Source organism: Setaria italica, chromosome VIII (genome assembly GCF_000263155.2).
Source record: "Setaria italica strain Yugu1 chromosome VIII, Setaria_italica_v2.0, whole genome shotgun sequence".
Taxonomy (NCBI): Eukaryota; Viridiplantae; Streptophyta; class Magnoliopsida; order Poales; family Poaceae; genus Setaria; species Setaria italica.
In genome coordinates, this window is record NC_028457.1 from 4976805 (window position 1) to 5047198 (window position 70394).

The window sequence follows — 70394 nt, forward strand, 5'->3', positions numbered from 1 at the left end:
ATGAAACGAGTGGCTCATTCAAACAGCCAGTCTTTACTACACAGCCGGCTTACAATCAGATACCACCCTTCAATCAGCCTCCGTTCATTCAGCCTCCGATTTATCAGCACGTGCCAGTACCTCAACCAACAGTTCACCAGCAACAGCCAGACTGGTCGGCACGTATTGCGGAGGTGATGCAAGAACAATTCGGCTTGAAGCCGAAGGTGCAAACTTATACCTATAGAACACCATACCCGTCTACATACGACCTATTGCCGTTCCCCCATCGGTATAAAGTTCCTGATTTCACTAAATTTTCGGGGATGGATGATACTTCAACCGTAGAGCATGTGAATAGATTCATCATCCAATGCGGAGAAGCAGCTACGCAAGACGCCCTACGGGTACGGTTGTTCTCGTCATCTCTGTCTGGTTCGGCCTTTCAATGGTTCACTACATTGCTGCCAAACTCAATTATCACATGGGCCGATTTAGAAAGACAGCTCCACAAATACTTCTATGCCGGGGTGCATGAGATGAAGCTGTCCGACTTGACCAGCCTCAGGCAAAGGAGTGATGAGCCGATATCCTCGTATATACAGAGGTTTCGGGAAATCAGAAACAAGTGCTACTCTCTGGCTCTAACCGATGCGCAGTTGGCCGATATAGCTTTTCAAGACCTTCTGCCCCACATCAAAGAAAGATACGCTTCACAAGAGTTCGAAAGTCTGAGCCAGATAGTTCACCGATTGTCTAGTCAGGAGGTACGTCCTTTCGATCCGCGGAGGAATTTCCAAAAGAAAGTGGCGTTCCTAGAAGAGTTAGAGGGTGAGGAAGATGTTGAAGTCGGACTTGCGGAGTGGATCAAGGGAAAAAAGCCGATATCATGCCCATTCGGCAAAAAGGATCCAGAAGTGTTCGGTTTTGACACAACTAAAGCCGATAAAATCTTTGACCTTCTCCTCCATGAAGGGCAGATTAAACTCTCACCGTACCATACAATACCTTCTGCCGAACAATTAAAGAAGATGAAGTATTGCAAGTGGCACAATGCCACATCCCATGATACCAACGAGTGCAAGATCTTCAGGCAACAGATACAGTCGGCCATTGAGCAAGGCAGACTTAAATTTGAAGTGCCGGCGAAATCGGCCAAGCCAATGAAGATTGACCAACACCCCTTTCCTACCAACATGGTTGATACGGGGAAGAATTCACTCCAAACAAAAGTGCTGACATCCGAATCGGCCAAAAAGAGCGGCGCCGTCGATCCCAGAAATCAAGCTACGCCTGAAGATGTAAAGGGGAAGCGGCGGATAGAAGACGACGATGGTGAGTCAGAAGGGCCACGCATTACGTCCCAGTTCCTGCTTCAGAAATACCAACGTCAGCATGAACGCTCAAGGTCCCGAGAAGAAGCAATGCGTCGGCACGAGGAGCATTGGAGATGCCCATTCTTCATTCATTGTTGGGAAAATAACCTCAGGCTACCTTCGGCCGATATTTGCCCAGAATGCAATGGTCCTTATCGTGGCAATCGGCCGTTCAACAGGTCTCGCTCCAGAGACGGAAGGCCAGAACTGATCAGCAGGAATTGGCGCAACCAAGATGACCAGCGCCCTCCCGTGCGTGATCGGCTGGGGGGCAGAAGTGACCGATATGATCGGTCAGAAGATAGACGCCATAATAGGCAGGGGGGCAGGACTGATCGACACGACTAGTCAGACAACAAAACTAGCGTTCACAGCCGGCTTGAAGAGAAGGCCGATGCTCGGGTGACAGATGAAAACCCGTTAGGATGCGAACCGGAATGGGAACGCGCCAGGTCAGAGGGAAGACCAATAAACCCCAGGTGGTGTCCTGATGGACTGACCAAGTCTCAAAAACGAAGAATCCAACGTCTCTGCCAATGGGAACAGCAAGAAGAAGAAAGTGCGACGGACAAGAAGGAAGGAAGGCCTCGGGTGTAGCGCCCCAAAAGAAACGATAAAAGGAACGATGAATCGGCGGGTGACGAATCGGCAGCCGAGATCGGCATGGTTTTTATATTGCCGATGGAATTCATGACTCCCGCCGATCAACAGGATGTATCGACAATAGAAGAACAAACAGCACAGTTGGCTTTGGAGCCAATGATGGCTACGTTCGAGAAGCCCGAAGATGACGAACGACAACATATGAAGGCATTGTTCCTTAAAGGACATGTTGACGGTCGCCCCCTTACTAGATTGATGGTAGACGGAGGAGCTGCTGTCAACATCATGCCGTACGCCGTACTCCGGAAGCTTGGGAAAAGTGACGACGACCTGACCAAGACAGACATGATGCTCAAGGACTTCGAGGGCAAGGTGTCAAACGCTCGCGGTGCTCTCTGCGTCGACCTCACTATCGGCAGTAAGACCCTTCCTACCACCTTCTTCATTATTAATGGCAAGGGATCCTACAATATGCTACTTGGTCGAGACTGGATACACGCAAATTGCTTCATCCCGTCAACAATGCATCAGTGCCTCGTACAATGGGTCGGCGATAACATCGAGGTGGTCAAAGCCGACTCCGCATACAGCATTGCGTCAGCTGACACACAGCAGTGGAGCTGCGAAACTGTTAGGTGCATATCAGGTAGAGTATGGGAGACCGATTTCCTGAAGGTCACCGATTTTGGCCTACAGCCGATCCGAGCAGTCGGCTCCGAGGATTCAGAATAGATGGATCAGTCCGCCCGAGAAGAAGGGAAGCTAGGGCACGGGTTCATGTCGGCCGATTCATTGGAAATGATAGATTTAGGCGATGGTACTAAACCAAGGCCGACTTATATTAGTGCAAATTTAGATCCAGAGTACAAGTGTAAATTGACAAATTTATTAAAGGAATTTAAGGATTGTTTTGCTTGGGAGTATCACGAGATGCCCGGTTTAGACCGATCCATTGTTGAACATCGGCTACCCATAAAACCAGGGTATTGGCCGTACCAACAACCCGCACGACACTGCAATCCTAAAATTCTACCAGACATAAAAGCTGAAATAACTCGGCTAATCGAAGCAAAATTTATTCGGCAATGCCGTTATGCCGAGTGGATTTCTAACATCGTACCCGTATACAAGAAGAATGGGAAGCTACGCGTTTGCGTCGATTTCAGGAATCTTAATCAGGCCACTCCGATGGATGGTTACCCCATGCCAACGGCCGATGTACTAATCGACGCTGCTGCGGGGCATAAAATCATTAGCTTCATGGACGGAAACGCCGGGTACAATCAAATACTTATGGCCGAAGAGGATATACCCAAAACGGCCTTCAGATGTCCAGGCCACCTTGGTTTGTTCGAGTGGGTGGTGATGACTTTTGGCTTGAAGAACGCTGGCGCTACATATCAGAGAGCTATGAATTACATATTTCACAAACTCATTGGCCTTCTGGTAGAAATCTACATCGATGATGTCGTGGTCAAGTCTAAAGGTCACGAAGAACATCTGGCCGATTTGCGAAAAGTGCTAGAGTGTACCAAAAGACATGGTCTTAAGATGAATCCCAACAAATGTGCTTTCGGCGTATCCGCCGGACAGTTCTTAGGATTCATGGTACACGAACGAGGCATAGAGATCAATCGGAAGACCATAGCGGCCATCAACAAAGTCGTGGCCCCACAGAACAAGACCGAACTGCAATCTCTTATCGGCAAGGTGAATTTCATCAGAAGATTTATATCTAATCTATCTGGACGGATTCAGGCGTTCACGCCACTTCTGAAGCTAAAGCCGGACTAGGAATTTATATGGGGAGAAGAGCAGCGCAAAGCATTGGAAGATATCAAGCAATACTTGGTCTCACCACCAGTGTTGGTTCCCCCTCAAACTGGTAAGCCGTTTAAACTATACTTATCAGCCGATGAAAAAACTATTGGATCGGCTCTAGTCCAAGAGTTTGAAGGCAAGGAGCGGGTAATTTATTACGTCAGTAGAAGACTTCTGGATGCTGAAACAAGATATCCTCTAGTGGAGCGTTTATGCCTATGTCTTTACTTCTCATGCACTAAACTCAGGCACTATCTTCTGTCGGCAGAATGTGTAGTCGTATGCAAAGACGACGTAGTAAAATACATGCTATCACTGCCGATATTGAAAGGACGAATCGGCAAATGGATCTTAGCTTTATCAGAATTTGACCTGCGGTATGAATCGGCAAAAGCCGTCAAGGGTCAAGTCATGGCCGATTTCGTCGCACAGCACTGCGGACCGGAAATCACCCTCGTAGAGCTGGCACCTTGGAAATTATATTTCGACGGGTCATCATGTGGGGTCGGATCAGGAATCGGCATCGTTCTCATATCGCCTCGGGGGGCAAGCTATGATTTTTCTCTGCCGATAGAAACCGCCGCTACTAACAATCAAGCGGAGTACCGGGCTGTATTAAAAGGCTTACAACTATTGAGAGAAGTCAAGGCCGATTCCGTTGAAGTCTTCGGAGATTCTATGCTTATTGTGGATCAACTAACCGGAAGGTCTGAATGCAACGATGACGTATTAAGAATTTATTACGAAGATTGCTTACAGCTCTTGAAAGAGTTCCGATCGGCAGTAATCGAGCACATCCCAAGAAACCGCAACGAAGACACCAACAAACTCGCCCAGCATGCATCTGGGTATCGGCCAATTCTAGGCGCTATGGCTCTAGAACTCACGGCCGATGATTGGCGTAAAGAAATTGCCGACTACCTGAAGGATCCGTCTAAAAAGGTGGAGCGACGAGTACGTTTTCATGCCACCAAATACGTACTGCTCGAAGATGACCTATTCTACCGAACGATTGACGGAGTCCTTCTCAAATGCCTTGGGACAGAAGAGGCCAAGACTCTAATGGGAGAAATCCATGAAGGGGTATGTGGAGCACACCAATCGGCACATAAGATGAAGTGGATGATCAGGAACAACGGGTACTATTGGCCGACGATCCTTGAAGACTGTTTCAAATATTATAAGGGTTATCAGGAGTGTCAAAAGTTTGGAAATGTCCAGCGTGCACCCGCATCGGCCATGAATCCCATCATTAAACCATGGCCGTTCAGAGGATGGGGAATAGACCTTATCGGCCAAATTTACCCACCGTCTAGCAAGGGGCACAAATTTATTCTGGTGGCTACTGATTACTTTACCAAATGGGTAGAAGCTATCCCGTTAAAAACCGTGACATCGGCTATCATGGCCGACTTCGTAAGGGACCACATCGTCTACCGATTCGGTATCCCTCAAACTATAACAACCGATCAAGGAACAATGTTCACATCGGGGGAATTTGAGGAATTTACGACCGATATGGGAATCAAATTGTTAAATTCTTCTCCGTATTACGCCCAAGCCAATGGCCAGGCAGAGTCTTCCAATAAAGGGATAATCAAATTGATCAAAAGAAAAATCGAGGAACAACCGAAGAAGTGGCATCTATGTTTGACAGAAGCCTTATGGGCGTACAGGATGGCTTGTCATGGGGCAACTAAATTATCCCCCTACCAGTTGGTGTACGGCCACGATGCAGTACTGCCATGGGAATCGAGAGTGGGATCAAGGCGTATTTCGCTCCAGGACTAGTTAACGGCCGATGATTACTCGTCACTTATGAAAAGAGAACTTGACGATTTAGCTGGCCAACGATTGAGGGCTCTGATAAGCATTGAAGAAAATAAAAGGAGAGTAGCCAGGTGGTACGATAAGAAGGTCAAAGTCAAACAATTCTTCCCCGGGGACTTGGTATGGAAGTTAGTATTGCCGATCGGATCGAAAGATCCTAAATTCGGAAAATGGTCCCCTACCTGGGAAGGGCCGTATAAAATCGGCAGATGCGCTCCAGGAAATGCCTACATTTTGGAAACAATAGAAGGAGAGGAATTTACTAGAGCTCTGAACGGAAGGTACTTAAAAAGATACTACCCCAGTATATGGGTCGGGGCGTAGGAAATTAACCATGACACAACCACACATAGCCGATACAAATCGGTTCGAACACTTAGCCGATACAAATCGGTTCAAACGCATAACCGATGCGAATCGGTTCAAATACATAGTCGACCGGATCGGCCGATTGCATTCATTCGGTACGGGCGATGGGTTACACGGCCGACAAAACATTAGTCGCCCTTAGAACAAAAAATACAAAAAAACTAGTTATTCTTCTTCTTGGACGCCTTCCCGTTCCGCTCCAACTCGCTCATGACGCGGAGGTATTCTTCTTCTATCGCCTTCATTGAAGTCTCCGCTTCAACTTGACGAGGGAGAAAATGACTCCGATCCATGGGAGGACGCGAAGTCCCTGCCGCCGCGAGAACGACTGGCCGAGGAAGCAGACGGTTCCTGTCGGTGGGAGGTCGCCGGCTGCCGTTCCTCTCCATGAAGTCCAAGATCGTGCGGGCTGCCTTGGCGACGTCATCTTCAAGATCGTCACAATGATGGCTCCTGACAGTTGGAGATCGACGATTACTTTCGCTCACCACGGAATCCAAGACCACACGAGCCTCCGCAGTAATGTGGTCTTGGAGTTCCTCTCGGTGAGCCAGGATCAGCGCCTTGTCCTCCGACGTCAACGGGTCCTCGGAGTGAATGCGTTCAATGGCGCGCACGAGCTCGGGGCTAAGACGTTGAGGCTGAAACAAAGAAGGAATAAGAAGGGACATTCTCTTCCTAGGATCTAAGGGAAGGTAGAGGTCAGGACTTCACCTGGTTAACGGAAGAAGAAGAAGCCGACGAAGCCATGACAGAGAGTCGCACCGACGAGAGGAAGAAGAAAAGTAAACCGAAAGCCAAATTGGTGCTATCGGGAGTAAGCGCCGAGGTCGGTATTTATGGAAAAAGATGCGTGGAAATTTGGTAAGGCCACGTCCCATCGGTAATAAGAAAGGCAATAAATAGAAAGGGCGTCGCGAGAGACGGTCAAAGAAGATAGTAAATGTTCGTACAAAGCGGTCAGTGTTTTACAGATTACCTAGAAGGGTATCGATAGCCGTGATGGCCCGACGCCGGATCTGATCAGCAGAGTCAAGAACCCGTTGGTCTTCATCCGCCGATCCAGGGACCTCCGATGCGCTGCGATGGAGTCTCAGGGCCTCGTGAGCAAAGCGCTGCCTCTCCCGTGTCAAATCGGCAATAACAGAGGGTAGCTCTTGGAGTTTGTTCTCTTCGGCACTGATTGCCTTAGTCACTTGCTCCATCTCCTTGGCAAGCTCCGCCCTCCGACGTTTGAGGCGGTCTATCTCACCGATGATCGCCGGGCGGGAATCTTCTAGAACGTGGATACGCCGATGCGCCTCTTGAGCCTGACGCTTTCATCTTCACGAGTCTTGGCCAGCTTAGCGCGATCGGCCATATGACGAAGGGTCCTGAAGACTGGGATCCTCATGGACTCGATGAAGGCCGCCGGTGCCAGGGCCTCCTCCGCCTCCTCTGGTACTCGTCCGCTGACGTCATTGAAGAGCTGCCGAATCGGCGAAGCATCTTCTACTAATCGGCCGATGTCCCCTTAAAGGAGGGATCGGATGCTGGAAAGTTTAGCTCGGACATCATCAGGAACGGAGCTCAGGGCGACTTGGCGAGAAGCAACTTCTTCGTCATCGGAAAGGGCAACCGCAAAGGAAAAGAGGCTGTTGTCGGGGGTGTCTTGTTCCTGGAGAAAATAAAGAGAAAGGATAAATCGGTGGGGAGTAAGAGCAAATCGGCTGGATAGAAGCCGAAACAGAAACTTACCATTTTGAAGCGAATTTCCTCATGCTGCACTTGTGAAGCCGTCACGCCTTGCTCAGGAGCCTGCGCCATGGGTTCATCGGATGAAGAAGACTCCACGATAATCGGCGCGGTGCTTGGACCAGCTCCCTGAGAAGAGATCGGTGGTCGAGGAGCGCTTGGTGTGCCGATGGCCTGTGTCAGAGGATTGAATAAGTACATTACGCAAATACCCAAAGGAAATCGGTAAGATAAGTACTATACCTCAACGGATGGGAGCGGGGCCGCGTCGATGGCTGGTTGAGTTGCTGCCGATTGTTGTATTTCCATAGGAGTGCTCTGTGTGGTCTAAGGTTAAGAAGGGTTAATATCAGAATAACAATCGGGGGCAGTAAAGCTCAGGTTTACCTGTATGGCTTCCAACAGCAACGATGCGGTGGCCGCCCCAGCTTGCGTGGTGGCTTGAGTATCGGCACCTTGAATGACCTGAGAAGGTGGTGCGGCTGAAGTTTCTGCCGATACGAGCACAGGAGGATCCGCCGATTCCGTACGAGCCCGGACTCGGCGACTGGTCTTCTTAGTGGTCCTCTTATGAACTTGTTTCGATCGGCCAGCAATCACGTCAACAGACGGGGCGTCATAACCGATAAGAGGATAAGTGGTATATGGATGACTCTCTATTAGCCGTCCGCTGCGGCTGTGTGTTGGAGGGGTCCGATTCTCAGCCTGAAGAAATAATAAAGTCATTAGTACTCAATCATGTTAAGAGGAATAAAAATCGGCTAAGTGAAGTACCTCGGCGTTCGGGTCGATATTGGCCGGGTCCAGAAGGTTGCAGTATGCCGATGCTGAGTTGCAGAAAAGAAATTGCTTCCAATCGGCCCACCAGAGTTTGAACGGCTGGACAGCAAATGGAGCTACTAGCCAGTCGTTCAAGTTAATTGTACTGGAGTCCGGAATTCGGTCTCGCAACCGTCTGTAATCCAGGCCAGATGTGAGCTCATCTCTAAACTTGATCCGGCCAGCAAAGTACACTTGAATCGGCAGCTGACCCATGCCGAATTGACGTGCTGCAGCGGAGGGGTTGTAGAATTCGTACGTAGGGGCATCCTTCCCCGAGAAGAAGTTGGCTGGCAGGAGTCCTGGCTTGATCAACTCTTCATAGAGATCTTCATCAAATCAGCCGGAAGCCGAATCGAAGCAAGTGGGGAGTTCAAAGACCGGGTCGTCTCGCTGATACAGAAACCAAGTGGTTGCGTCTTCATTAAATCCATTGTAGAAGCATCGAAAGTACTCGGCTACCTTTGTAGCAGAATACACGCAACCTGGAAAAGCTGACGCCGCTTCGCCAAAGAACATGCATCGGCGATGTTCGGTAGGATCCTCCGCCGATTCGATATTGGGGAACGTCATGCGGTCCACCGGCTGCTGGGTGATTCTGCTCATGTAAAGGTTCAACCACAGATTGACGAACCACCAAGGCCCGCCTTGATTGCCGATCGGCTCTCCCTTGGATAGTCTTGTGCCGATTTGATGAAGCATATGGTACACAGCCCCTAGTAGATGTTTCCCGAGGGGGACATGGTTTCCTTTGGACAGTGCTTCAGCTAAGGCTTGGGTGTTGGTTGTTGGGCCGGCGGCTCTTCCGCAAAAGAAGTGTTTCTCTAGCCACATCATCAGGAAAGCCGTGTGCTCCCTGTTCTCAACGGTCCCGGTCCTCTTATTACTTCTGATGAAACCCTTCCATCCGCCGATTCCCCTTGTGTCCAGCCGATGTGATGTTGTGGTCAAAAGGTGGAAGGGTGTATCCGGGGAGGATATGTCAAGGCCGGTCAACAGGACCACATCGGCCAGTGTGGGGTCATAGGACCGTGCCCAAATAAGAATGCATTAAGTGCATCAGACCAAAAATAAGAAGCCGCCATCACTAACGGCTCATTTTTCTCCATCTGAGATAAGGAAAGGTTGATGCACTGGCCGATTTTGAGTTCTTCCCATGAGACGCTCTTTGATGCGGCCACCCGTTGGTACCACTCCCTCCAACCTGGGGTTTCATTCGGCTAGGATCTAAAAGTGCCTAGCCAGTGATCTAAGTTCATATCAGACAGTTTGAAGGGTATCCGATCAGTTTCCAAATTTATGAGATCTATTGGATCTGGGTTTCCCATGGGTCCGAGACAAATAAGGCCGGGATTTCCCGTGAGGTGAATGGTAATTCGATGCCTAACTGCCTAAGAAGAAAAGGGGAGTGTAGAAAAGTAAGAAACAGATCTAAGGTAAATATTGTTGCCGATAGAAAAAGGATTCGGTATTTACCTCTGGGATGAAGTTCTGGGTGATCGGCGTCGTCGCCGGTGCAGATGCGGACGATGGGGCCGCGATGGGGATCGCCATTGGGATCTCCGATGAAGCTCCTTCTTCTGAGGAAGGAGCAACGGTTGTCGCCACCACCACCGGAGGTACTTCTGGGGCGTCGCGCGCGGGAGAGCTGCCGGAAGGAGCCGCCATTGGAGGAAGAGAGAGAAAAGTAGTAGGAAGTGGAGCTAGGAAGCTTCGGCGGCAAGGGAAAGATGTCGAAGGAGGAAGAAGGCGCGCGCGCTGGAAAAGAGACGTGAGCTTGAAGATGAGGTGCGGGTGAAGCGCTATTTAAAGGATGCCTGAAGCGGGGGTAAAAATGGAATTTTCACCGCGCCGGCGCTTCGAGTTTTTCGGGAGTAGTGGCTGTCGTGGGCGCCCGTTTCGAAAAATTGCAATGATCAGCTGGAAGACCGCGAAACGGAAGGATATTTTCACTGCGGCCGTTTCGGAGGGGGAGTTATAAAGAATTTCAAAGTAAAAGACTATGTTTTACTCCGAAACTGGGGGGCATGTGTTGACGCCAGATTTCGTCACTAATAGAATCGGCGCCAAGAAGAGGGGGAATCGGAGAAGCACAGTTGGGAATCGGCCAAATGGTGCTACAGTGTGAGATCGGCCGGTGACTTCTATCTTGCTTCAGGTCAAACATACCAGAGTCCCAATCGGTAATCTTTTGCCGATAAGGAATCGGCTGATTAGGAGGGTGGACTAATTGGGCCTGTATGGGCTTAGAAGGAAATAGAAGGACGAGGTGGAAATCAGCCCACGAAGCGTGAAGTAACCAACCTAGCACGAATCGTGCTTGTAGATATTCGTTTTCTGTTTGAGTTAGGATAGAATTCTAGTCGGTTAAGAAGATATCTGTACGGGGCTATAAATAGCTACCTTTGTAAATCTGTAATCATCAACCAATCAATACAACAAGCTACTGTTTCCTCGTACTTACTTTTAAGCAGGCGACTTCGCTACTACTTTTCTCTTTTCCCACGAGTTCGTGCGGGTTGGCAGGGCTGCATCATCTTGATCTCCGGCCGATTCTGTAAGTTCCGTTTATCGAGTAATATCTAAGCTTTAACTTCGGGCGTATCACTGTTGTTTCGTTTAGATTTATTCACTAGTTATCGATATTTGCTAGATTCATAGGTTTTTACCTGTTTTTCTAGTCTTTATCACCAGTTATCCAGCTAGGAATCGGTAGTATCGGCTTTCTTTATTTTCTATCGTTAGATTCATCTATTGCCGATTAGATCTATTCCTAGTGTTGTTATTATAAGCTTTACATCAATTACTCTAGCAATTCTTTGTCAACACGGCTACAGTGATCGGCTGCCCTATAGCCGATTCCTTTAATATAGCAAATCGGCCGATTCGCTGATAAGCTCTCTCGAGATCGGAAACTTAGCCGATCTTGATTTCTGAACCTGACACATATTCTTCCTTGCCAATCAACAGGTCAGATTGGCTGGCACGTCGCGCAGACCGCACCAGGGCATTCACCCGAACAGGAGCTAAGCAGATTCTCCCGGGTCGTGTGTCGGTCGCTGGGATTCGGTTGACCGATTTCTAGCGCCAACAGCTTCGTAAAAAGGGAAAGTAACGAGGTTAGAGCCGGTTAAGAGAAAAGGTTCCCGCCAGCCTCGTTCAGGGTGCGTTGTGGGGCGGTCCCCAACACAATGCATTAGATTGGCTGAGGAAAGTGGAGCAACAGGAGAGGCAAAAGAGTTCTATATGGCTACAAAGTTGTTTGAAAAAAAGTATAACCGAATCATATTTTGCTCCATGAAGATAAGTGAAGCAAGGTTCTATTGGTTAGCAAGGTGTTGCAAGGACAACAATAGATGAAAGTTGGTTGTTGGTTTGGGCTGAACTGTCGACTAAAATTGTTTTGTTTAGTTTTTCCCCATGTAGTGTCATGTGTGTGTGAACTATTTCAATATTTTGTGAACTATGTGATGGCCTATATGAACTATTTGCATGTCTATGTCAACTATGTGATGTCTTTTGTGAACTATTTGAATATTTATGTTAACTTTTTTGTAGCTTTGTACATGTTGTCTGATCAAAATTCTTATGTTTGCACAGGATTCTGATTCTGATTCCAATGATGAGTACCTGATGAGAAGTCAAAATACGAGGAGAGAAATTGCTGCTGTTGGTGCCATGCTCGGTATGTACTATTATGACACATACCTGAACAAAGCGGATTACAGGGTTCCTTCAAAATCTGGTTATGAATGGGTGATTAAAACACTAAGAAATAGAACATCTTATTACAACATGTTTAGGATGAATAGGGATGTGTTTGATAGGCTTCACAATGTACTTGTCGAGTCTTATGGATTGAAGTCAACGAGAAAAATATCATTAGTAGAGTCTTTAGCTATGTTTCTATGGATTTGTAGTGCCCTCAAAGCATGAGACAAGATGAAGATTGATTTGTTAGGTTAACCAAGACATGCAGTAAGAAGTTTGACAAATTACTGCGCAGTGTTAGCAAGCTTGCAGCTGATATCATTAGGCCAGTAGACCCTACATTTAGTACTATGCACCAGAGGTTACAGTCTCCTCAGTTTTCTCCGTACTTTGATAATTGCATTGGAGCAATAGATGGGACACATGTGCCTGTTGTAGTACCAACTGACAAGGTCGTCCAACATACGGGACGACATGGTTACACCAGTCAGAATGTGTTATCCATATGTGACTTCGATATGAGATTTACTTTTATTGTTGCAGGATGGCCTAGGTCGGTCCATGACATGAGAGTCTTCAAAGATGTGTTGAACAAGTATGGCGACAAGTTTCCACATTCCTGTTCTATGCTCCAGTCCTTCACATAGTTGCAATCCTTTGCATGTAAGTAACATGAGAAATATGGATATGCAGGAAAGTTTTATCTTGTGGACTCTGGTACCCAAACCGACTAGGTTATCTTTCACCATACAAGGGTACAAAGTATCATCTCCTGAAATTTCAATAAGGACCAGCTCCAAGAGGTACAAAGGAGCTCTTCAATTATGCACATTCGTCATTAAGAAATGTCATCGTGCGGTTTTTTGGAGTTTTGAAGATGAAATGGCGGATTTTGCGCGATTTACCAGCTTATCCAATGGCAAAGCAAAATCAAATAATTATCGCTTGCATGGCAATTCATAATTTCATTAGAGAGAGTGCTATTGAGGATGTGGACTTCGAGATGACGGATGATGATGAGAACTATGTTGCACCGACGGAAGCATCGTCGTCTCAAGGAAATGAAGGTATTACCCAACACGGGGACGAATATCAAAATATGAATCAGTTTCAGGATTGGATAGCCGATAGATTGTTCAATAGGTTGTAGCTCCTTTATTTTGTAACAATAAGATTTGTTTCTCTTAACATTATTTGGATTGAATGAAAAAAAATTAGCTACACCGGCCAGCACCGTGGCAAGGCACAGATGTTTGCGGCGAGGAAGAGAAGCAGCGCAGGTGCACGCAGGGGGCGTGTGCCAGCAAGATAGCGCGAAGCGCCAGGAAGTTCTGGCAGGAGGGAAACAGCCTGGGAGGAGGGAAAAAAGGGAGAGGTAGCAATGATTAGGAGTAATGTGGTCATTGTTCAAACATTAAATGTTGTTTAGTCCTTACATCCAAATAGGGGGGACTAAACTTTAGTCTCTGACTAAAGGGGAGTCTAGTCCCTAAAAATAAGCAAGGGGAAACCAAACGCAGTCTAACTTTGTGACTTTACCCTCGACTATTCACAAGTCATTGTGATTTTGCTCTTGATCTTTGCGTATTTTCCCATGTTTTTGCCGTTGACTAGGGGTAAAATCGTGTTGACTTGTGAATAGTCGAGGGTAAAATCACAAAGTAAAAAAAAAGAGGGTAAAATCGCAATTACATTTCAAAATAGGGTATGAACACAAATGCCCCCAAAAGATACTTTTACAAACTAATATGTCTTTGGTAAGATATCGGAAACAAAACTATTCAATCTAAAGCATATTGATAACGATAAAAATTATCAAAGTGATGATTCGGTGATGATAACGATGTTTATAAGAACATCAAACTATTAAACATAACACTACCAATCTATGTTTTGACTAAATGCGCACAAATCAATAAAAAAATGAACCTTTTTTTGGATGAAACTAGAACGAAAGGATAATAATTTCAAAGAGAATAAAGTCATTCAGAGTTCAGATGAGTTAGATATCAATTTCAGAATAGTCGTATGCGGGTTTAGTTCGAAAACTAAAAACAAAAAGAGAAGGGAATCCTGTCTGGGTTGGGAATGATTTTCATGGCCAATTGTGCTGCTCGGAGGAAATTGGGCCTAGGGGAGAAAGAATTGGACCTAGCTAGCTTGGACCGCGCTATAAAGGCCTCTACCACGATAAAATCCTGGCCTATAACAACAATGTTCGAAATAAGCTATTGAAAGCAGGCTAAGTCATTTTCATTTTGTTTTTCTTTCATACTCGTTTTTTCCATTTAACCTGCAAAACCAATAAAATCTCGTACACGATTCCCAATGCATACTTGTCGTGAACAAGGTATCATTTAGTTTCGGCAAAATAATCCGAAAAATATTGTAGTGATAACGCCATGAGTGAGACAGAGAAAAGATAAGGCAATATTGCCACTTACTGCAGCCCACAAGAAAAAGGTACATGGTGCACAGTCAGCAACATTGGAGCATCGACATGCTAACAACTATTCCCCCTTTTTTCAAATTATAGGTAGTTTTATTTTTTTTAATTCATAAATTTGTTATGAACTTAGATATGCTATATATTTAGATGCATAATGATATCTACACATATAGGAAAATCAAAACGACTTATAATTTGGCACGGAGCCATTAAGGTAGTAGTAAGTGAGAGCAAACTTTCGCAGCGTAACATGGATGAGATACTAAATTTTGAGAGGAAACTGTAGGGGTTTCTGAAATCCCCGTGGTTTATAGGCAAGTTTTTTTTTTTTGCGCAAATTTCACAGATATTGAAGCAGCTCTTGTCCGGAGAAACGATGAAAGCACCCCACGCTGGACGGCTGGACTCCCCTGCTTTTTCTGGGCAATGCGATTGGATCGGATCTGGAAAGCGAGTGACCCGCCGACAGCACCACCGGCATGCACGGCTCACTGACTGACTTTGGAGTCGCCGCTCACCTACTACTTGGGCACCTTTTTCTTGCAGCACACATGCTGTTTCGGTTGGACAGTCGATGCAATCATCAACAGCCACATGCTCGTCCTTTTGCAGCCGATTCGATCCGTCCAGCTCTGTAAATATTCCGAAGAATCATTTCGTATTTCTGCAAATCCGAATCCCGTTAAAATTGTTCCGGCAAGAATTCATCTGAATTCTCTCATCTCAAGCTAGTAACACTGAAGAACGACACGGTGTAGAAACCAGCTCGATACACAATACAAAGACTGCAAACCATATAAACACACGGCCATCAGCCACGGAGCCACGGCCGGCGGCCGGCCGGAGAGCTCTACCAGCTATACTAGGCCTTGACGTTGACGGTGTACTGGACGACGGTCTCGCCGGAGGTGGCGCCGGAGTCGATGGTGTGTGCCTGGACGTACCCTCTCGCCATCCTGAACTTGCCGCTGCCTCCGACGATGCTCATCTCGCGGACGTCGTTGATCACCTCGTTCCGGCCCAGGATCGACAGGCTGCTCCCGTTGTACTCCCCGGCCGTGAACACGAAGTTCATCACCATGAGGAGGCCGAACGTCTTCTGGTCCGCGAACGTGTAGGTGCCCTGGGCGCGGCCCACCTCGGTGCCGGCGGCGCGTGTCGGGCCGGAGGTGAGCGGGTCGTCGATGGCCACAACCGCGCCGAAGAAGGTGGAGGAGGAGTTGGAGGACGGAGCCTGCGCGATGCGGATCGCCGTCGGGCTCGTCCCGCCCACGATGTCGTGGAAGTAGAGCTTGAACGTCGTGAACCCGGCGGCGTCGTCCGCCGCGGAGGACGGGGTGGGTGCCAGCGCGACGGCGGCGCACAGGAGGAGGACGGTGGTGGCCATGGCCATGGTGGTGGAAGTGTGGGTGATGGATGGAGGGGTGCTGCGGCAGGAGGTGGCCGAGATGAAGATGAGGCACCTAGCTACAGGATATCAGGATATGTAAGGGTGGGACTGTGGGAGTGGTTGGTGATACAGTGAAGAAGCAGTCGCGGTCTGGCGGGTCTCTGCGGCAGGTCGCCAGCTTTGCTGTTGTTACTGGGGCCGGTAGGTGAGGTCGCCATGGATTGTCTTCTTCCTTTACATGGATGGCAACTTTATTTGGTAGTTGTTCAATTCCCACGCCGACCCAGCAACAACGATGCGTTGACGACGCGACGACATTGGTGGAGGCTGCAAGGGCACTGAGCACTCACGAGTCACGGGCATGACGCCCGTCGGCCCGTGGCAGAGGTGGGTCACCGGGAACGCAACCAAAACTTAGCTTTCCGTGTAGTACCAATTTACGAAACTAGCATTTCTAGCTAATGAAAATTTCTTATCTTTACTCTCACACCATGTAAGAATACTTTGAGTTATTTTTTCCATATATTAGTAATGGTACAAGTGGCTGATTTAGATATATATATATAATTAGATACTTTTCATATTTTTTTGTATTATAGAGGCTGAGATGGGTAAGTTAGTCTCTAGGTCATTAATGATGGCAGATAGATTTAGAAATTATTTTAGATTATTATATAATGGCAGAGGTAGGTAATTTACCTACACAATTATAGAGTAGTCGTCTTCGTTGTCATCATCACAACAGTGACTAGTTTATGAGAAATTTACGTTTTCACTATAAATTTTTCTTAATGACAGTGGAGCATAATTTAGAAGCAATTGGCAGTTGTATGTTTTGATACCTATGGTTGCCATACACAATTGGTAGTTGTATGTTTTGACTTTTTTTCCTAAGAATTTCTAGGATGCTTCTATTTTATAGCAGGAAGCTTAAAAAAGAGTCACTACCTAATTCATAACTATAAGGTTGCTATATTTGTACCAATCGGACGCGCGTCAAGCAGGGGTGCAAGTATCCATTGGTGTCCCTGTTTGTATCCATCAGCGTAAAGAAAATCATTCAGAGATTTGGTGGAACGCATGATGACGACGCTGCACAATAATTGTACTTTGGTATTATATCTGTTGTGCCTCGATCTCTTGTAGGGTAACCAACCCCGGGGTGCATCTGTTCTTGTATTGTATTGAGTGGTTGGTAGTTGCTGTCTTTGTTCTTGAGCATCTCCCCTGACGACGAACCCTGTGCATGAAGCAAGGAACCAACTCCAACAGAGAGGCGGCAGTACTGCTCGTACAGTTTACACACCTTACCAAAGTAGAGCTGTCCTGCTTTCAAGCATTTGCCGCCGACCTTTAATTACCTCATGTTCATACTCCTATAATCAGTGGCGGAGCCAGGAATTTTAAAGAGCCTAGGCGAGACAATACGTCAAGCTAACAATGACAAGTAATGCACATGAGTATATTATTATTATATAACATACATATAATATTAGGAAACCATGATAGATTCAAATTAAGATATTAAATGATTTTTCAATACACAATTTCAAGACTTAGATAATGAAACACAAAAGATAAACCTAATGCTATTTGGTAACTACGGTTGCACACGAGCAGGGTTACGAGGTAGCTGCATCTTGCGACTCTTCAAGTTTTGAAACCGCCGAAGAATAGTAGCTTCATCAAGTGAATTGAATAGTTCTCGCTCAATATAGCACACCATTAAGTTGTTGAACCAATCATCAACAATCTTATTGCGGGATTTAGACTTGATAGTCTTCATAGCTGAGAAAGCCCTTTCAACAATTGTTGTTGACACCGGCACCAACAATGCCATTTCAACAGTTGTTGACACAGGCACCAACAATGCCAATTCAATGAGCTTGTAGACCAATGGAAAAAATAAATGTTTTTCAGTTTCAACCATTTTCTAGGACAAACTTGCAATATCTTTGCAATTAGCAAAGGCAACATGCCTCCTTACATGAAGAATATAGGTCTCCAATTGTCCCCTTATGACTCCACGATCATGATTTGAGAAATCTTCATCATAAATGTCAGCAAGCCGAGCAAGCTTTTGACATCAAAACTAGAGAAAAGTTCTTTCGATCAAGACAAGAAAAGCACATCAATAGTTTCATTGTCACTTCACTAAACCGATGATTCATCTCAGCACATATTTTATCAAGAACAACATAGAAAATCTCAATACGATAATGATGAAGATTAGTAATGGTAAATCCATCACGTCTTGAATGATCCCTCACTGGTATTTCCTCAGCCATGATCTACAAGCCCCTGCTTGCTGCTCAAGTACAGCCGATCAACGGATCAAGCTTGGCGTGCCCCGTCTCCAGCAACGTGTTGAACTGCAGCAAGAACTCAAGCAGCTGCTGGCACCTTTGACCCTGCGGCAACGAGTGGATAAAGGCCAAAGCCACCACCCTGCCTCGCCCCGTTTTCATCCGCATAGGCAGAGCAGAACTCCGGTGAGCCGGGGAGCCCAGGCAACGGCCCACGGTGGCCGGGCCTTGGTCCGTCACTGCCTATAATCCTCTCGTCCGAGCAATGTGTTTGGTTAGACAGCATTGCGGAATGGGACCGTTCCACATCCACTGTTATTCTCACATCCAAAGTTTGATGGCTTGATTCTATCAATTTATGAGACCTGATGTAGTATTTAGCATCACAACTGATTTATCAATCAGACACATGAAAAAAAATGGATGAAATAATGATCCTATCATATCTCATCCTATGAACTAAACACAAACCGATGATAAAAAAGGGTCTCTTTACCTTGCTTGCTTGCGGTTCAAATTCATTACTACCACGCCTATGCACCAATTAATAAACCAAATTCCGTTTATTAATTTTTTTGAACGAATAATTTTGTTTATTAATAATTGCATTGGCATTTGTAATGAGATTCTTATTCAACATCTATCTCGAGCTCTAGATATTATATTGAGCCATAAACCGATCGTCATCTGAAAGCTTAAAGCCACGAAAAAGAATGGAAATTAAATTCACATATTGCAATGCGACTTTACATCAGTATATATAAGGCGTTGGCCGTGACTTCAATCCAACATCTCCAGCTCTTAAATACTGTGTTGAGCTGTATAAACCGATCAACTGAAACATTAAATCTGATGAAAAAGATTAGACAATTGACATATCGGTATGCCACTTTACAACAAGGACTCGAATCCTAGAAATCTTATCGGCTGAGCCATGCTCCTTTCGCGACGGAAGAAGCTAGTTCACTAGTATGCTTTTATCTTAGGATGTTGCTGTGTTACCAACTTGAGGTTGCACCACCTCTAAAAAGTGCATACTTTCTTATAATAAAATAATAAGTCCCACTTTGAGCATAAGTCTCTGTTCAAGTTCAAATTTTGTATGATGATGATAATGATTGCACGCACTATCCATCTACAATTTTAACAAAAAGTTTTATGCACCCAGGAATATTCATTTAACACAACTGGAACGCGAGGCCGTTGTTTCAGCCAAGATCAATTAAAGTCGACCCTGCCCAAAAGAGAGAGTGTAGCAGGCTAACTGTTTTCTTTTTGGTTGAAGATTAATAGGGCCCATAAACCATGCACTACTACTCTCAGCTAAAGGCCCAAATACTTTAATAACTGTGAAACCGGGCCGAGCAAAGCAGCCACAAAAAAACATAGGTGGAGCAGACCCGGGCCAAATTCCAACTAGCAATAATATTGCGTTTGGCCCAACAATGGCCCGAGGCTGCAGCTTTCTTCTTTCTTCTTTGAGCGCCTGGTTTAACCTTTCCTTAGATCGATTACTACGTGGATAATCCATCTGTTTAGAGTTTCGAGCTTATCCTGGGGGTGTCGTACGTAGCATGTAGTGTTAGGAGTCAAGGTGTCTTAGAAGGTTGCATGAAGCAGTTTTCATGTGTTAAAAGAATAAATTTTGTTTCTCATGATGTCAACAGTTGTACCATACTTTCCAAAACTGAACATCTGAAAATCAAAGTTTGACTGTATCGATGTGTTTTTGATAATAAAAAAAATTAGTTTTACGAATCTTTCTAAAAAAATTAATAAAAACTAGATTTTTGGTAATAAAAAAATTTCTAAAAAAGAGCGTTAGCCTCATCCATCAGAGATGAGAGCCCTGACGAATCTTTTTCCGGCCACGTGAGAGCAGAGCACATCTTGCTGGGATAGACGGTTTTGCTGAAGCACGAGCTAAAAAATGGAGAAGAATAAATGAAAGTAGGAAAAAGGAGATGGAGGGAGCCAGGAGGAAAGAGCAGCTACACGAATGGCGATAGGTTTCTTTATTTTGTCATCTAGAAGGGTACGGACGTACGGTACAGCAAATAAACTGCCCATAGTATCATCAGTCAACTAATTAACTTGCACGCGGCTCGCCAACGACGTAATCGGAGTTCACAGCCATGCCGTGCCAAGTCGTAGCTTGATCACCTACTGCATGCCGCTGTGTTGCTCCAAGTCCAGTCACCGACCAAGTCCGTTCAAAAGCGAAATCTAAGAGAATCCGAATAATTCCAGGATCAACTCATCCGCATGCATGTACACACACAAAAGAAAAGAAAAGAAAAACAATAACTCAACCACGACGACGATATCATAGAAAATGTGACGTCTGGATGCGAGAACGTGAAGTAGACCCTGAAAATACGACCACGAAGCTTCCAGCCATAGCTGAGCTATACCTGCATGCATTTCAACAATCCGTATGGAGAACTTAGAAACTTTACTGAACACGTTTCACAATAGAGCCATGGATTCACTGAATACCACCATGGATTCACCCCCTGCCGCCGTACTTTAAATAGAGCCATCCTCGTTGCACCCCCTCACCATCCCACCTCGAGCTCGAGCTCGCAAGAACCAGAGCGTAGAACCATCAAGCAAAGCTCCACCTCGACCACCATGGCAGGCAGCAGCAGCTTGGCGGCTCTCTCCTGCGTCCTCGCGGTGGCCCTGCTCGCCGCCACGGCGTCGGCGGAGGGGGAGAAGGAGACGCGCCTGCGCGTGTTCTGGCACGACGTGGGGAGCGGGGGCCCGAACGTGTCGACGGTGGTGCTGGTCGCCAAGGGCCCCAACTCCGACGCCTCCGCCACCAGGTTCGGCTACGTCACGGTGATCGACGACCCGCTCACCGAGGGCCCCAACCTGACGTCGAGGCTCCTCGGGCGCGCGCAGGGCATGTACGTCAGCGCCGGCAAGGACAGCATGTCGCTGCTGATGGCCATGAACTTCGTCTTCGTGGACGGCGCCTACAACGGCAGCAGCCTCGCCATCCTGGGCCCCAACGCCGTCGAGCGGAAGGTCAGGGAGATGGCCGTGGTCGGCGGCACCGGCGTGTTCCGGTTCGCCAATGGTTACTGCGAGGCGAGGACGCAGTGGATCGACACTAGGACCAGCGACGCCACCGTCGAGTACAACATCCACGTCCGCCATGACTGAGGATGGATCATGCATGCTTCGTCGTGCAACCGCGCTATTATTTCTGGTTGCTGATTTCTTACATGGCAGTTCGTATATAAGCTTAATTTCTCGATTGTAGCACTGGTTTTAAGTTTTGAGCTCGTGAGATGATGCAGAATAATGGGGTATTGATATAAATATAATTGTTCCGTCCATATATACCTTCGCCGTTTGAACGGGAGTGATATATCATTTAATTTTGACTTCGTCAATCGTGTACTCATGTTCATGCTAGTCAAGAGATTTTCTCCACAAAGTGTGGCTGCTCTTTATAACATTTTCCTGAGCCACTCCCCTCGGGCGTTCAGAAGGAAGTCAAGGAACTGCATGGTTGGCAAGGCAGGGGCTCATAGACCAACTGCCATCCTGTAGTAACTGCAGATGAGACGACTCATCCCCAAGCCTCCTCCGGCTGTCAAGTCGTCGTCACTGCTCGTAGTACTGTACTGGCCGAGGCGGCAGGCCCTTGAGCTAGACAGAGCAGCATCCGTTTCTTCCCGTCCCTCCCAGTCACATGCATCAACAACACTTTGACACTTTCCCGTTTTGAGCATCATCTGCTTATTGAGAACGAAGCTGTTTCCACGCGAAGCCAAGCCACGTAGGATTATAGGTGGAGACTCTAAAAAAGAGAGAAATTATAAAAATTCTCACAAAAATTAGAAACATCCGGTCATCAATCCGGTAGGCTTTAATCACAATTAATAATAATAGCCATCAAATCTATTATGTTTTCTAAAACATTACTCACCTCTACTATGATTAAAAGATTCTAAAATAGCCGGTGACGCCACCATCCAGTACAACCTTCACATCCACCACGACTGACAGGGATCATGCTGTGTGAAACCATAGTATTTCTATTCGTCGGGTCCGTCTGTCCGTGTATATGCTTGTTTTCTCAACTACTACTGTTGAATTGGTGTTATGTTTTCATCCGGAGAACTTACTGTTACCAATTAGAGGTTTATTTTGAAGTCTCCACAGTAGTTTCCAGATAGAAATTATAAAAATTCTCACAAAAATTAGAAACATCATGCCATCAATCTGGTAGACTTTAATCATGATTAATAATAATAGCCACCGGATCTATTAAGTTTTGTAAATTACCCACCTCTACCATTGTTAAAAGATTCTAGAATAACCTCCTAAATTTACATATAAATTACCCATATTTGCCACTATAAATAAAATAATCTAAAGTAATAATCCAATCTTCAACTAAATAACCGAGATGTGCCACTAAAAATAATACAAAGTAAAAAAAATCTTAGTCGATAGTAATCTCTATCTACGGAAGCCTGTGTGCACCAGCACAAAAATCGTAATAAGCATGTGACACGAGCTATACATGAGATCATATTTAGCATCCATCGAAACAAAATTTAGCCTTATTGGAATGCTTTAAGACTTAATTTTAAATTGAAAACCTTTTTTTAACATGTAATTTGTGAAGCTAAATAAATTTTCACCATAGTAGCAACTATAATAGGAGTTAATTTGTTAAAAGACTTCTTTTCAAACCATGAATTTAAGTGATTTTTTCTTGGATTTTTGGAAACTATCTGGTTGGTAAACAATTTAGTTGAAAAAAAAATTAGCATTGCGACAAGAATTTTCATTTAAAATCTGCAATAAATATGATGCTAAATTTGAAATCCATTCTCTTACGCGAGTACATTTTATAAACAGATGATTAAAATAAAATAATATTAATGAATACTCGCTCCGTCCAAATTTACTATTCGTTTTGGTTAATCTAGATACATCATTATTGTAATATATCTAGACATAATATATATCTTAGTGCATATGAAAAGGTATGCATCTAGAAAAGTCAAAACAAATAAGTAATTTGGGACGGAGGGAGTAGATTATATAGTAGCTAAAAATTGGATTCCTGTACTATTTTTTTCCCCTTAAGTTTTCTTCTTTATCCAGTTTCTATTTGTTCTCTTTCCTACCTTTTATTCTTCTTCTTTATCCGGTCCTCTCGTGCATGCCGTCTCTCGTTCCCCGATGCCCAGCTTCAGCCTGGCGCGCGCCGCTCGGGACTGGCCTGCTGCCGATGCTCCCCCAGGCCCCAGCGATTGGATTCCAGGTGCCGCCGCCCCATCTTACGCGTCGGGGGGCTGGTCCTCGCCGCGTCTCCGCCCGGTGACCATCTGCCAGCGGCACTATAACTGTGCATGCCGACTTCGTCCCTGCCACCGGTGGTTCCCGCGCAGGCCGACCCCGCCATACCGCCGCCCCCGCCCCTCTCGTCGTCGGCGGCGTGAGATCCGGCTGCTTTGATACGTGGGTCAGCTCATTGCTCAAGGCCGTCGGTGAGCTGGTGGACCTCAAGGGTATTCGTGTCTTTTCATCATACTGTGAATGGGTTTTCTATTTTTTTAAATTGGATTATTACAAATGGAACTAACAGGGTGAACGAGGCTTCATCTTCAAATAATAGGGGTAAAATCTTAAAGTGAAAAAAAGCGAGGGTAAAATCACAGTTGAGAAGGGAATAGCCCCTTAGCTCTTACCGGCCCATAAAGCTGGCCGAGCGGCCTGTCAAACGGCCCTAAAGCGGACGGCTTCTCGTCCTGTACCACCCCGTCATGGCTCCCCCACCATCTCGGGTCAACCAGTCGCCGTGACGCGGGGTCCACCAGCCAGCGAAGCTCACCGGCCGGCGGCCGGCAAGCAGCTGGCGCGCAACTGCTACACACGTCCACACCATGTGCACGCCTATAAAGCCGCTGGCAAGTTAACATGGCCCTCCTCCTGTCCTGCACCCGCATCAGTCACCATGATGGTCCCACCCAAGCTTCAGCTTCCCCTCCTCCTCTCCCTCCTGGCCTCCGTCGCCGTCGTCCACGTCGCCGGCGACGCCGGCCACGACGGCCTCACGCACATCCACCTCTACGTGCACGAGACGTACACGGGCGCGAACGCGACGGCCGCCGCGGTGCTGCAGTCCCCGCTCGGCGCCAACTCCTCGTTCGGGAGCATCGGCGTGGTGGACGACGAGATCCGCGTCGGCCCGGACCGCTCCTCCCAGCTCGTCGGCCGGTACCAGGCCGTCTTCTTCGGCACGAGCCTGCAGCTCGGCGCGGGTTACCTGTCGTCCGTCACGCTCGTGTTCACCGCCGGCGAGCACGCTGGGAGCACGCTGTCCGTGCAGGGCCCCATACTCGGGTTCACCGGCACCATCGAGCGCGCCGTCGTCGGCGGCACCGGCAAGTTCAGGCTCGCCCGCGGGTACATGCTCTTCAAGATGATCAGCAAGCCCACGCCGGAGACCGACGTCAACGAGGTCGATCTCTTCGTGCTCATGCACCATGGCAAGTACTAGATCGATGGATAGCGCACACCGTGAGTGGCTAGCGAGAGTGCGCGCGTTGGCACCCTCTCGACGTCGTCTACCTCCATCGTTTTCGTGATTTGTTCTTGTCAAATTATCCAGAAAAAAAGAGGTCACATTTTATCTGTAATGCTGGTTTCTTCGTCTTCTTTGGTAAAAAAAAATAAAATCTCTCGCCTCACGAACTCACGGTTCTCATTCATATCCGGAAAAGGGGGAAAACAATTGTTGCCAACTTTTGTGGCCGTGGAATGATTCGCACGGACAATGATTGATGTGTTGTTGAGTGGTCTACACGTCAAGTGAGCTGTGCTCAGGGAAAAACAAACAAACAGGTGAGTGGTCCACGTCAGAAAGTGTAGCAGCATTTTGTGCACTTAGCCTTGTGGATAAAGTTTTGGCTCCATTTATGCCCTACACTATTTCAATTAGTCTAATATACTCTTGATGAGATTTGTTTCTTTTTTGTTTTTTGCGTACAAGTTGAGGAGTTTGAATTTTGAGTATAGTGATAACGGACTTAATAAGATTGTTTCATGATCATCTTCATAGCTAGGTTAGGAGCATCTAGTATGAAATTAACAATAGAAATAAAAATTGTACGAAAGAATTTTAAAAAAATTGAAGGATTTCTCTAATATAGGATAACATGTCCTCATGAGTCACCACCCCATATGATCCTTGCCCACATGGAGAAACAAAAGAAAAATCTCGTTTGAGGATAGATTAGATCCATTGAAATAGTTTGGAGAAGTTAAACTAAATTTTATATAGACTATAAGTGGACAAAGTGGGTTGTTGAATTTAGTCAGACGAACATTTGAGAGAGATGAACTTACCCTTTTCCAGCTGACTTGTTACCCATCAGCCTAGCACAGAGTAACTTGAAGGCCCATTGCCCTCGTCTCTCTCCAATGTTGCTGATGCAGCAGAGGAAAAGCCCAAATCTGCTTGGTGAAGCCGGCGAAGTACATAAGCACCTGAAATTGGACCGAGCAAAGAAGGTCATTTTATCGAGGCACAAATAAGCATATTATGTTTTTTTTTGAGAAAACCCGGTTGGACTGGTATTACATTCAGCTCCTTGCAAGGGAACCCCTCAAAGAAAAATAAATTAGATTGAAGTCCTTCTATGGAGCTCCTGCTTGTCCCCGGTGCCGCCGGTTGGATCCGCCTCTGCTCGGTACTTCCCCATCGCAGGAAGCAGAGAAAAGCACCAAGGAAGAGGTTGGAAGCCGACTCCCTAGCGGACGAAGATGCTTCAATTTTTGAAAACGGCAAGAGTGGCACGGTAAGCAAGTGACCGTGCACTTGAACCACTGAACGCTCCGGCAGATGGCCATCGCCCGTAACTCCGTCACAATGAACAGGAACAGACGCCTGCCACCTCAATGGCAAGACCCAATCGACGAGCAACGAAGAACTCAAAAAGGGGATCCATGCACACCAACCCGATTTCAACATTATCAGGCAGTGGAATACATACCTCACAGCTAAGCCATCAGAGATTTCACCATAATTGATGCCATCACCAAGGAATAACGGGAGGGAGAAGAACCCATGGCCATACCACATCGACTCTACCATGGGTAACTAACCCTAACCTAGCTAAGAACTACTTATTAGGAAGAGGTTTATACATCTGGATGACAGATCCCCGGTTCCCCACACCACCGGAGCCGGGAAGGCGTCCAGAAGCGCAGGGAACCGGCGAGGACAAGCCGGATGGATGAAGAGCCTTTCCACCGCTACAGTAGAGAGCTAGCAGAAGGAAGAAGAAGAGTCGGGAACCACGCAAACACTAATAAGCATATTATGCAGTGTAACCAGCCAGACCCGGGCCAAAACCCAACTAGCACAACATTGGGCTTAGCCCAATATTGATCGTGTTGTTGGATACTTGGATGGGGACACGCTCTATGGTTGTTTGAAAAACCTTTGAGTTGTTTGGAATTAACATGATAAAACACGATCAATTCTACTTCTTTATTTTTCCAAATGTTTGAACATTTTCTTATGTAGCTGGAATATTTTCTCATGAAGCTAGAAACATGTTCTCAACTGAATTTTTTCTCCAAAACCAAAAAAATTTAATCAATAAGCTAGAATAATTTTGTCTTACCGCATTGTTCCACTCAAAGAAAAAATATCCCAATTTTATAAAGAAACACCACACCTTCATAAAGAACACTTTTTGAAATATATGCAAGTGCCGTCTTATTTTGAAAACCTTGTCTAAAGGTGTGTTTGGATGGATGCCACCGCCGGCCAAGCCAAATTTTGGTCGTTGACTGCGGGCAAGCGTTGCGTTTGCATCCAAGCCGTGATTTGGCCGCTTTGCTCCCGTGCGCATGGCGTTCATTTTTTGCTAGAACGCAGCTGATTCCGGGGCGGCCGATTTGGCCGCCAAATATTGGCTGGCCGATGATGGTTTGGCAGGGCCAGACTGCATCCAACGTGCCCTAAGAGACAGGATTGTGTAATTGAAATTTATTTTGGACAAAAAAATTACAAGTTATGATTTTTTTTAGAGTAGGAGAGGAAGGCTGCTGATGTCGCTGAGTGACAGACCAGCACCTGATGCGCGTCATCCAATTCCTAGATGTGGCTGACATTTGTGGCAGTTACCGGTACGTGAACCTCTCTACAATTTGAAGTGCACGCTTCACGCTCCTAGGGCTAGTTGGTGCCACTATGCTAGAAATGATTTGTGCTGCACGTCGAAATTAGCATGCTAGCGACGAATTGGCACCCGCCAGTTATAAAGGTGACTGGCCGGTGGGCTAGTGCCCGCCAGCACATATGGCTTTGTGCTGGCGGATGATCTAAGGATGTGATGCATCTGTGCTGGCGGGCGCATTAGGTGCCTGCCAGCACAAACGACACCAAGCTAGTGAAGCGAACATACCTTATCTCTACCCGGTGCCTCTCCTCCATCCCTACCTTATCCCTTTGCATTGCTCAACCTTATCACATTCACCGCACACTTCTCTCCCATCCTCACATCTCTCTCCCTTATCTGTCTCCACAATGAAGCTGTGGCCGGCTCGGATGATCGGCAAGCTGAAGACGGCGGATTCACTGCTGGTGGCCCCACATTGGTGTCTGGTGCGGGCACGAGCCGCGTCGGCTAGAGCCATAGGCAGCTCTGGCAACACAGAGGCACTGCAGCCGGTGGACCCATGGGCAGCTCTGGTGCGCGACAGCGAGCTTCTGCCGCTGCTCATGTAGCTTGTCCGAGGTACGTGCTCAATCTTGCAAGAACAGCGGCACCAGAATTAATTGTAGTAGATGAAAAAAACAAAATCACGGCAACACTTTTGTTTCATTCATATTCATTGCTCAGGTTGGCAAGGATGTGGAGGGTGATTGCCGACGCGCACCAGGGATGAAGCGAACTGCCGATGAGGTGACTGTGCTGCTTATGTCCTTGGCCGCCGCTGCAGCTAGCTACAACTTCGGTTGGGGAAGGAGGCATTAGGCACACCGCCGCTGCCGAGCTCTACATGGACCTATGCGCCCGGCGGCGACTCCAATTGGGGAAGGAGGCATCAGAGGCTCACCGCCACCTCCGAGCTCGACGCGCTCGCGCGGAGCTCCACGGGTGGCGCATGGCACATAGGCGTAGGCCGAGTCGCTGCTTCTTAAGCATCCACTAGAGGAGATCGCATTCACTACCAGAAACAGGGTGTTTGCCGAGTGCTAAAATGTTTGCCGAGTGCATTCTATCAGGCTTTTGGCAAATAAGCTATTTGCCGAGTGCCGACACAAAAACACAAAAACACTCGCAAAATATTTACACTCGGTAAAAGAGGCAAAAAACACTCGGGAAAGTTTGGCACTCGGCAAAAGAGAAAAAAAACACTTGGCAAAACGGAGGCACTCGGCAAAGAACCGCCACGTGAACATCCATTAGTACGTTCGCTGTCTGTTAGTACGTTTGCCGAGTGTCCGTTTGTGGAAACACTCGGCAAACAAATACACTCGGCAAAAGAGACAAAAACATTCGGCAAAGAAAGGCACTCGGCAAAGAACGTGCCACGTGTACAACTGTCATCATGTTTGCCGAGTGTAAACCTGTGGCACTCGGCAAATAATTTTATTTTTTCTCTTCTAACCTTGAAACATTTTCTACTCTCAACATACAACATGTGGTATTCCATGTTAAAATGTAGTATATTTCTAGATCTGTTTGCTATATTTAATTAATTTATTGCATTTCTATGAATTTTTTGGTATAAGTCAAATTTCAACTGTAAGTGATTCAAATAATAGAATAAAATGAGTATAAAAATGATATTCATGTTATTGAGTCCAGTATTAGGCCTTACCCGGGAAATGAAAAGAAATTTCAAATATCTTGTTTAGAAAATACGACCACAAACGTGAGGCCAATTGGTTTTTAAATTCTAAAAAAAGCAAACAAAGTCTGAAAATCATGAGATTTGTCATGATGTGATGATATCATTGATGCTGTGGTAAAAAATTGAGAAGATTTCGCACAATTTGTCATGTACGATGTTTACAAATCGAAGCATCTCAGTAGAAGATTCGTAGTGTTGAGAAGGAATCAGTAAGACTTCAAAACTTTTTGTATAAGCAATAGAGAATATATATTGTTTGATGTGAAATTTTGGTAAATTTTTGGATCCATTTGATAATTTTAATTTATTAAGTGCAATTATAGAATTTTAATTGATATAAATTAAATTTGAGTTGCATAAAATAATGGAATAATATTCGTAGAAAAATCATATATATAGTGTTGAGTCAATTTGACAAGGTATTTTCAAAGTACATCAAAAAAAGAAGAAAAACACATTGTGGAAAAGAAGGAAATGAAAAAATAATTAGTATATTTGCTGAGTGTCCAGGGTTTGGGGCACTCGGCAAAGCTGGGGTTTGCCTAGTGCCCCGATTCGACACTTGGCAAAGCTGGGGTTTGCCGAGTGTCAGATCTTGGACACTCGGCAAACCCTCCTAATATGCAGTCAACCGCCACACCTGCAACGGCCCGCTCACACGCACGCACGCTTACCTGCACCTCCCGCACCCGCGCCGCGCTGCCGCCGCCCCCTGTGTCAGCCCCCTACCCCGGCCCCGCCGCCCCCTGCGCCGCGCCCGCCGCCGCTAGCCCCCTGTGCCGGCCCCCGGACCCCCTGCGCCAGCTCCCTGCCCTCAGCCCCATTGCCCCCTGCGTCGGCCCCCGCACCCCCTGTGCCAGCCTCCTGCCCCCAGCCCCGTCGGCCCTGCGCTGCCCCCACGCCCCCGGCCATACTCCCCCCTGCCGGCGCAACTCAATAGTATTAAAGCTAAAGGTATTGAATTCGAAACTTTTCTCATTAGCTAATTATTTTTTTAAAATACTAGCAATCTACTGCAATCTTGTGTGTGAAACTTAACAGATGATGTAGGGAAAGTTGTAAATATTTGAAAATGCGCTGGTTGAGGAAAAATACTGGTATATTGTTTGTCATTGACCTCATACTTTCATGGTAAACTTTAATGCAATTGAAGTCCTAATTTTAACTAGGGTTAGTAGTGCAGAAGATATGGTATATGGGGTCCGTGTTTTATTTTCTTTATCATGGATTGTAATTGGCAAATTCTTAAGATTGGATATATATATATATGTTCTGAAGTGAACAAAGGGAAGGAGCAGTCTTGCCTTCTTGCTGTGTGTCTTGGGTGTTGGGTTAAGCTTGAGCATGGACCAAGTATTGTATTTGGGATTGTCTTCAAGAATAATCACAACTAAATGCAAATTGTAACCTATAATCATTTAAATGCTCATTGGGAAATTACAGTTCTTCTCTTGCTACACGCACATTTAATTTCAGCATACAAGTGACGTGACTTGTTTTATGTTTTAATAGGTTATGCGGCCGCCGCTCCGTGCCTCACCCTCCTGCCGCCCCCAACCTTCTCCCTGCCGTGGTTTTGCAAGGTATAAGCTGTGCCGTGGTTTTGCAAGGTATAAGCTGTGTATGTGGTTGTTGGCCATCTGCCTTGTAATGCTGTGTATGTGGTTGTCGACCATCGTGTCATTGGTTTGTTGCAGGTTGTGGTTACCTCACCGTGCAGGGGAGGTGCTGCTGAAATTTATAATTGACACTATTATGTTTCTTTGTTGCAGGAGAGGCTATTGCAAAGATCATTCCCCACCGTCCTCGACTCGTCACTTTGCCCTACAGCAAGGTGAGGCATCCTACACCCCTCTTTCTATATGATGAAACCTAGCTAGGCGTCTCCCGTTCGAAACAGATCCGATTGGAAATATGCAGATCTTTGCATATCTATAACCGTATCTATTTCGAATTGTCCACATTTTTTGGATAGCCCAAGGATGTGTAGATGAGATTAGTTTCCATGCTCTACTCTGATCCAAGACAGAGTTTTGGCAGCATCTCCCTGTTTTTCTTCGGATACACAATCTCCCTGCTTGTATTTGTCAGGCCGTGTATTTGGAGAACAGCGGGGAGGTGCTGCCAAAATTCTATCTCGGATAGGAGCAGAGCATGGAAACTAACCCCATCTATACATCCTCGGGTGGGATTAGGACCTATCTCCACCTATTAGACAATATAGGAACTTGCAGATGCAATTGATTTTTATATTACTTGCCGATATGTTAGAGGATGGATGACCGTGAGTGGATGTACACGGGCTACTCTAGTCAGGGTTCGTTGACTGATAAATGGATTCATAAGACCGATGCTTTCTTGGAACTAGCATTTGCAAGGGTTAAAGGACCGCGTGCCACTTGGTGTCCCTGCAATATTTGTGCAAACTCGCGTCGACAAACAAAGGAGCTCATGGGTGAACATCTTTGCAAGAATGGTTTATGGAAGACTATACCCGGTGGATCTACCATGGTGAATCCTATCGTGTGAGAGACGAGGTCGTGAGACAACGCATCGAGGATTATGATGCTGGGGTAGGATACATGTTAAATGACTTTCATGAAGCACACTTCAATGAATGACGTAGGGAGGAAGAGCTAGATCCAACCACAAAAGCGTATCACGATATGTTGTCTGCAGCACAGCAACCCCTTCACGGGCATACCAAGGTTTCTTAACTAGATGTCATTGCATGCCCAATGGCTGTAAAGTCCCAATTTAGCTGGAGTCGAGAAGCCTTCAATGTTATGCTGATAGTTTTTGGTAGCCTGCTCCCGGATGGTCACATTATGCCAAAGAGCATGTATGAGGCAAAAAAACTTCTTCGTGCACTTAAGATGCCATATGAGCAGATACATGCTTGTTCGAAGGGATGCATCTTATTTAGGAAAGAACATGCAGAATCAAAGTATTCTGTGAAATGTAAATCCTATAGGTTCCTGGAGATAGACTCTAGTGATGGTCTGAAGAGGCAGCTCGAAATCCCTGTGAAGATCCTACAATACCTTCCATGCATAACGAGGATCCAACGACTTTATATGAATGTGGAATCCGTGAAACAGATGACATGGCACAAATACGAATGTCGATACAATCCTTAGAAGCTAGTACATCCATTTGATGGTGAAGTATGGACAAGGTTTGATATGATTCATCGTGAGAAAGCTCTAGAGGCTCGTAATGTACGTGTTGCGCTGGCAACAGATGGGTTCAATCCTTATGGAATGGTGGCTGCCTCATACACTTGTTGACCCATGTTCGTTATCCCCCTCAATCTCCCCGCTGGCATCCTGGGTTCAATCCTCTTGTCGTTGATAATTCCTGAACACTCGGGGAATAATATAAGTGTGTACATGGAGCCTCTGATTGATGATTTGGTCTGTGCTTGGGAGGAAGGGGTATGGACATACGACCGAGCTACAAAGATAAACTTCAAAATGCATGTTTGGTACCAGTACTCCCTGCATGACTTTCCAGCATATGGGATATTTTGTGGCTGGTGTTTTCACGGGAAGTTCCCATGCCTAGTACGCAAGGTGTCTCTGATGTTCATTTGGTTGACGAAGGGTGGCAAGTATTCTTTGTTTGAAAAACATCAACAATTCCTCCCTTTTGACCATCCATTCAGATGAGACATTAAGAACTTTATAAAAGATGTAGTAGTTGAAAGTCCTGTACCCCAGATGATGATTGGTGTCGCGGTTCGTGCTCAATTAGACGCTCTCGAGGTTAATGACCAAGGAAATCGTTTTCTGGGATATGGTGAGCAACATGCGTGGACTCAAAAGTCATGCTTGTGGAACCTCCCCTATTTTCATGACCTTCTTCTTCCATGTAACATTGATGTAATGCACACTGAAAAGAATGTCACCGAGGCAATTTTTGGTACAATCATGGACATTCCTGATAAGATAAAAGATAATGTTAAGGCTAGAGTGGATCAAGCGAGGTTATGCAATAGAAAAAGCTAGACATGGCGCCTCCCGGAGGCGGCATGTCATGGAGAAAGCCTAAATCCAATTTCATTCTAACGTGGGCCCAAAGGAGGGAAGTACTAGAATGATTCCAAACGTTAATGTTTCCTGATGAGTATGCAATGAATCTAAAGAGGGGAGTGAACTTAGCTACTTTGCGAATCAATGGGCTCAAGAGTCATGACTACCACATATGGCTTGAGCGGCTACTGCCGGTGATGGTTCGAGGCTATGTCCCTGAGCATGTCTGGAAAGTGCTGGAGGAGTTGAGAAATTTCTTCCGCTAGCTTTGTGCTAAGGTGTTATCTCGTACCGTGGTTGAAGACATGGAAAGAATGGCGCCTGTGTTGCTCTGTAAGTTGGAGAAGATCTTTCCACCCGACTTCTTCAATCCTATGCAGCATTTGATTTTGCACCTCCCGTATGAGGCACGAATGCAGGGCCTGTGCAGGGCTGTTGGTGCTATTCAATTGAGAGATTTCAAAAGGTTCTTCGAACTAAATGTAAAAATAAATGCAAAATTGAAGCATCCATAGCAGAGGCATACATTCTGGAGGAGGAGGTGTTAAACTTCACAACAAAATACTATGCTGACAACCTTCCTAGCGTGCATAATCCACCCCCTCATTACAATGCTGGTGAAGATGAATCGAACCTTAGCTTTTTTCAAGGGAAACTAGTAAGTGCAAGTGGTGCTACTAACAAGACCTTGAAACATGAAGAGTGGCGCACTATTATGCTATATGTGTTGACCAACCTATCCAAAGTGGAGCCATAAATGCTGTAAGTTCTCAACAAAATTTTTCTCAAGTAGTCACAATTCTGTGTCCAAATCCCTTGTTTCTCGTTGGTACGGGGAATTTCATGAACAATTCTGGCGTGAATCAAGGGAACCTACCCCGCAGGAAGGTTCGACCCTTCTTAGAGAGGGTATGGGAAATGAAATGCCTGATTTCATTTCTTGGTTGAAACAGAAGGTATTGTCCAATTTGGATCGTACTTAGTTTGACATTACAAGTTGCTCATACGTTCGACTAATATAACGAACTACCATGCTTGAACTTGTAGGGACAAACCGATGCGTCTACGAGTGCTGAGTTGAGATAGGTTGTAGATGGTTGTGCCTACAGGATCATTTCATTTACTAGTTATGACGTGAATGCATATCGCTTTCACACAACAAGCCATGAGCAGAGTCGGCCCACAAATACCGGAGTTTTTACGCAAGGCTTAGATGGGGTTGAGTATTACGAAAGAATTGAAGAAATATACAAGCTCCTGCTTCATGGTTGCAAACCTCTTAATCCCATTATATTCAAATGCCATTAGTTTGATCCTGAAGTAGTAAGACGGACCCCTAAGTTTGGGCTAGTTGAAATTCGACAATCATCATCTTACTAGGACATGATGTCCATATTGTGGCTCAACAGGCCACGCAAGTTTATTATCTCTCATACTTGTGCCAAACCGTCTTAAGGGTTGGGATGTTGTGTATAAGGTATCACCACATGGTAACCTACCTGTCCCAAACAATGAAGATTACAACATAGACCCCAACACATATGACGAAGAGTTCTTTCAAGAAGATGGGCTCGAAGGGAGTTTCGAGATAGACTTAACCGAAGCTCAGGGTATGGAAGTAGACAATGAAAGTGGTGTTGATGAGGATGTCAGAGATGAGGTTTAGAATGTGAAGGACTTAGAATTATTTCAGCGATTACATTTAAGCAATAACGATGATGACGACATTCCTCCTTCGGAGCATGGGGATGATTATATCAACACGCATGATAGTGATGATGAGACCAGCTAATCCCGATCATGATGATTGTTTCTAATACATGTATGATCCATACTAATTGATTTATTATTTGTCATACCATGTTATTTTATAAGTATGTTTTGTTTATTTTGCATCTATTTCGATGTATTATCTATGCTAATTGGTCTTTTTTTGAATTGCAGGTGATTGAACAATGATGGGCGGTATGAGGAGGATAGCGTCGCTTTACCGGAAAGTGACAACAATGTGTATAGGGTCCGACGCAGCTGAGGGGTCCGAGAGGAGACCTTGGGGTAGACCCAGGGGTGGAGGCAAGGGTCGAGGGAATGGTGGAGGCAGAACGAGGAAAAAGTTGCATGTACCTTCGTGGACGTCTGGGTCTAAGGAGGTACCTTCCACTCACTGATCCTCTGAGGAGGAGGCAGGGGGTACCTCTTCCTCTACTTCGTCGCGCGTGTGGTTGCGAGGTCCCTTGATCCTCCCGAGGCGACCGATACCTCCTGAGAGATGCCCGCTGATTTGACCCGATGGAGACAAGTAAGTAACTTTAGATGTTATCACTAATTTTTCATTTGATAAATTACAATAGAAACTAATAATTTATCTTAATAACTTGGGCAGGAGTTGGAGGAAGGTCGGTGGGGGTGATCACGCACGCCATGTGAACAACATCCTTGGTCTTTTGATTAGGGAAAAGTTCCTTGGCCTGGTGCAGTTCAGCGAAACTGTCAAACCGGCCTACACGTGGGCCTACTATGCCGCCATCCCCAACGCCCCTTATCGGGATGGTAGGGTATTCTCCAACAACGTGCAGTGTGTCAAGGCTGAGCTTTGGGTAAGTCTTTCTCGCACTACATTGCTCAATACATTGCATTGATTGGACATTCTTGAAATAATGACCGGATATATCACGTCTATATGCAGGATTTCTTAGATGCGAGGAGGGATACGAGGCCAAGGCGGATGTTGTGGCTGACAAACCCACCAAGAAACTCGTCAAGGACATGCACTACGAGGCACGCGTCCAGGCCATGATCCAATACCATGTGGACATCCGTAGAGTGAGGGTCCCTAAAAGTGAGGCAAGAACCATGAAGCTGACCTGAGAACAATACATGCAGGTAAATATAGAATATTAATACTTATTTTTTCTGAGATTAATTATGCTTAATTTCATCTTCTTATATGTCATGTACTTGATGATGTAGGTGCCTCCGTGGTGGTGCACCCACGATCTGCAGTGCTAGGCCCGGATGGTGGACAGGTGGTGTGACCCCACGTGGGAGGAGAATCACAACGCTTGCCAGGAGCAGCTTTTGCTGATGAGAGGTCCACTAGACCATTAAGGCAACCTCAACCTCGCAGGATATGTGGCTAGATGGGTAAGTGAATGCATTTCTTTATTCTAACGCTCAATTCAGCATAGTTTCTAATCAGATTGCCTTTTTTTGCAGTCGGCGGCACATGGTGGCGAGCCTTGCTCCCAATTCAAGGCATATGCTTTGGCCCACAAGGGCAAGGCGACGGCCGACATCGCCTACAACCCAGAGGACCCTCCCTCGGCGTACAACAATGAGACCGTCCACAGTCGCCTCGATGGATACACATCGATGGCAAGGGTGGTCCATGGCCTAGAGTACGATCCGAGCACCCATGACCTTGATGGAGAAGTGGTCATGAGGGCAGGAGGAGGCAAGAAGCATGGCCGGTTCTGGATTGGTGACGGCACAATTGACACGGCCAGTACTCCCACTCTTTCCCAGCTTCGAGCATGGAGTATGAGTTCCAGCTTGGTGATACGCCCTCGGCCGGACTCTAGACGGTTCCAGATGGTCGAACTCCAAGTTATTTCTGTTTTATTCATCATTCATTGATTTTTACATACTTTTGCATTGCATTGTAATATTGGGATGAAATATTGTAGGCCCAGCATGAAGATAGAAGGCTCCGGTAGGAGCTCGAGCAGAGGATGGAGGCTGAGCGACTGCAGATGTTTGAAATGATAAGGGGTGTTTACGCTGCAATCGGTCAACCTCCGCCACCGATGCTAGTTCCTCCTTCTCAACCTGCTCCAAATACTCCACCAGGCACTGTGAGTCACTTCACAACCTTATAATCACTGTTTCTAGTTTATGCAGAATCAATGTTTTCTCCTTTGATGTGCATATGTTTCTAATTTCTAGTTTGCAGTTAACCTTGTAATCACTGTTACTTTCTCAATCACTTTAACTTAGCTACTTTTAGTTTTCGCAAAATTAATCACTATTTCTAGTTGCTAATACTTGTATGTTTTGTTCTCAATCAATGTGAATGATTTATCTCTTCTCCTTTATGCAGAATCAATCTGCGGCATCGAATGAGCCTCATGACCGACCGTGGTCATAGTGACTATGTTTATTTGCATTTATGATGAGCCTGGAGAGTGACTGTGAACAAACCTAGTTGTGATTTTGATGTTTATTTGCATTTTTGATTGTGAACAAACCTACTTGTGATTCTGAAGTTTACTTGTATTTATGTGTTGTCGATATATCTATATGAACTGCCTGTGATGCTTATTGTGAACTATCTGTGATGGATGTAATGTTTATTTAAGTGTGGGTACGTTATATGTGATCGAACCAAATAAACTAGATATAGATGGTAGCTTTGCCAAGTGTAACACTCGGCAAAACCCCTTTTTGCCGAGTACCATGCGAAATACACTCGGCAAAGAGGCCATGTGGCAAAAATCTGTGCATTTTGAGCCTAAAATGGCCATCTCTGCTGAGTGTCATTGTGACACTCGGCAAGGAGGCCAAAATCTGGGCCTAGAATGGCCGGTCTTTGCCGAGTGTCCGGGATGTGACACTCAACAAAGAAGCATGTTTGCCGAGTAGTGTTAGGGCCGGGACACTCGACAAACAAGGGCATGTTTGCTGAGTGTTTTTTCCCGTGGACACTCGGCAAAGAAGCCATCCTTGCCGAGTATTTTTTCCCACGGACACATGGCAAACATGCCATGCCATTTTTGTTGAGTGACCATGCCGTTAAACACTCGGTAAACACGCCGTGACCATCTTCTCGCCGTTAGGTTGCTTTTTTTTGCCGAGCGTCGGTTTTAGTACTCGGCAAAATCTTTGCCGAGTGCCCGATAAAAAACACTTGGCAAAGAAACTTTTGCCGACACTGTAGACGTCATGTGCTGTTTGCCGAGAGTTACACTCAGCAAAGCCTTTGCCGAGTGTTTTTTGGGCTTCGCCGTGGGCACATGGCAAAGCTACTGTTTCCGGTAGTGATTTGTGGTGACGGTCAAGCACCCACCAGCGCAAATCGCATTTGTGCTAACAAAAAGTTGCTGGTGGGTGCGAAACCCACTGGCACAGATAAGTTTTAGCCGTCAGGACCGATGTTTTCTGCCGTAGGGTACAGCTCCTCCTATAGCACTACTGTAGTGAGGAGGAGTCGGAACTGGGGGAGGCACTTTTTCTGCCTCCTCCGGCTCCTCCTCTTTTGTAGTTCATTTTGGATCTCGATTGACGTTCCGCTCCTCGCTACAGTAATGCACAGTGCTGAACAGTGTCACGTCAGAAGGAGCTGGAGCCGCATGAAGCCGCACCAAACTGGCCCTAACGTTCGCCACTATATGTACTTTCTTCTGTGTTCAAATAATTGTTGTTTCAGATAGCGACACAGTTACAAAGACACTGGTTTCATCATAAACTAATAGTATTAAACCCGTTCAAAATATAATAAATATGTCACATTTTTTACTACTGTTGAAGATTAATTTAGTCCTACCATTATCAGAGGTGAAGAATTTGAAGATTAATTTAGTAATGATGGTCAAAACTAAAAATGTGTTGACTGCACGTCCCAGAACGTCATATTTGAAGGGAGTATTTGGATATCGTCGCTTATGGCATGAGAGCTTTAATTTGACAAGCATGAACGTGGTTGACTTAGTCAAAATTAAATGACCACTCCCATAATCCCATTCAAACAGTGAACGTATAGGAGGAACAATAATTTATTTGAATAATCAGATGCTAAAAATCCTGTAGAACAAAACTTTAAAGCAGTGCCAGAATCGAGAAAATAAGCATATATACGGACTCTAGAAACATAAAAAAATCATTAAATGATCAACGACGACCAGAAATGTGTGGTTGCACGCAGCATGATCCATCCTCAGTCATGGCGGACGTGGATGCTGTACTCGACGGTGGCGTCGCCGGTCCTGGCGTCGAACCACCGCATCCTCGCCTCGCAGTACCCGTGTGCGAACCTGAACACGCCGGTGCCGCCGACCACGGCCATCTCCCTGACCTTCCGGTCGGCCTGGTTGGGGCCCAGGATGGCGAGGCTGCTGCCGTTGTAGGCGCCGTCGACGAAGACGAAGTTCATGGCCATCATCAGCGACAGCGAGTCCTTGCCGGCGCTGACGTACATGCCCTGCGCGCGCCCCAGGAGCCTCGACGTCAGGTTGGGGCCCTCCGTGAGCGGGTCGTCGATCACCGTGACGGAGCCGAACCCCGTGGCGGAGGCGTTGGAGTTGGGGCCCTCGGCGACCTGCACCACCGTCGACACGTTCGGCCCCCCGCTCACCACGTCGTGCCAGAACACGCGCAGACGCGTCTCCTTCTCCCCCGCCGCCGACGCCGTGGCGGCGAGCAGGGCCACCGCGAACAGGCAGGAGAGAGCCGCAAAGCTGGTGCCGGCCATGATTGTCGAGGTGGAGCTCTGCTTGATTGTTCTAAGCTCTGGTTCTTGCGAGCTCGAGCTCGAGGTGGGTGGTGAGGGATGCAACGAGGATGGCTCTATTTAAGGTACGGCATGGACGCATGGTGCCAATCCATGGTGGTTGGTAGGCCTGATAATGGGGGGCTCTACCCACCCCTCACCCACCCCTACCCGCAACAGTGAGATAATTAAGCAGACCTGCCCCCAACCAAAAACCTAATTAATCAACCCTCCCCAATCCACCCCACTGATGGTGGGTTTTGCCGTGGGTTACTGCGATAGGACAGGTGCGCACCACGGCCGGCGAGCATGGGCACAGGGAGGGGCAGGGGTGGCGGCCGCTGGGACAGGCCACCCTGGCCGACGAGCAGAAGCGGCAGGGAAGGGGCAGCGGTGGCAGCCGTGGGGACGGGCCGCCCCGACCGGCGAGCAGGAGCAGCAGGGAAGGGGTGGCGGCAGCCGGCAGGTGCGAGGACAGCCCCTCTTCTCCTTCGGCGGCGTCCCTCCTGGCCGACGAGCACGAGCACAAGGTAGGGGCGGTAGCATCCAACGGGCGTCCCCACGGCCCCTCTTCTCCTTCAGCGGCACCCCTCCACGGCGCGGGCGACGGCCACGATTGCCTCAGCGGGCATGTGCGGGGATGGGGCCGGTGGGGTGGTACGGGACCTCGCTGGTCTGGAAGAGGTGCTCGAAAGCGTGGAAGGATCCCATGACGGGGCTCGGGAGGACGAGGATGCGGTGTATGGGGGAACCACTGCCGCTGACGGCCGGCGGCGCAAAGAGAAGGTGGTGGGCGACGAGGACTCCACTGAGAAAGTGGCAGCGGCGCCGCCCGCGCGCAAGAGAAAGGCCCCGAATGACAAGAGCTCCGGTGTGACGAATATGAAAAGCGAGGTGACGAAATTGATCATCTGGCGGAAGATGTGCTGCGACTTGAGGGGCAGGTTTCTGAGAAAGACAAGGTGATTGCTAGGCTTCACGAGGCTTCGTTACTAGATAAGGAGTCCATTGCTGAGTTGAACTCAAAGGTTGTTGCAATGGGGTCGAAGCTGGAGGAAAGGACAAAGCTTTTGAATGATGTCGACGTTTTTCTTAAAGGGAGGTTTAAGGAGGCTTATGAGTGTTATAAGTTTTCACTCTCTTGCTTCGGTGTGGAGCCTGATGATTGCCCGTTAGAAGAAGGTGGCAACAGAATGTTTGAGTGGCTATTTGATGAGTTCAAAGCCTTGCCTAAAGTTTTGGAAGGTCTCAACGACTACACCACTCTGTTTTGTCTTGAAAGTGTATTTGAACTGTTGGAAAGGGCGGGTTGTGATCACTTTGCTAAGTTTTCAAGAGATGACTTTGTGATGCCCGAAGCTGAGGAGCTTGGATCTGCCATGAAATCTTCTAGAGTTGAGAGCGCGAGGCAGGCCTTGTTTAATCGGCTATGGGCATCCTCAGGGCAAAAATATGTGAAGAAGCTTGCGTGTGAGCAGTTTGAAAGGCTCAACGCACAACCTGCAAGCAACGAGGACGAGATCGAAGCTGGCGAAAGTCGTGATTAAGCGAAAGCGATGTGGAGACGTACCATCACCGTTTCTTATTCTGTTGACCTCGTGCAACGTTGTGCACTTTCTATCTTGTACTCATGTAATTATTTGCTTACTTGAATTTGTGCGGTAACCTTGATACACTGTGACTTGCATATTCTGGTGTTAATCGTTTGTTTGTCTTTACCTGTTTGACGAAAGGCTCTTCGAGCTTCGTCTTTTGTTGCATTTGTTATGGAGTTAGATAAGTCGAGGTCGAGATGCGACTCCTTGCGTTTTGTCGACTTAAACATGCGAAAGTTTATCGATATCGCGACCTAAAGTCGCTTCAACTATTTGTTTCATGTTCAAGTGTGATCGTTCTTTATTACTTTGCCCCTGTTTCTCTGTAAGTTTGGGTTTAAGCTCAAAAAAAATGTCACCCCCCTTCCGAAGCTGCAGAGAGTCATCAGGGGAACGTAGGGGAACTCTGACTATGCCGTGAAGCACATTGTTTGCCTAATGCTTTGTCAAAAAACGTCACCCCCCTTTCACAGCTTAGGCAAATCCGAAGGCTTAGCTGGCAGGAGTGCAGCGGGTTTTGTTTTTGAAAAAGGTCTCCCCCCTTATAGAGGCTGCAGGGGAAAGTTGCGTAACAAGGTGATCAGCAGGTTTGCTTCTAACTTTGCTTGTTTGCATCTGCCTTTTCCTGTGTGAGCCGTGAACTGGCTTTGATTTTTTGTGATAAAAAAAGTCACCCCCCATATCGTGGTGTAGACAGGAAAAGGCGAGAGTACTACTAGTGATGTGCGGTGGTCTTGGTTCGGCGGGTGCCGAGAGAAAGGCTCCCTCTATTATAACATTTCCCTGAGATACGTTGGCTTCGTGGAGGATGTTAGTTGGTTTATTGCGGTTGGCTTCTTAGTGCAAGGTTTTGATAGCTTCGTGCGGGGTCATTTTGCGTTACAATGTTTATTTGGGAGTGACTGTGCGAGTTTGCGTTTTGGTTGTTGACCGGGTTGCCCATCGTTTTTTGTGCTAGATCACGTGACTTGTTGATGTTTTGTCCATTAGATCTCTTCGTGTGGTGGTGAGAGTTTGCACGACTTGTTGTTTCTTCTGTAATTAAGCTTGTCCGCACCCTGGTGCGAGGTTATGCAACTTGTTGTTGCTTTTGTAGTCAAAAACTCATTTGCTCGGTAATGCGAGGTTACGCAACTTGTTGTTGCTTTTGTTGTCAAACTCCTCCGCACGCTAGTGCGAGGTCATGCAACTTGTTGTTGTTTTTCATAATTAAACTCCACCGCACGCTAGTGCGAGGTCATGCAACTTGTTGTTGCTTTTCATAATTAAACTCCGCACGCTAGTGCGAGGTCATGCAACTTGTTGTTGCTTTTTGTAATTAAATTTTTAATAGTTGGGGACAATTAGGGGAAGATTCCTTTATACTGAAGTTTGAGAAAGGATTACATGGATCTGCCTCATTAAAAACCTTGCCTCTAGTATGGAGCCCCCTAGCAAGGAAAAGAGTACAGTCCAAACTCTATAACATTACAATATATATAAAAAAACAAAAGTGAACTAAACTACCGGCCTCTGGTTTTGCTTATACTTTTGCAAACCGAAGGTGATGAAGACTCTATGGATAATACTTTCGCAAGCTAATGATGTTCCATGTATGTGGGAGATCTTTGCCCTGCTGATCCGCGAAGTGAAAAGATCCTGGTCTGTTGCTTCTTTTAACAATGTAGGGGCCTTCCCATGTTTCTTGCAGTTTGCCTGGGTTTTCCCAGTTGTGCTTTCTTTTGATGACCAAGTCACCTACATTGATTTGCCTTTCGCGAATGAGTTTGTCTCTCCATCTTCGTGTTTCGTCTTGGTACCTATCCAGGTTTTCGACTGCTTGGTCTAGTTCCATTTTGATCATGTCCTTTTCTACTTTGGTAATGTCGTCCCTGTCTTCAGCTTTCAGTACTCTCATGCTCTTGTTTTTGATTTCCTCGGGCATGACTGCCTTGGATCCGAAGAGGAGCTTGAAAGGTGTGAAACCCGTGGCCCTGGACTCCGTTGTGTTATGGGACCAAACCACCTTTGGGAGCTCGTTAACCCATTTGCCCTTCTTTTGATCGAATAGGCACCTCTTGACTGCGGTGAAAATGAGGCTGTTAGCTCTTTCCACTGCTCCGTTGGACTGCGGGTGGTATACAGATGAAAACTTTATCTTTGTGCCAATGCTTGCGCAAAAGTCCTTGAAGGTGATACAATCGAATTGCTTCCCGTTATCCACTGTGAGCTCCCTCGATACCCCAAATCTGCACACGATGTTTTGCCAGAAAAATTTTTGGACCGAAGCTGACATTATGTTAGTGAGTGGCATGGCTTTGATCCATTTTGTGAAGTAGTCCACCGCTACTACGGCAAATCTGCAGTTTATCTGATGTTTTTGTGGGTAGTGGGCCTATTAGATCCATGCCCCATCTCTGCAGAGGCCAGGATGGGGGGATAAGCTGTGTTGGGAGGGAGGGTGTATGTTTTTGACTTGCTGTTTTTTGACATGCCTCACATCGCTGGATGAGGGTGTGTGCGTCTTGTATAGCCGAAGGCCAGTAGAATCCATGACGGATGGCTTTGCCTGCTAGGGCTCTTGAGCCTATGCGAGTTCCGCAGAATCCACTGTGGATCTCGTTTAGGAGGTCCTTTCCTGTTTCATAATCTACACAGCAGAGCCAGGGAGTTGAAATGCCAACTTTGTAGAGTTGCCCCTCTATGAGTGTGTAACCCTTTGACCTTTGTTTCAGCCGAGTGAGCTGGGCTTCGTCTTGTGGTTCAAAGTGACCTCGGATGAAAGCAATGATGTCTATCCGCCAATCGAAGCGTTGAATGGCGTTGATGGTATTCGTTGCTGCGAAGCCAATTGAGGGAGAGGTTATGACCTCATAAAACACATCTGGGGAATGGGGCCTTTCTGTGCCGCTGCTTTTGCGAGTTTGTCGGCATCGTCGTTGTTGTTCCGTGGGATGTTTTGGACAGTGATGCCTCTGAAATGTCTTTCCATTGACCTGACTGCTTCAAGATATTTCACGAGCTCGGGCTCTTTGGCTCCGCTTTCTTTTTCAATCTGGTCTCGTATGACCTTTGAATCTGTTTTGACGACGAATGCCTGCTGCTCGAGGGCTTTCATTTTTCTAAGTGCTAGTAGGAGAGCTTCGTATTCGGTTGTGTTGTTTGTTGACTTCGCAGATGGTGGGAAGTCTAGCCTTGCTGCGTATTTTATTCTGACACCTGTTGGCGAAGTCACAACAGCTACAACACCAGCCCCTTTGTGACACCAAGCCCCATCGCAATAGACGATCCTAGGAGTTTTGGTTTTACAAGTGTCCGACTTCGGTGATGTCCAGTCGACAATGAAGTCTGCTAGAACCTGCGACTTTATAGCTGTTCTTCTTTCGAAGTCAACCACGAACTCCGAGAGCTCTGATGCCCATTTGGCGATTCGACCTGAGGCCTCCCTGTTTGCGAAAAGGTCGTGGAGAGGTTGATTTGTCATGGCCACGATTTTATGGCCTTCGAAGTAGTGGCGTAGTTTTCATGCCGCCATGACAACTGCGTATGCGATTTTTTCAAGTTCTGAATAGTGCAGTTTAGAGCCGCTGAGTGCTTCAGAGGCAAAGTACACTGGTATCTGCTTCATTTTCCCTTCCAGTTCTTTTTCTTGTATTAGCACGACGCTTACCGCCGTAGCCGAAGCTGACACATAAAGTAATAGTGGCGATTTTGGCTCGGGGGGCACAGCTTCATCATGGCATGGAGATATTCTTTAAGCTCTTGGAATGCTTTTCTTTGCTCGTCTCCCCATTCGAATGTTTTGGAGCTTCGCAAGACCTTGAAGAATGGCAAGCTTCGCTCTGCAGCTCTGGGAATGAACCGGTTTAGCGCAGCTATTTTGCCGGTTAGCCGTTGAACTTGCTTTACCGAGGTTGGCTCTGCCATATTGACTAGGGCTTGTATCTTGTCTGGGTTTGCCTGGATTCCCTTTGTTGTCACTAGGCATCCTAGTACTTTGCCTCTTTGCACCCTGAAAACACACTTTTCGGGGTTCAACTTTAAGTTTGCTGATCTCAGGTTGGCAAATGTTTCTGCGAGGTCTAGAACATGATCTCTTCGTTTCATGCTTTTGACGATAATATCATCTACATAAGCCACTATGTTCCACCGAAGCTGATCATCTAGGACTCTTGCAGTCATTCTTGAGAAGGTTTGCCCTGCATTTTTGAGCCCCTCTGGCATGCGAACGAAGCAGAAGGTGCCAAATGGAGTTACGAAGCTGGTTTTGGCTTCATCTTCTTTCTTTATCCTGATTTGATGGTACCCTGAGAAGAGATCCAGTAGCGAAAGCATCTCACTGTTGGCAGCGTCATCTACTACTTTGTCTATTCTTTCTAAGGGGTAATCATCTTTTGGACAAGCCTTGTTTAGGTCAGTGAAATCGATACACATTCTCCACTTGCCGTTCTTTTTTTGTACCAGCACAGTATTGGCGAGCCAGTCCGGGTACTGGATGGGCCTGATTACGTTGGCTTCTAGTAATCTATCGACTTCAGCTTTTACCGCGCGAACCTTTTCATCTGACATTTTCCTTAACTTCTGCTTTTTTGGCTTCGCCCCCGGTTTGATGTCGAGGCCATGCTCGATGATTTCTCTGTCTACCCCTTTTAGGTCATTTGCTGACCAGGCGAAGATGTCTTTGTTGTTGTTAAGGCATTCAATCAGCTTTCATTCTTCTTCGGGCTCGAGATTAGCTCCGATAGTGACGAATCTATCGGTAACGTATCCGTCTAGGAGTACTCGTTTAGTTTCACCATCAGGGCTGATTTTGATTTCATCCTTGTCCCTCTTAGGCTCGGGATAGGGCATTTTCTTTTCATTTTTTTTCCGTTTTCTAAGGGGGTTAGATGGTGAACATTCTTCTGACCCGGGGTTGAACCCCTCTCAATGTTTCTTGCCATTTACTGGTCACCATACACTGTGATCACGCCCTTTAGTGCGGAAATTTTCATGCATAGGAATAGCTGTCTGATGGTTGCATCCATCTTGTTAATGTATCCACGCCCAAGGATTGCGTTGTACGGATAGTGCATCTCCACTACATCGAAGGTGATGTGTTCTGTCCTTGCATTGTCACGATTTCCAAATGAAACTGGCAGAGCAATTTTTCCGAGGGCTTTCACTGGCTTTCCGCCGAAGCCAAGCAACGGGACCTCTGCTGGTTCTAGCATGTTCTCGTCGATTTTCATTTCCCTGAATGCATTAGCAAATAAGATATCCGTAGAGCTGCCTGTGTCAACGAGGACTTTGCCAACTGTCCAGTTTGCAATTAATGCTTCGATGACCATTGCATCGTTGTGTGAAGCTGTTTTGAGCTTGAAGTCTTCACTTGTGAAAGTTATCGGCATGTGCGCTCAATCTGGTTTTGCCGGTGGCCCATCTGGGATGATTACATTGACTTCTCTGAAATAATTTCACCTTTGCCTCTTGTTTTCAAACTCTAGAGCAGAGCTGCCGGCTATTGGCATTCTCATGCCGAAGGAAGGTAAGGCGTTTTGATTGTTGTTTGGCGCGTTTGGCTCTGGCTTTGGTGTCTGGGTAGGCAGCCTTGGCGGTGGAGGTGGCAATTCTTGTGCATGCTGCGCTTGAGCTGGGTAATGTGGCTGCGAGGCTGGGTGCTATTGGGGTTGCATTTGTTGTGGGTGAGGCCAATTTATTGGTTGTTGGAAGTTGGGTTTGGGTAATAAGCTGGATGTGGGTAGAATGTCGTGTGATGTATTGTTTTGGGTGCTTGTACGGCTGCTCTTGCTGCCTCTTCCGCAGCCTTTCTTTCCTCTTCCTTCTTCTTAGGGCACCATTCTGTGTTATGATGATTTTGGTTGCCATGATAGATACAGTAGAATGATCTTTGTTGCCTGCTCTGGCTACTTGACCTCGATGAGCCATTGCCCCGACCTCGGCCTCTGCCTGAATGCCCCCCTCTTTGGGTATGGTTGTTGTGGGTGTGGGGCTGGTTTTGGATTGCTTTTGTTATTTGGTTTTGTTGGTGGCTTCCTTCAATTGCGCCGACCCGAAGGAATTGGGTGTTGTTGTTGCTTTGCGTCTGGTTGTAAGGCGAAGGTTGCCAGTTTCTATTTTTTTCTGCCTGTCTTTGACTGTTTCACTCTGCTACCCTTCTGCGATGGTCCTCGTCCGACCGTATGTATTTGTCAAGCTCTAGGAACAGTGCGTTCATATTTTTCGGTGGCTTTCTAGATAGTTTGGAGGCTGTTGGCCCGGGGTTGAGGCCCGCAATGCATGCTGAAATTGTTACGGAGTCAAGTACTTGCGGTGCTTGTGAGCGAAGCTGGACGAATCTCTTGACATAGTTGGCAAGCGGTTCTTTATCTTTCTGTTTGCAAAGAAAAAGATCTGCCTCACTAGTCACGGGGTGATGAAAGCCTTGAAAATTCTGTGTGAGCTTCGCTTTGAGATCCAGCCGGCTGCAAACTGAGTGTGGTAGGAGTAGCGAGTACCAGTTGAGTGTCTAGAGTTAGCAGACAACATAGTCCTCTACCCTAAAGGCATCGCTGAAGACGTACTTATGAAGATCAGGAATCAGTTCATTCCAGTTGACTTTGTGATCCTCAAGATGGGAGAATGAGCTAAATCCCCACTCATACTGGGAAGACCGTTCCTGAAGACCCCAAGAGCAAACATAGATATTGGGAAGGGTGAGATCAAGCTTGACGTAAATGGCACAATGGGCGCATTCAAGTTTCATCCATGGTTTGAGGTATGCAATATGATTTCTAGTAAATATGTACCACCACATCGTCGTGTCAAACAGGAGGAGCAGGACAAGAAGGCATGAGAAAAGCAGACAGCCAAAGCTATTGCAGCTGTCCAAACAAAGGAAGAACACCAGCTTATGAAGATAAAAAAATAGCCAAGCCTAAGCTGCACAAAGCACGAGTTTAGCATAAGAGTATTAGCTGAATGCACGAGTTTAGCATCAAGTATTTTTTATTACACATTTGTTTGGGTGGAGCTAGCAGTACCTGAACTTCATTAAGCATTTTTATTATACACCCTGTGGTTGGCCTTCTGTATTTGTCAGAGCAAACACATTTTATTGCTATCAAGGCGCACATGTGCGTACTTGTTGACTATAGGCTGCATTCGACAATCTGTCCCTCCATTTTCCAACCACCTAAAGTTTGCCACGGTAATTATATCACAATAAGCAAAGTATAATTTTGGGAACAGGATATGAAAGACGCAAAAAGGCTGGAGCGGGGTTCATCTTACCTCGTTAGCAAATAGTGCCGAGGATTCTTCACTAAGGGGATAATTTGGTCTGGATCCGGTCATTAGCTCCAGAATTATTACACCGAAACTGAAAATATCTGCCCTCTTAGATATTGGCCCACCATTGCTGTACTCTGCATGCGTTGACCTCAAAATAGTTCGATCGGTTTCTCAATGCCAGCTTCGTAATGGCATCATAACAGATTATCAGGAAGGAAGCACGAAGCACGCATATGTATATATATGCAACACGCACATGCATACCTCAACTCTCTCCATGTACTGACTACGACCTTCTATACTCCCTATAGATTATACGTAGAGCTGGGACTTGGGCCTGCCGTGCCCCTGGCCCTCTCGTGCCTCGTGCCGCATCCTATTTGGACTTCTAGTCACGTTAGGCACGCGTGCCCTGCCGGCATGGCACGACAAGTCTTTTACTATGCGGCCCGTGGCACGCCGGTACATCTTCGTGCTGTGCCAGTCCAAGCACGGCACTCGCGATTGTGCTTGTATTTTATTGGTGTTCATTTTACTTGCACATACTTTTGCTCTCGTACGTAGGAAAACAATTCTAAACTTAATAGAGGAAACAAACATTATTATATAGATAGCGTAGGTGAATGTTATGACTGCCTGTGGCCATACGAGAATGCAACATTGTCAAGTTATGAATGATCATTATCACGATTCCATGCTTGTAAGGTAGATTTTGTGGATTTCTTCATGGTAGTAGCTATGTTAGGCTATATGACGCATAGAACCAATGATATTAGGACGACGCAGTCTATAAATGTGCTAATGGGCCATTTTCGTGCCATGCCGGCCCAAGCACGGCCCAAAATACGTGACGTGCCGTGCCGTGCCGTGCCACCCGTCGTGCCACGCCCTCGTGTTTGTGCCATGCTTTGGGCTGTGCTAAAATGTCGTGCTTCGGACGGTCCACAAATAGCACAGCCCAAGTCTCAGCTCTAATTATACGTGCGCATGCAACACGCAGAGGCTGATTCAGCACCAATCATTAATTACATGTGCCCATATAAAGGTAATTTGTTGGCATTAATGATTAAGCCTGGTTTGAAAGACAACTACTCCAAACATTATAGAACTGATTTTAGATATCACCCCTTTAGTCTCGATTTAATTTCGATCCGGGAGAAAAGAGGTGCGCTACACTTTACTCCCGGTTGTTATTTGCAATCGGGACTAAAGGGGACCTTTTATTCCCAGTTCAAAAATCAGCCACCCGTGAAGATCCTTTAGTCTTGGTTGAAAAATTCAGGCACACGCGGAGGACCCTTTAGTCCCAGGTGGTAATACCAACCGGGACTAAAAGGTCACCGGGACTAAAAGGTCACCCTTTAGTCCCGGTTGGTATTACCACCAGGGACTAAAGCAACCGGGATAAAAGGGGTCCCGGTTGGAAACTCCAACCGGGATAAAAGGGTCCCCCACGGGTGGCTGGAAAAAGAATAAAGCCATCGGACTCTTTTTATCCCGGTTGGTGTTTCGAACCGGGATAAAAAGGGTCCCCATGTGTGGCTAGGAATGGACTAAATCCCTCAAACCTTTTAATCCCGGTTGGTATTACCAACCGGGATTAAATGAGATCTTTAATCCTGGTTGGTGTTACCAACCTGAATTAAAGGGTCCTCCATGAGTTAATACAAAACTATAGCATCCCCTATATAGATAGATGTGGTGTGTAGGTGGGATGGCAAGGAAGTTACGCGCGAGGCTTGAGGTCATGGGTTCGAATCCCACGGACCGCGCATGCACATATTTCGCGTGACTTGCAACTTGCGCGTGTGTGAGGGGAGCTCCTAGGGACCCCCGATATTTTTTTTGTTTTTGCAATTTTTTTTAAAACCATTTAGTCCTGGTTGGTATTACCAACCGGGATAAAATGGCGGGAGGCAGCCCCTGGCGTGGCGACTGTTTTCTCCTAGTTGGTATTACCAACCGGGACTAAAAGGGGATCTTATATCCCGGTTTTTGGACCCGTAATAAAAGACCCCCCTTTTATCTCGATGAGTTAATCCCGGATGCATTTTCGGGAGATATGTACCCTACGAACCGGTACTAATACTGAGTTTTCTAGTAGTGAAATAAGTCTGGTATCTTAGAGAAAGCTTTTCTTCTTAGTTAGAAAAGTTGCAAAGGACCTTAAAATAAAGTTATTACATCAAGTTGCAAATAGACATACTGTTGAACAAACTGTGATTGAATTGGACTCGGATTGAGTCAGATCAAGCTGTGGCGCGGTATGGTGACTCGTTCTAGAAGCTAGAGTCCGTACAGGTTGTAACAGAAAGATTGGATCGGAATAAATATAGGTTAGAGATAGACCTAGTTGAATTATATTCTTGTGAGTCAAGTTGTAATCTATCTCTATGTAATCTTAGCAGCCTTGGTGCACATATAACACGAAACTGTAGGATGCGAGTTTGCTAACCACGTTTACCAAGTTGACTTATACTATTACATGGTAATCAGAGCACTCTTCATCTAAGAGCGTCGACCGTCATGGGGTCTTCTTCTTCCTCGGTGATGGCATTGGCGCCACTTGGTCCTCAAGTCACTAAGAAGCTTACAAGAGACAACTACGTTCTATGGAAGGTGAGGTTCTTCTGCCCATTAGGGGGGCGCAGCTACTAGGAATCCTAGAGGGATCCATCAAAGCTCCATTTGAATTTCTGGAGATCGTCAAGGATGACAAGTCCAAGGAGACTGTTAGCAATCCAGCGTACTCCACATGGTTGGCACAAGATCATCACATTCTTGCTTTCCTGTTCAATTCCGTCACAAAGGATGTATTGGGGCAAGTAGCAACTCTATCTTCGTCTGCAGAAGTCTGGGCGGCTCTGGAGAGTATGTTCTCTGCCTAGTCTCGTGCAAGAGTGACTCATCTATGGATGCAATTGTCAACCCTCAAGAAGGGAAACATGACAACCTCAATTTACTTCAACAAGATGAAAGCAATCACCGACAAGCTTGCGGGTGCTGGAAGGAAAGTCGAAGATGACGAGATGATATCTTTTATTCTTACTAGATTGGATAGTGAATACAACCCAATTGTCACATCTGTCATGGGGCGCTCTGATCAGATCTCGTTGACAGAGTTGTACGCCCAGGTGTGGCGTATGAGACAAGATTGGAGATGCTACGTGATAACTCCGGTCTTTAGTATCAATCATCTGCAAATGCTACATCAAGAGGACGAGGTGGTGGCTATAATACTTGAGGCTGTGGGAATTTTGGCCACGGCCGTGGAGCTAACAAAGGCGGTAGAAACTTTGGTGGAGATGATGGCCGTAAGATGTTCAGGAGTGGTGGTCAGGGAAGCTCTAAACCAAAGTGCCAGATTTGTGATTGGCCTAACCACACAACAAAAGAGTTTTGGTATAGGTATGATAAAGACAACCAAGCAAACAGTAACAAGATGTCCAATTCTGGTCAAGCAGCAGCTTATGGTATTGATACAAATTGGTACGCCGACAGTGGAGCTTCAGATCATATCACTATAAATCTTGAGAAGATGACTGTTTCAAGAGAAGTACAACGGCCGAGATCAAGTCTATTCTGCAAGCGGCCAAGGTATGTGGATTAATAATATTGGTCATGCTATTTTGCAAACCCCTATTCGCAATCTATTCTTGAAAAATATCCTACATGTTCCAAGTTCACATAAAAACCTTGCTTCTATCCATCGTCTAGCCCTAGATAATAATGTTCCTTTTGAATTTCATCCCAATTTTTTCCTTATCAAGGATCGGCCAACGAGGAAAATTCTACATCAAGGAAGATGTGAGGGGGGTCTCTATACCTTGGTGCCGTGTCCAGCAGATGGGAGTCGAAGTAAAGAAGTCCTAGCTGCCATCAAGCCGTCCATAGAACAGTGGAATAGTCGCCTAGGACATCTAGCATTTTCTATAGTGTCTCGTGTCCTTAGAGATCATAATCTACCTTTTGTCAGTAACAGTAATATCGAGTCTGTGTGTGATTCTTGCCAAAGAGCTAAAAGTCATCAGCTACCTTATTCCATATCAGAAAATTCTTCTCCTGCTCCATTTGCTTTGGTTCATTCTGATGTTTGGGGGCCGGCGCCTATTTCTGTTGGGTGATTTACCTATTATGTCAGCTTCATTGATGACTTTAGTAAACACAAATGGATCTACCTCCTTAAGCACAAGTCTGATGTGTTCAATGTTTTCCATGATTTCCAAAAGCGTATTACGATATGTTGTTTGCGGCACAGCAACCCCTTCACGGACATACCAAGGTTTCTCAACTTGATGCCATTGCACGCCTAATGGCCGTAAAGTCCCAATTTAGCTGGAGTCGAGAAGCCTTCGATGTTATGCTGACAGTTTTTGGTAGCCTGCTCCCGGATGGTCACATTCTGCCAAAGAGTATGTATGAGGCAAAGAAACTCCTTCGTGCACTTAAGATGCCATATGAGCAGATACATGCTTGTTCGAAGGAATGCATCTTATTTAGGAAAGAACATGCAGAATCAAAGTATTGTGTGAAGTGCAGCCCCCTACCTTGGCCCCGCCGCCCCCTGCGCCGCGCCCGCCGCTGCTAGCCACCTGCACCGGCCTCTGGACCCCCTGCGCCAGCCCCCTGCCCTCAGCCCCGTTGCCCCCTGCGTCGGCCCCAGCGCCCCCTGCGCCAGCCCCCTGCCCCCGGCCCCGCCGGCCCTGCGCCGGCCCCCACGCCCCCAGCCACACTCCCCCTGCCGGTGCAACTCAATAGTATTAAAGCTAAAGGTATCGAATTCAAAACTTTTCTCATTAGCTAATTATTTTTTTAAAATACTAGCAATCTACTGCAATCTTGTGTGTGAAACTTAACAGATGATGTAGTGAAAGTTGTAAATATTTGAAAATGCGCTGGTTGAGGAAAAATACTGGTATATTGTTTGTCATTGACCTCATACTTTCATGCTAAACTTTAATGCAATTGAAGTCCTAATTTTAACTAGGGTTAGTAGTGCAGAGATATGGTATATGGGGCCCGTGTTTTATTTTCTTTATCATGGATTGTAATTGGCAAATTCTTAAGATTGGATACATATATGTTCTGAAGTGAACAAAGGGAAGGAGCAGTCTTGCCTTCTTGCTGTGTGTCTTGGGTGTTGGGTTAAGCTTGAGCATGGACCAAGTATTGTATTTGGGATTGTCTTCAAGAATAATCACAACTAAATGCAAATTGTAACCTATAATTATTTAAATGCTCATTGGGAAATTACAGTTCTTCTCTTGCTACACGCACATTTAGTTTCAGCATACAAGTGACGTGACTTGTTTTATGTTTTAATAGGTTATGCGGCCGCCGCTCCATGCCTCACCCTCCTGCCGCCCCCAACCTTCTCCCTGTCATGGTTTTGCAAGGTATAAGCTGTGCCGTGGTTTTGCAAGGTATAAGCTGTGTATGTGGTTGTTGGCCATCTGCCTTGTAATGTTGTGTATGTGGTTGTCGGCCATTGTGTCGTTGGTTTGTTGCAGGTTGTGGTTACCTCACCGTGCAGGGGAGGTGCTGCCGAAATTTAGAATTGGCACTATTATGTTTCTTTGTTGCTGGAGAGGCTATTGCAAAGATCATTCCCCACCGTCCTCGACTTGTCACTTTGCCCTACAGCAAGGTGAGGCATCCTACGCCCCTCTTTCTATATGATGTGAAACCTAGCTAGGCGTCTCCCGTTTGAAAGAGATCCGATTGGAAATATGCAGATCTTTGCATATCTATAACCGTATCTATTTCGAATTGTCCACATTTTTTGGACAGCCCGAGGATGTGTAGATGAGGTTAGTTTCCATGCTCTACTCTGATCCAAGACAGAGTTTTGACAGCATCTCCCTGTTTTTCTTCGGATACACAATCTCCCTGCTTGTATTTGTCAGGCCGTGTATTTGGAGAACAGCGGGGAGGTGCTGCCAAAATTCTATCTCGGATAGGAGCAGAGCATGGAAACTAACCCCATCTATACATCCTCGGGTGGGATTAGGACCTATCCTCACCTATTAGACAATATAGGAACTTGTAGATGCAATTGATTTTTATATTACTTGCCGATATGTTAGAGGATGGATGACCGTGAGTGGATGTACACGGGCTGCTCTAGTCAGGGTTCGTTGACCGATGAATGGATTCAGAAGACCGATGCTTTCTTGGAACTAGCATTTGCAAGGGTTAAAGGACCGCGTGCCACTTGGTGTCCCTACAATATTTGTGCAAACTCGCGTCGACAAACAAAGGAGCTCATGGGTGAACATCTTTGCAAGAATGGTTTATGGCAGACTATACCCGGTGGATCTAGCATGGTGAATCCTATCGTGTGAGAGACGAGGTCGTGAGACAACGCATCGAGGATTATGATGCTGGGGTAGGATACATGTTAAATGACTTTCATGAAGCACACTTCGATGAATGACGTAGGGAGGAAGAGCTAGATCCAACCACAAAAGCGTATCACGATATGTTGTCTGCAGCACAGCAACCCCTTCACGGGCATACCAAGGTTTCTTAACTGGATGTCATTGCATGCCTAATGGTTGTAAAGTCCCAATTTAGCTGGAGTCGAGAAGCCTTCAATGTTATGCTGACAGTTTTTGGTAGCCTGCTCCCGGATGGTCACATTATGCCAAAGAGCATGTAAGAGGCAAAAAAACTTCTTCGTGCACTTAAGATGCCATATGAGCAGATACATACTTTTTCGAAGGAATGCATCTTATTTAGCAAAGAACATGCAGAATCAAAGTATTCTGTGAAGTGTAAATCCTATAGGTTCCTGGAGGTAGACTCTAGTGATGGTCTGAAGAGGCAGCTCGAAATCCCTGTGAAGATCCTACGATACCTTCCATTCATAACGAGGATCCAACGGCTTTATATGAATGTGGAATCCTTGAAACAGATGACGTGGTACAAATACGAATGTCGATACAATCCTTAGAAGCTGGTACATCCATTTGATGGTGAAGTATGGACAAGGATTGATATGATTCATCGTGAGAAAGCTCTAGAGGCTCGTAATGTACGTGTTGCGCTGGCAACAGATGGGTTCAATCCTTATGGAATGGTGGCTGCCTCATACACTTGTTGACCCATGTTCGTTATCCTCCTCAATCTCCCCGCTGGCATCCTGGGTTCAATCCTCTTGTCGTTGATAATTCCTGAACACTCGGGGAATAATATAAGTGTGTACATGGAGCCTCTGATTGATGATTTGGTCTGTGCTTGGGAGGAAGGGGTATGGACATACGACCGAGCTACAAAGATAAACTTCAAAATGCATGTTTGGTACCAGTACTCCCTGCATGACTTTCCAGCGTATGGGATATTTTGTGGCTGGTGTGTTCACGGGAAGTTCCCATGCCTAGTATGCAAGGTGTCTTTGATGTTCATTTGGTTGACAAAGGGTGGCAAGTATTCTTTGTTCGACAAACATCAACAATTCCTCCCTCTTGACCATCCATTCAGACGAGACATCAAGAACTTTATAAAAGATGTAGTAGTTGAAGGTTCTGCACCCTAGATGATGATTGGTGTCACGGTTCATGCTCAATTAGACGCTCTCGAGGTCAATGACCAAGGAGATGGTTTTCTGGGATATGGTGAGCAACATGCGTGAACTCAAAAGTCGTGCTTGTGGAACCTCCCCTATTTTCATGACCTTCTTCTTCCACGTAACATTGATGTAATGCACACTGAAAAGAATATCACCGAGACAATTTTTGGTACAATCATGGACATTCCTGATAAGACAAAAGATAATATTAAGGATAGAGTGGATCAAGCGAGGTTATGCAATGGAAAAAGCTAGACATGGCGCCTCCCAGAGGGGGCATGTCATGGAGAAAGCCTAAATCCGATTTCATTCTAACGTGGGCCCAAAGGAGGGAAGTACTAGAATGGTTCCAAACGTTAATGTTTCCTGATGAGTATGCAATGAATCTAAAGAGGGGAGTGAACTTAGCTACTTTGCGAATCAATGGGCTCAAGAGTCGTGACTACCACATATGGCTTGAGCGGCTACTGCTGGTGATGGTACAGGGCTATGTCCCTGAGCATGTCTGGAAAGTTCTGGAGGAGTTGAGAAATTTATTCCGCTAGCTTTGTGCTAAGGTGTTATCTCGTACCGTGGTTGAAGACATGGAAAGAATGGCGCATGTGTTGCTCTGTAAGTTGGAGAAGATCTTTCCACCCGACTTCTTCAATCCTATGCAGCATTTGATTTTGCACCTCCCGTATGAGGCACGAATGCAGGGCCTGTGCAGGGCTGTTGGTGCTATTCAATTGAGAGATTTCAAAAGGTTCTTCGAACTAAATGTAAAAATAAATGCAAAATTGAAGCATCCATAGTAGAGGCATACATTCTGGAGGAGGAGGTGTTAAACTTCACAACAAAATACTATGCTGACAACCTTCCTAGCGTGCATAATCCACCCCCTCATTACAATGCTGGTGAAGATGAATCGAACCTTAGCTTTTTTCAAGGGAAACTAGTAAGTGCAAGTGGTGCGACTAACAAGGCCTTGAAACTTGTAGGGACAAACCGATGCGTCTATGAGTGCTGAGTTGAGATAGGTTGCCGATGGTTGTGCTTAGTGGGACAGGTCATTTACCAGTTATGACGTGAATGGATATCTCTTTCACACAACAAGCCATAAGCAGAGTCAGCCCAATCGAAGAATCACAAATACCGAAGTTTTTACGCAAGGCTTAGATGGGGTTGACTATTACGGAAGAATTGAAGAAATATACGAACTCATGTTTCATGGTTGCAAACCTCTTAATCCCGTTATATTCAAATGCCATTGGTTTGATCCTGAAGTAGTAAGATGGACCCCTAATCTTCGGCTAGTCGAAATTCGACAATCATCCATCTTACCAGGAGACGATGTCTATATTGTGGCTCAACATGCCACGCAAGTTTATTATCTCTTATACCCGTGCCAAACCATCAACCATCTTAAGGTTTGGGATGTTGTGTACAAGGTATCGCCACACAGTAAACTACCTATCCCAAACAATGAAGATTACAACATAGACCCCAACACATATGATGAAGAGTTCTTTCAAGAAGATGGGCTCGAAGGGAGTTTTGAGATAGACTTAACCGAAGCTCAGAGTATGGAAGTAGACAATGAAAGTGGTGCTGATGAGGATGTCGGAGACGAGGTTCAGAATGTGAAGGACTTAGAATTACTTTAGTGATTACATTTAAGCAATAACGATGATGATGACATTCCTCCTTCGGAGCATGGGGATGATTATATCAACACGCGTGATAGTGATGATGAGACTTATGATCTAGCTAATCCCGATCATGATGATTATTTCTAATACATGTATGATCCGTACTAATTGATTTATTATTTGTCATACCATGTTATTTTAATGTATGTTTTGTTTATTTTGCATCTATTTTGATGTATTATCTGTGCTAATTGGTTTTTTTTGAATTGCAGGTGATTGGATAATGGTAGGCGGTATGAGGAGGATAGCGTTGCTTTACCGGAAAGTGACAGCGACGTGTACAGGGTCTAATGCAGCTGAGGGGTCCAAGAGGAGACCTCAGGGTAGACCCAGGGGTGGAGGCAGGGGTCGAGGGAAGGGTGGAGGTAGAACGAGGCTAGAGTCGCCTATACCTTCGTCGACGTCTGGGTCTGAGGAGGTACCTTCCGCTCACTCATCCTCCGAGGAGGAGGAGGCAAGGGGTACCTCTTCCTCTACTTCATCACGTGTGGTTGTGAGATCCCTCGATCCTCCCGAGGTGACCGATACCTCCTGAGAGACGCCCGCTGATTCGACCTGATGGAGACAAGTAAGTAACTTTAGATGTTATCACAAATTTTTCGTTTGATATGTTCAAAATTACAATAGAAACTAATAATTTATCTTAATCACTTGGGCAGGGGTTGGAGGAAGGTCGGTGGGGGTGATCACGCACGTCATGTGAACGGCATCCTTGGTCTTTTGATCAGGGAAAAGTTCCCTAGCCTGGTGTAGTTCAGCGGAATTGTTGAGCCGGCCTACACGTGGGCCCACTATGGCGCCGTCCCCAACGCCCCTTATTGGGATGGTAGGGTATTCGCCAACAACGTCAGTGTGTCATGGCCGAGCTTTGGGTAAGTCTTTCTCGCACTACATTGCTCAATACATCGCATTGATTGGACATTCTTAAAATAATGACCGGATACATCATGTCTATATGCAGGATTTCTTTAGATGCGAGGAGGGATACGAGGCCAAGGCGGATGCTGTGGCTGACAAAGCCGCCAAGAAACTCGTCAAGGACATGCACTACGAGGCGCGTGTCCAGGCCGTGATCCAATACCACGTGGACATCTGTAGAGTGAGGGTCCCTAAAAGTGAGGCAAGAACCATGAAGTTGACCCGAGAACAATACATGTAGGTAAATATAGAACATTAATACTTATTTTTTCTAAGTTTAATTATGCTTAGTTTCATCTTCTTATATGTCATGTACTTGATGATGTAGGTGCCTCCGTGGTGGTGCGCCCACGATTTGCAGTGCTAGGCCCGTATGGTGGAGAGGTGGTGCAACCCCGCGTGGGAGAAGAATCACAACGCTTGCTGGGAGCGGCGTTTGCTGATGACAGGTCCACCACTCCATTAAGGCAACCTCAACATCGCAGGATACGCAGCTAGATGGGTACGCGAATGCATTTCTTTATTCTAACACTCAATTCTGCATAATTTCTAATCATATTGCCTTTTTTTTGCAGTCAGCGGCACATGGTGGCGAGCCTTGCTCCCAATTCAAGGCATATGCTTTGGCCCACAAGGGCAAGGCGATGGCCGACGTCGCCTACAACCTAGAGGACCCACCGTCGACGTACAGCAATGAGACCGTCCACAGTTGCCTTGATGGATACACATCGATGGAAAGGGTGGTCCATGGCCCAAAGTACGATCCGAGCGCCCATGACCTTGATGGAGAAGTGGTGATGAGGGTGGGAGGAGGCAAGAAGCATGGCCAGTTCTGGATTAGCGACAGCACAATTAACACAGCTAGTACTCCCACTCTCTTCCAGCTTCGAGCATGGAGCATGAGTTCCAGCCCGGCGATATGCCCTCGGCCGGACTCTACACGGTTCCAGATGGTCGAACTCCAAGTTATTTCTATTTTATTCATCCTTCATTGATTTTTATATACTTTTGCATTGCATTGTAATATTGGGATGAAATATTGTAGGCCCAGCTCGAACAAGAAAGCAAGCTACGGTAGGAGCTCAAGTAGAGGATGGAGGCAGAGCGACTGCAGATGTTTGAAATGATGAGGGGTGTTTAAGCTGCAATCGGTCAACCTCCACGATCGATGCTAGTCCCTCCTCCTGAACCTGCTCCAAATACTGCACCAGGCACTGTGAGTCACTTCACAACCTTATAATCACTGTTTCTAGTTTATACAGAATCAATGTTTTCTACTTTGTGATGTGCGTATGTTTCTAGTTTCAAATTTCTAATTTCTAGTTTGTAGTTAACCTAGTACTCACTGTTTCTTTCTATATCACTTTAACTTAGCTACTTTTAGTTTCCGCAAAATTAATCACTATTTCTAGTTGCTAATACTTGTATGTTTTGTTCTTAATCACTATGAATGATTTATCTCTTCTCCTTTGTGCAGAATCAATCTGCGGCATCGAATGAGCCTATGACCGACCGTGGTCACAGTGACTAAGTTTATTTGCATTTATGATGAGCCTGGAGAGTGACTGTAAACAAACCTAGTTGTGATTCTGAAGTTTATTTGCATTTGTGATTGTAAACAAACCTACTTGTGATTCTGAAGTTTACTTGCAATTATGTGTTGTCGATACATCTATATGAACTGCCTGTGATGCTTATTGTGAACTATCTATGATGGATGTAATGTTTATTTGAGTGTGGTACGTTATATGTGACCAAACCAAATAAACTAGATATATATGGTAGCTTTGCCGAGTGTAACACTCGGCAAAAGTCCTCTTTGCCAAGTGCCATGCGAAATACATTTGGCAAAGAGACCGTGTGGCAAAAATCTGTGCATTTTGGGCCTAAAATGGCCATCTTTGCTGAGTGTCACTGTGCTGAGTGACACTCGGCAAACAGGCCATGTGCCAAAATCTGGGCTAGAATGGCCAGTCTTTGCCTAGTGTTCGGGATGTGACACTCGGCAAAGAAGCATGTTTGCCGAGTGTTAGGGCCGGGACACTCAGCAAACAAGGGCATGTTTGCCGAGTGTTTTTTCCCGTGGACACTCGGCAAAGAAGCCATCTTTGCTGAGTGTTTTTTCCCATGGACACACGCATTTTTGCTGAGTGCCCATGCCGTTAAACACTCGGTAAATACGTCGTGACCGTCTTCTCGCCATCATGTCGCTTTTTTTTGCCGAGCGTTGGTTTTAGCACTCGGCAAAATCTTTGCCGATTGCACGATAAAAAACACTAGGCAAAGAAACTTTTACCAACACTATAGACATCATGTGCTCTTTGCCCAGTGTTACACTCGGCAAAGCCTTTACCGAGTGTTTTTTGGGCTTCGCTGTGGGCACATGGCAAAGCTACTGTTTCCGATAGTGATTTGTGGTGACGATTAAGCACCCGCCAGCGCAGATCGCATTTATGCTGACAAAAAGTTACTGGCAGGTGCGAAACCCGCCAGCACATATATGTTTTGGCTGCCAGGACATATGTTTTTTGCCGTAGGGTGCAGCTCCTCCTATAGCGCTACTGTAGCGAGGAGGAGCCAGAGCCAGGGGAGCCACTTTTTCTGCCTCCTCCAGCTCCTCCTCTTTTGCAGTTCATTTTGGACCTCTTTTGTAGTTCATTTTGCACTGTGCTGCACAGTGCGGTGTCAGAAGGAGCTGGAGCCGCAGGAAGCTGCACCAAACTGGCCGTAACGTTCGCCACTATATGTACTTTCTTCTGTGTTCAAATAATTGTTGTTTCAGATAGCGACACAGTTACAAAGACACTGGTTTCATCATAAACTAATAGTATTAAGCCCGTTCAAAATATAATAAATATGTCACATTTTTAAACTACTGTTGAAGATTAATTTAGTCCTACCATTATCAGAGGTGAAGAATTTGAAGATTAATCTAGTAATGATGGTCAAAACTAAAAATGTGTTGACTGCACGTCCCAAAACGTCATCTTTGAATGGAGTATTTGGATATCGTCGCTTATGGCAGGAGAGCTTTGACAAGCATGAACATGGTTGACTTAGTCAAAATTAAATGACCACTCCCATTATCCCATTCAAACAGTGAACGTATAGGAGGAACAATGATTTATTTGAATAATCAGATGCTAAAAATCCTGTAGAACAAAACTTTAAAGCAGTGCCAGAATCGAGAAAATAAGCATATATACGGACTCTAGAAACATAAAAAAATCATTAAATGATCAACGACGACCAGAAATGTGTGGTTGCACGCAGCATGATCCATCCTCAGTCATGGCGGACGTGGATGCTGTACTCGACGGTGGCGTCGCCGGTCCTGGCGTCGAACCACCGCGTCCTCGCCTCGCAGTACCCGTGTGCGAACCTGAACATGCCGGTGCCGCCGACCACGGCCATCTCCCTGACCTTCCGCTCGGCCGGGTTGGGGCCCAGGATGGCGAGGCTGCTGCCGTTGTAGGCGCCGTCGACGAAGACGAAGTTCATGGCCATCATCAGCGACAGGGAGTCCTTGCCGGCGCTGACGTACATGCCCTGCGCGCGCCCCAGGAGCCTCGACGTCAGGTTGGGGCCCTCCGTGAGCGGGTCGTCGATCACCATGACGGAGCCGAACCCCGTGGCGGAGGCGTTGGAGTTGGGGCCCTCGGCGACCTGCACCACCGTCGACACGTTCGGCCCCCCGCTCACCACGTCGTGCCAGAACACGCGCAGACGCGTCTCCTTCTCCCCCGCCGCCGACGCCGTGGCGGCGAGCAGGGCCACCGCGAACAGGCAGGAGAGAGCCGCAAAGCTGGTTCCGGCCATGATATTGTCGAGGTGGAGCTCTGCTTGATTGTTCTAAGCTGTGGTTCTTGCGAGCTCGAGCTCGAGGTGGGTGGTGAGGGGTGCAACGAGGATGGCTCTATTTAAAGTACGGCATGGACGCATGGTGCCATCTATCCATGGTGGTTGGGTATTTGGGCATTGTCAAACGCGTGTCCAGTGAATTTTCTACGACCGGCAGATTTCTGGTCGTTTGTTCAGAGCCTTCTTCACGTTTGTTCAACTTGCTTAAGGCGCAGGCAGCTCAACTTGCTTGCTACGACCGGAAGATTTCTGGTCGTTTGTTCAGAGCCTTCTTCACGTTCTTGCATACTATCTAGGCAGGTCACACTTTTTATGTTATCTTTGCGCGCGATTATTTTTTTTTCTTTGTTTGGTTTTCTGTGTGCATCCTTGTGGCTCGTGAGTCTATCGAGCTTCTATTTTGTTATGTTTCTATTTTATTTGAATGGACCTCGTCGGTGACTGGACTGTATTTTGACCGACATGCACACGGCGGCCTGCATGCAGCTGTAGTAGGTGAGGTATTGACTTGGCACGGACTGAACCGCCGGCATGCAGTAGGTGACCCTAGAAACGCGTATGTGTGGGACCTTGGATAGAAACTGAGAGGGGACCAATCAAGTAATAGAGGGGCAGTAATCGATCTCCAGAATCATGATATGTTTCAATGCACTTTTCGTCAGCTCATCCATGTTTCAACCTTGCCTTGTCTTTATGCTGCAGCACCAATCCACCATATCTCTCGTTTGCTTAGAAACTTGATGTTGTATTCATCCTGCCTACGTACCATTTTTGCAATAGTGAAGACCTGACAGATTTAAAGTGTATGATCGACCTTGTCTGACGTCAGGAGTTGTTTTGCCAAGATTGTAGGGTTCAACGGTCATGGTTGTGAGTTTAAGTTCATGCAATTAGGTAGCAATAGGCTTAAGGTTTTAAGATTATCAGATTCACCCCGTCAAGAGTTTCAGTTTTTTTTCATGCCCACTACACCGTACCAGCACCCGTCACCAATCTGGCCCTCAACCGACGGCAACTTTTCACTTCTCAAAGCACCCAGAAATCCGGCCAACAACTCTAATCACCTTTCATATTTGACTTGCTCAAAAGATTTAATAGTCGACTGAAATCTAGCTAGGAAAGTGTGTAAACATAACTCAAAGCATATCGGAATCAAATGTGTATACAGTCTATTTATGTTAAAAAAGTTCCTAGTGTCATGCATCAAATCTGCAAGAGAGTAGGCAAACCAATGTTCTAGCTCACGATCCTTCGGAGTGTTCCAACGATATAGTAACTTATATGGTCGTCTATCGTACGTCTCTCCTGCTTGTGGAGCAGACAATTACGCTGTAATCCACTATTAAATGCGAGAAACATCTTATTTTCTTTAAAATATGCAGCGTCTATTGTTTTGATGCATTTTATGTTGTGAAACTTGTATCGGCTATCATTTTCGGGATGGATAAAGGTAAGTGGCCGTGGTTATTCATTGGCCCATCACAATGCCCCCACAGGAACTTCATGGGGAGTTTCTTTTGAATTTAGGTTCCCTACATGTTTTTAAGATCCAAGATCCAAGTCACTTGATATGTCTAGCAAATTTCCCACTCTTTATGTTAACGTCCAATTAAGCATCAGTCGTGATCTCTGGCAACGTCTTCTGCATTTCTTGAGAACGAATGCATATATGAATGATTGTCATGCTCCTAATCTGACACACGATGTTAGTATTCGTCTAATTTGAGCTAGCAATATATAGGAATTTCCTCACCAGTTTAGTAATTGCTCTGTTTTTTTTCATACCATTGCAAATTATCTAACATTATGTCTGATTCAAGATTATTGTTGTGTTTACGGCTGCACTGGGGCTGGCACCCCGCATCTGGGGCCGGCTGCGTGTGCGCCTGCACCTGGGGCTGGCCGCTGCCGCCGTGCGCGCCGCTCGCCTGGTGCCAGCTGCGCGCCCTCTGCCAACACCCCCACGCCTAGGGCTGGCCGCCACCGCTGCCAGGCACGCTCGCCGCCCGTGCTGGCTACGGCCAGGGAGAGAGTGAGAGATGAGCGTGGGAGGGATCGAGAGATGAGTTTGAGAGAGATAAGGCATAAGCGCGTGGGTGGGGGAGGGAGATAAGGTGCTGAACCTGGCCAACCCGGTTCAGCCAATGGAAGATTATCATTTCAAAGGTGTGGATCGGTGATGTGGCAACCACCATAAATTTAGAAAGCATTTGTACTTGCGGGCAATAAAGCCGCTCGCCAGCAGATCTGCTGGTGAGCGGCATTATAGCCCGACAACACAGATAATTTAAAAAATAAAAAGTTTTTTAAAATTAGTAAATGAATTCAAACATGTCTGAAACTTTTACATATGAACATACATGTCGCATAGTGCATCTAAAAATTACTGTTGGATAGAAATCGTATTTTTTTATGAATTAGTTAGTTCACATGCTACTGTAGTACTAAGTAAATGTTGCAGATGAAGTATACATTTGTGAACAATATATATTCCAATTTTCTTATAACATATTGAAACTTTTATGTCAAGATTGTGAACTCATAAAATGATTCCATACCAATTTATATAGTTTTTGGACCATGTTTAGATATTATCAGAATTTATTTTCACTAAAAGTTTTATTAGAAGTGAGAAATGTACCTAAAAGCTTTGTGAATCTTTCATGGACTTTCATGGTTTGAGTTAAAATGAAACATGTGTTTTTAACATCATTTTTTCTTAAATTTTTTTATCTTATTTGTGAAAAATTTAGTTCAAATACATGTTAATTGCAATAAACATCCTTATAATCATTTAAACCTTAGAAAATAGTAAATCACCTATAAATTTTTTGCCACGCTTACACAACAACATATACGTAGTCTAATATATGTTAAAAATATATCATGATATGTAAAACAAAGTTTTTAAATAGTTTAAATTTTTTTCCTCCCCATCCATATAAATTGAAAAATATTTGTGCTGGCGGTTGACATAAGGACACGCCAGCACAAATCCTCATTTGTGCTGGTGTGTCCTTATGTCACCCGCTAGCACAAATGGAGGTCATTTGTGATGGAGTGAGCCTAGACCCTTCTGTGTTTGTGGGTGGCAACATCGCACGCTAGTAGTGAAAATCTCATGAGCCAGCACAAATCTTTTATGGCCTAGTGCATGGATAGCTTTGTATTCGGTTTGGTTGTGTATCCTATTTACATCCGGACATAAGAGCAAATCTATCTATAACCTACCGAATACAACAGCAAGGTATTTGTTACATGTGATAAACATAGCCATCTCTATCTCTAACAGCCTCCCTCAATCTAAAGATCCTTTTCTCTTGAGATTTAGATTTCCTAAACTCTTCAAGCTTCTGAACTTGCAATAATTTGGTTTGGTAAACCTATCAGCAAGCTTGTCCTTGGTACCTATGAGCCAAACTTGAAGTTGTTTCTTTCTCTTACAAAATGTAAATCAATTGTAACGTGCTTTGCTCTTGCATGAAACCCAAGATTCACAAACAAATATGTAGCTCCTAAGTTATCACACCATAGACATGGAGGCTCATCTAGTTTAATACAAGCTCGGCTAGCAATGATTCCAACCAGATCAATTCAGCTGTAGCATTCATCATAGACTTCTATTCAACTTCCGTACTTGACCTTGATACAATAGCTTTTTTCCTAGCACTCCACGAAACAAGGTTACTACCAAAGTAAATGGCAAATCCACATGTGGAACGTCTACCATGTACACTTCCTGCTCAATCAGCATTTAAAAAGGCACCGACAAGACTAGAACTTGTCATCCAGATCTTTAATTCCAAATCAACTGTGTACTTGACATACCTCACTGCAGTCCAATGTAGAAAGGTAGGAGCATGCAAAAACTGACATTAATAATTGAGTAAGATAGATCAGTGTGAGGTATTGAAGAGCTCCAACAATGCTTCTATACCAAAGTACTATGCACCGCAATGCATGAAAATCATGGCCGTGCCGTCGAGGGGGCCTACCAATTCAGCTGCGAAGTGCCCGAGCAACGGCAGGTATGAGGCACGAATGAACTCGACCACGACATTGAGAGAGCCCCTCGACTCTCAGAGAGCAAGACGGTCCAAACGAAGAGGTAGGCGCAGATGAGCAGAAAGCAGCCTACGCGCAACGCTGGGGAACTTGGTCAAAATATGAGGGTTACATTGAAGATGCTAATGCATTTATAACATTTAAAATAAAACTTTTTACTAGATGTTGAAATATTTAATATAGTTTAACAAGATGTTTAATAAATCTTTCGTAGTTTTGTAAGTCACAAAACATGAATATCGGTGATCATTCACATGGACTACACAAGAAAACTAATATGGGCTGACATGCATGTGCATGTGCTGGGACAATTTCGAAGGCTTCTTTCACATGCTCCGTTGCCCGCAGGGCCGCAGCACACTTGCACACAATGCTTGCGGTGCTCCGCCAGAACTGTCCAAATCATGTCCCCACATATATTTTGTCTAATGCCAACATTTCCTTCTGCATTTTCTGAGCAAAGGCAAGCTTATTGCAAATGGTCGTTCTTCATTTGGTGCTCTTTCGGCCTCTTTTCACGCAAGGTCGATCATCTTGCTTGGGGTGATCCTTGGCCGCAAGAATTGCAGAAGTATGTCTCCAAAAAAACAGAATGCCAGCATATATCTCTCTACAAACCATAAGAACTGGAGTAAATATCCCAACAACAGAAATAACAAGTACTGCCAGGACAGCTCCAATGGCAGATAAGATATAAAACGGCAACATGTAAAACGGCAACATGGGATCCCATATGAGGGGAAGGAGAAATACAGCGATGAATCCCATGGCATAATAGGTTAACCGAGTTGTAATGACTAACTTCACCCATGACCATATACTGCTGGGATTCAGTAGGATGAGAACAGCCTGTATAGCTCCTATGGCAAATAAGATCACCAGTTTCGTCCATGAACTCACGGGACCCCGTTGCCTCAAGTAGACGTCGAAAATACGGAGAGTTGTACATCCTATGGCAAATAAGGCTACCAGATCCATAATGACCTTCAGGGTCGTTACCACCCATGACCATGAATTGCTAGGATTATTCAATAGTCCAACTACTCCGACAATTGTAGTCAGTACAGCTTTTATGGAAAATAATAAGATGGATCGTGATCTTGAACTACTCCTGAGATCATGTAGAGCGATGTCAACTCTATCCATAGCTGCAATGACATATAAGATTATCAAAGCCTGGGCAACATTTAGGGTCGTCATTACCACCCATGGCCATGAACTTCTGGTCTTCGATAGTACGAGAACTGCAACCAGTAGTATAGATCCTGTGGCAAATAAGGTCACCTGTAACCATGTCCTGGGACTCGGTAAGTCTTGGAACAGACCTCTAGCCATTGCCAAAAGACCCACTATTTCTATGGCAAGTAATGTTACCAGAGCTGTGAGGACCTTTAGGATCAGTACCACCCATGAGCATGAACTGCTAGGATTCAGTAGGACAAGAACTGCAACCAGCATAGATCCTTTAAATAAGGTCATCCTTGACCATCTCAGGGGATTCGGAAAGTTGAGGATGAGAGCTGTAGCGACAAGGTCCCTAAATCCGTTAGCATGTAATGTTAGCAGAGATGTGATGACCTTCAGGGTCAGTACTACCCATGACCATGAACTGCTAGGATTCAGTAGGACGAGAACTGCAGCCACTATAGATCCTATAGTAAATATGGTCATCCGTGACCCTCTCTTAGGATGAGGTAAGATAAAGATGAGATGTGTAGTCATAAGGCCCAAAACTCCTAAGGCAAGTAATGCTACCAGAGCTGTGAGAACCTTCAGGACCAGTACCACACACCATGAGCTGCTAGGATTCAGTAGGATAAGAACTGCATCTGGTACAGCTCCTATGGCAAATAAGATCACCCATGGCCATGAACTCATGCGATGCTGCTGGTACACGAGAATTATAGCCACAACACCTGTGGAAAATAAGGTTATCGGAACCGTGAGGATTTTCAGGGTCGATACCACCCATGACCATGTACTGGTGGTACTTGCTAGGATGAGAACTGCAGCCACAATTCCTATGGCAACATCGGGGGTCATCGTTTTGACCCAATACCATAAAAAGTTGGAATCCTGTAGGATGAGAGGAAGCCATCTGTCATAAGAGCGCTGAATGTACGAGTTTAGCATCAAGTTTTTTTATTACACATTTGTTTGGGTGGAGCTAGCGGTACCTGAACTTCATTAAGTATTTTTATTATACACCCTGTGGTTGGCCTTCTGTATTTGTCAGAGCAAACACATTTTATTGCTATCAAGGCGCACATGCGTACTTGTTGACTATAGGCTGCATTCGACAATCTGTCCCTCCATTTTCCAGCCACCTAAAGTTTGCCACGGTAATTATATCACAATAAGCAAAGTATAATTTTGGGAACAGGATATGAAAGACGCAAAAAGGCTGGAGCGGGGTTCATCTTACCTCGTTAGCAAATAGTGCCGCAGATTCTTCACTAAGGGGATAATTTGGTCTGGATCCGGTCATTAGCTCCAGAATTATTACACCGAAACTGAAAATATCTGCCCTCTTAGATATTGGCCCACCATTGTTGTACTCTGGTGCCATGTATCCACTACATAAGGAAGCAATGCAGAATGACCACATGTATTTATTAGTTGGATTAAGAAATGGTTAATGGGTACCATTTCAAGGCGATAAAGCTTAACTACCTTATACCCGTGAAGTTTTTGGTGAAAAAAGACTTATCTTGGTCAATGAGTGTGCCAAAATCTGCAATTTTCGGTGCCATATTGTGATCCAGTAATATATTCTCGGGTTTAAGGTCCATGTAAGCAATACTGCGTTTCGTATGAAGGTAGTGCAAACCAGAGCAAATCCCCAAGATTATGTCATATCTCTCGTGCCAGTCGAGGCCACAAGATTCATCTATAGAAACAAAAAAGAAAAGAAAATGTGATGGAAAAAGTTCAGGAAATAAAGTTTGCACACCTTTTTACATGCTCGTCAGCGCAGCGCACGCGTGAATATAGTTTGCGCATTTTCACAGTGAACACAAAATGAGGAGCTTCTTTTGAAAAACAGTATGTGTGCGTATAATGCAAAGCATTCGTACAAGGTTTCTACCAAAAACCATCCAAGAAGATCATATCATAATTCACGCTTGTGAAAATTGTCGGAAGATATCGAAAAACTCAAATAGGCTCTTGGCTAGCGCACAATTAATTCCTTCCATCTGGCCATCTGGACATTGATATAAAAGGCTCCCTATAATATAGCCAATCAAGAGCTAGCCTCAGGCCATTAATGATGGGCATATGAGTCTTTTCATAACCCCTTAATTTCTGTCCTAAAAATAGCAGATTCTATTTAAATTTGTGGATTGGAGGGAAATTTAAGTCCATATATTGCAGCTACTTTATCCGTAGAACAAACTGAAAATCGCGATGGATCAAGTGCTTAATATACATGATGGTGAATAAATACTATATAATCTTAGAAAAGCTCAAAACAGGCACCCCTTAGATAAAAAAGCATGCAACATATAGTGGGCTTAATTTTAGATTTTACATATTAATGTGATGGAAATAAACGTACCGGTGATGTACTTATCAAGACTTCCTCTTGGTAGAAATTCAAAGCAGAGCAACCTTTCTCGTTCGTTTAACATG

The 70394-nt window shown here is 45.8% G+C and overlaps 7 protein-coding genes across 8 annotated transcripts in view; 2 read left to right on the forward strand and 5 right to left on the reverse strand.

Annotated features, from left to right (window-relative positions):
• Nucleotides 1–15330: 15330 nt before the first annotated feature.
• On the reverse strand, nt 15331–16227 carry LOC101781564 (dirigent protein 21). The gene has a single exon (XM_004978792.4). The coding sequence runs from the start codon at nt 16082–16084 to the stop codon at nt 15554–15556; it is 531 nt and encodes a 176-aa protein (XP_004978849.1). The 5' UTR covers nt 16085–16227; the 3' UTR covers nt 15331–15553.
• A 4554-nt stretch (nt 16228–20781) lies between these two features.
• Nucleotides 20782–21738, forward strand: LOC101783063 (dirigent protein 22). Its single transcript, XM_004978795.3, has one exon. It carries the CDS (start codon nt 21022–21024, stop codon nt 21556–21558), a length of 537 nt encoding a protein of 178 aa, XP_004978852.1. The 5' UTR covers nt 20782–21021; the 3' UTR covers nt 21559–21738.
• LOC101781972 lies at nt 21708–26776 on the reverse strand. Of its 2 annotated transcripts, none has more exons than XM_004978793.3 (3): nt 26415–26747; nt 25768–25908; nt 21708–22201 (listed from the first exon to the last, which is right to left on the reverse strand). In XM_004978793.3, the coding sequence occupies exons 1-3, from the start codon at nt 26513–26515 to the stop codon at nt 22141–22143; spliced, it is 303 nt and encodes a 100-aa protein (XP_004978850.1). In that variant the 5' UTR covers nt 26516–26747; the 3' UTR covers nt 21708–22140. The 2 variants fall into 2 exon arrangements, with proteins under 2 accessions (XP_004978850.1, XP_012703980.1); XM_012848526.3 differs by lacking the exon at nt 21708–22201 and adding an exon at nt 25106–25235 and having other exon boundaries at nt 26415–26776.
• Nucleotides 24341–25130, forward strand: LOC101782649 (dirigent protein 21). The gene has a single exon (XM_004978794.3). The coding sequence runs from the start codon at nt 24374–24376 to the stop codon at nt 24917–24919; it is 546 nt and encodes a 181-aa protein (XP_004978851.1). The 5' UTR covers nt 24341–24373; the 3' UTR covers nt 24920–25130.
• Nucleotides 26777–39058: 12282 nt separating the features above from the next.
• On the reverse strand, nt 39059–39892 carry LOC101783461 (dirigent protein 22). The gene has a single exon (XM_004978796.3). The coding sequence runs from the start codon at nt 39790–39792 to the stop codon at nt 39259–39261; it is 534 nt and encodes a 177-aa protein (XP_004978853.1). The 5' UTR covers nt 39793–39892; the 3' UTR covers nt 39059–39258.
• A 21999-nt stretch (nt 39893–61891) lies between these two features.
• On the reverse strand, nt 61892–62739 carry LOC101783865 (dirigent protein 22). The gene has a single exon (XM_004978797.3). It carries the CDS (start codon nt 62652–62654, stop codon nt 62121–62123), a length of 534 nt encoding a protein of 177 aa, XP_004978854.1. The 5' UTR covers nt 62655–62739; the 3' UTR covers nt 61892–62120.
• Nucleotides 62740–67899: 5160 nt separating this feature from the next.
• Nucleotides 67900–70394, reverse strand: part of LOC111258303 (putative receptor-like protein kinase At4g00960) — a 3157-nt gene continuing 662 nt past the window's right edge. Inside the window, exons 3-9 of the mRNA XM_022829456.1 lie at nt 70321–70394; nt 69435–69651; nt 69187–69337; nt 68939–69088; nt 68753–68837; nt 68554–68677; nt 67900–67909 (exon numbers count right to left, since the gene is read on the reverse strand). The exon at nt 70321–70394 is cut by the window's right edge and continues 182 nt beyond it. Coding sequence (XP_022685191.1) covers nt 67900–67909; nt 68554–68677; nt 68753–68837; nt 68939–69088; nt 69187–69337; nt 69435–69651; nt 70321–70394 — 811 coding nt within the window. The remainder of the gene's footprint in view (nt 67910–68553; nt 68678–68752; nt 68838–68938; nt 69089–69186; nt 69338–69434; nt 69652–70320) is intronic.

Excerpts from the sequence above, each read along its gene's own strand:
- LOC101781564 (XM_004978792.4), bottom strand. The coding sequence starts at position 16,084 with ATGGCCATGGCCACCACCGTCCTCCTCCTGTGCGCCGCCGTCGCGCTG.
- LOC101783063 (XM_004978795.3), top strand. The coding sequence starts at position 21,022 with ATGGCAGGCAGCAGCAGCTTGGCGGCTCTCTCCTGCGTCCTCGCGGTG.
- LOC101782649 (XM_004978794.3), top strand. The coding sequence starts at position 24,374 with ATGATGGTCCCACCCAAGCTTCAGCTTCCCCTCCTCCTCTCCCTCCTG.
- LOC101781972 (XM_004978793.3), bottom strand. The coding sequence starts at position 26,515 with ATGGTAGAGTCGATGTGGTATGGCCATGGGTTCTTCTCCCTCCCGTTA. Across the intron at positions 25,909-26,414 it reads TCTGATGGCTTAGCTGTGAG|GTGCTTATGTACTTCGCCGG; the intron begins GTATGTATTCCA and ends GTCCAATTTCAG. Across the intron at positions 22,202-25,767 it reads AACAAGTCAGCTGGAAAAGG|AGTCTCCACCTATAATCCTA; the intron begins GTAAGTTCATCT and ends TCTCTTTTTTAG.
- LOC101783461 (XM_004978796.3), bottom strand. The coding sequence starts at position 39,792 with ATGGCCGGCACCAGCTTTGCGGCTCTCTCCTGCCTGTTCGCGGTGGCC.
- LOC101783865 (XM_004978797.3), bottom strand. The coding sequence starts at position 62,654 with ATGGCCGGAACCAGCTTTGCGGCTCTCTCCTGCCTGTTCGCGGTGGCC.